The sequence below is a fragment of the Mixophyes fleayi genome (assembly GCF_038048845.1).
Source record: "Mixophyes fleayi isolate aMixFle1 chromosome 4 unlocalized genomic scaffold, aMixFle1.hap1 SUPER_4_unloc_2, whole genome shotgun sequence".
Classification (NCBI taxonomy): Eukaryota; Metazoa; Chordata; class Amphibia; order Anura; family Limnodynastidae; genus Mixophyes; species Mixophyes fleayi.
In genome coordinates this window covers 241,969-311,600 of record NW_027445888.1, presented here as the reverse complement: position 1 = coordinate 311,600, position 69,632 = coordinate 241,969, and the positions used below count along the sequence as shown (strand labels likewise).

Below are 69,632 nucleotides of genomic sequence, written 5' to 3'. Positions count from 1 at the left end.
ACTTTTATTTTACAGGCATTGAGATTAGGATATTGTGATTGCCGCATTCTGTGGTAGAAATCATTTATCTTGGCCGACACATGCTAATTTTTGGAAATAAGTGGACTTGAGGGACTTCTGAGTATATTTCTTGTTGTATACTTCTTAATTACTATCATTCCCCCTGTTGATTTATAGCAATATTTTCCATTTCAATTATTATTATTATTATTTTTAACTTATAAGGCGCCACAAAGGGTCCGCAACGCCGTACATTACATATACAGAAAACAGAGACCCAAGACACAACATGATACAGAAAGAACAAAAATATATACAAACACGGTAACAAGGTAAAGCAAATCAGATTATTTCTGGGACAGACAGTGAAAGTGATGGTAGAATCAGCAAGCAGTATTATTATTATTATTATTATTATCGTTTATTTGTTAGGCGCCACAAGGTTTCCGCAGCGCCGTACATGGTGACAGTAGGCCAAAGCTTAAGAAAACAGGGCTAGCGAAGCAGGCCAAGAGGAACAGAGGGTGATGGAATAGTAGGAGGAGAACACAAGGAAAGAGGGCCTTGCTCCTGAGAGCTTACATCCTAAAGGGAAGGGGAAGACACAAATAGGGTGGTACTAATAGGGGGAGAGAGCCAGGACAAGGGAGTTAGGAGGATGACTGATAGATTTGAATAAAGAAATGAGTCTTAAGGGCACGCTTGAAGCCTTTGAGAGTAGATACTAACCTGATGGAACGTGGAAGACAATTCCACAGCAGGGGAGCAGCCCGGGCAAAGTCCTGAAGACGGGAGTGAGAAGAGGTGATCAGTGAAGTAGTGAGGCGGCGGTCACAGGCAGAGCGGAGGGGGCGGGTATGAGTGTAGGTAGAGATGAGATTGTAGATGTAGGGAGGGAGGGATTGCTTAAGAGCTTTAAAGGTGAGGGTGAGGAGTTTAAATTTAATTCTGTAGGGTATGGGGAGCCAATGTAGTGACTGTTGGAGGGAGACTGCAGAGAGAGCGGCGGGAGAGAAAAATGAGGCGGGCAGCAGCATTGAGGATAGACTTAAGAGGGTCAAGGTGAGAATCAGGTAGGCCAGAGAGAGGAAGGTTGCAGTAGTCAAGGCGAGAGATTACAAGCGAGTGAACAAGGGTTTTTATAGCTTCCGTGTTGAGAAAGGGGCGTATCTTGGATATATTTTGAAGGTGGAAGTAGCAGGATTTATAGAGGGACAGAATGTGAGGCTTGAATGACAGGGAGGAACCAAGGATGACCCCAAGGAATCGGACTTGTGGGACAGAAACGACGGTAGTGTTATTAACAGAAAGAGAGGGGGGTCCTGGAAGGGGGGGGAAGACTATAAGCTCAGTCTTGGAAATATTGAGTTTAAGGAAACGTTGGGACATCCAAGATGAGATGGCCGAGAGACAGCAGGAGACACGAGACAGAAGGGAAGGGGAGAGGTCAGGGGATGAAAGATAAATTTGGGTATCATCAGCATAGAGGTGGTACTGGAGGCAAAATGAGCGGATGAGGACACCAAGGGAGGAGGTGTAGAGGGAGAAAAGCAGGGGGCCAAGAATGGAGCCTTGAGGAACGCCAACAGGTAGGGGAAGAGGTGGTGATGTAGAATCATGAGTAAAGACTGAGAAGGAGCGGTTGGTGAGGTAAGAGGAAAACCAGGAGAGGACAGTGTTACATAGGCCTATAGATTTGAGAGTTTGCAAAAGGAGTGCGTGGTCAACGGTATCGAAGGCAGCAGAAAGGTCAAGAAGGATTAGAAGGGAGTAGTGTCTTTTGGATTTAGCGAGAAGGTCATTAGTGACCCTAGTGAGGGCAGTTTCAGTGGAGGGGGCAAAAACCGGATTGGAGAGGATCAAGGAATGAGTGATAGGAGAGAAAGGAGGTGAGACGGTCGTAGACAACCCGTTCAAGGAGTTTGGAGGCAAAAGGAAGCAGCAAAATAGGGCGGTAATTAGAGAGAGAGGCTGGATCAAGGGACGGTTTCTTGAGGATGGGGGAGACAAGAGCATATTTAAAAGACGAGGGGAAGATTCCATAGGAGAGGGATAGGTTGAGGAGGTGGCCAAGGTGGGAGCAGGCCTCAAGAGAGAGGGAGCGGAGGAGGTGCGAGGGGATTGGATCCTGTGGGCAAGTGGAGCGGGGAGAGGAAGAGAGAAGGGTATGGACTTCAGCTGCAGATACCAGAGTGAAGGAAGAGAAGGAGGGTGAGCAAGCAGGAGGGGAGAGAGGAGATAGCAGCCGCAGAGGAGGGTGAGAAGGGAGACAGGGTGGGCATGGAGGGGGGGAGAGGATGGGGAAAGAAGGGACTGCTGGGTGATGTCATGACTATAGACTCAATCTTGGAGGTGAAGTGGGTAGTAAAGTCAACAGCAGAGAGCGTGGGGGGGGGGGGAAGAGGGGGAGACGAGACGAGGGAGTTGAATGTGGCAAAAAGCCAATGGGGGTTGGTGGATTGGGAAGAAACGAGAGCTTTAAAGAAAAATTGTTTAGAGAGCAAAATATGAAATATGAATAGGAAAATAAGCAATGGATTATTGAAGTATCATGTAAACTTATACTTATTGTACGGGAGATGCGGAGGGCAGATATTAAAAGATGTGGGTGTGACTTAATGACACTATTTGCATCATCAAGTGGGCGAGATAATGTGTATGATGTCTCTAATTGCGCTAATTAATGTTCAGAGAGGTGATGGTATAATTTGTGTTCATCATCGCATGTTCCTGCTCAACTTGCCGGCAAGCAGCTATGGGTATACCAGAGACAATGCTAACAATAATAGTGGTATTAGTTAGGGAGGGAGATATAACATGAATTAGTCAAATGAATATATGCATGCTAATATCTATCTCTTGGATATATTCTGCAATTTACTGCAACCTTAGGAAATTTTGACTTGCTGCAGCTACCAACATGTTTAGGATTTTAGTGCTACCACAGCAACACCTTGTGGCCGCACTTGAGAACCACCTCAGGATTTAGGTGCTGCAAAGAGACAATTCTCAACAGACTTGCTGGCTGCTTCTCTTCTAGTCAAGTCAGTCTGACTTCATGAGATCATTTTGGTGCATGAGATCACTACTACTGGTTCTTTGGGAGTACTGTAACTGGTGGGTCAGCACTATATTCAAAATTACTCATTATTCAGGAGCAGCAGATGGTATTCATACACAAACCAGTGCCCAGTTCAGCCTTGCAGGCAGTATCATGTTTATTATTCTGTAGACAGTGGGCAACTCAAGACAGTATTATCTATTCACAAGTTAGGTAATTACAAGAGCTGTGCACTGACTAGAGTTGTTCACTGACCCTCGTGTTTTGGATCTGCATTAAGATCATGTTTTGGTTCTGTATTGTTTTTAAAAAATTGCTAAAATCACATAATTTTGCACTGTTTTGGTTCCTACATTATTATTATTAACCTCAATAACACTAATTTCCAGTCAATTTTGACCACCTCACAGGTCACAATATTATTTTCATCAACTTTCGACCACAGACTGCAGCAAGCTGGCTTGATGCTAAGCGACAGAGCAACAACACAAACACACAGTAGTTCATAGCACATCTAGTACAGATTGCCATATAGCAATGGCAGAAAAGAAAAATGGTGCAGGATGGAATTGTCCTTGGCACCTCCCACCCATATGTTAAAAAGCTTTAACAAACTCATACAGAAACAGGAGGAATAGCAGGTACAGTTTAACAAACCAAGCACTTCACCAACAAGGAGTGTCACTTTTGTGGCTGAAGTGCTTTGTTTGTTTAGGCCTCCCACAAAAAAAGCTAACAATGGGTTTAAGGCAGCTAATCTAACAGTGCTGTCAATAAACTCTACAGTGACAAGATGTTGTAATCATCTTCAGCCTCATCCTGACATTATTAATTCATCACCGCTGGAATCCACCATTACAGAAGTCTCTGTACTTTGATGTAATTGCTGGTAAAGACCTTCCTAGTGGAATTGGTAGTTCATTTTGATAAACATTTTCCTCATTTTTAGGATGTAGCTTCCTACGCCGATCGCAGACAAGGTTCCCGGCTGTGCTAAAAACTGTTTCTGAATATACACTGGAGGGTGGTCAGCTTAGGCAGTGCAAAGAGTTTGCACATGGGTCTCCAAATTGCCTTTTTCCTCCCAGTATGTAAAAGGGACTGATATGTCTTTGTCTATGCTGTCATTAAAATAATCCTCCACCATTTTTTGGATGTTCATAGCAGGATCAGGTGGAGTTATATCAGACGTGCCACACTTTTTGGGCAATTCTTTTAGACTAGACCAGATGTGTTCTGCTGACTCATCTGTATCATCTTTGGGTCTCTTGGAAAAACTTAGTTATTTCCTAGCAGCAGCAGCCTGAGAAAGTGAAGGAGGTGATGCAGTCGTGTCACGTACCACTGTCAACTTGCTCACCAGAAGCTCATTGCATCTCCTGTGATCTGGGGCAGTTGGAAAGAAAAAGAAGACATAGCTCTTAAACTTAAGATCAAGCATAGTCTGCAAAATGTAGCAATCTGATTTCATGATGTTGATAACTTTTCGCAAATAAAGTACTTGAAGTACAAATCCGACATACTTCAGTTGGTGGCAAGGCAAAATAAATTGTTCTTGCAGCTGCTGCAATTTCCTACATGCTGTTGTAGAATAACGAAAATGTCCCGAAATTTTTGGGCCACAGACAGCATCTCCTGCACGCCCCTGTCATTTTTTAAAAAGCTCTGTACCACCAAGTTATGTGAACAAAACAGGGAATGTGATGGAATTCACCCAACTCTAACAGGTTGTCAGCGGTATGCCTCTTAGTGAAGCCGGTGATACACAAAGTAGCCTGCCTCTGAAAAATCTGTCATTGTCGGGTACATGCTGCTGCTGCTGAAGGCGATTCACCAACCCAGTCGGCTGTCACAGTTATATAATCTTCAGTTTGCCCAGTTCCGTTTGCCCAAACATCTGTGGTTAAGTGTATAATGGGTAGAATGACATTTTATAGCCCAATAAATACATTTTATCAAACCTTCTGGTAGAGGTGAGGAATTGCTTTTCTAGTAAAATGGTGTATTATTATTATCATTTATTTGTTAGGCGCCACAAGGTATCTGCAGCGCCGCACACAGTACTAACAGTAGACTATACAGGGTGAAACCATACAGAACAATGAACAAAAAGTACCAATACTTCAGAAACTCCGGCTAGTCATATGCAGTAAAGACGGAGCAGAATAACAGGTATGGAGACAGGAGGGGAGGGGGCCCTGCTCATACGAGCTTACATCCTAAGGGAGGGTAAACAGACCAGGCACCCGAGGAGCCAGTTGAGGTAAGAGGAGAGAAGGGAGGATGAGCTAAAGGGAGGAGATGGGGGTTAAGTAGATGGTTGGTAGGCTTTGAGGAAGAGGTGAGTTTTGAGTGCACGTTTGAAGGAGCACAGAGTAGGAGAGAGGCGGATGGAACAAGGGAGGTCGTTCCAGAGAAGGGGGGCTGCACGGGAAAAGTCTTGGATTCTGGAGTGGGAAGAGGTGATAAGAGTGGAGGAGAGGCGGCGGTCATTGGCCGAGCGCAGGAAGCGGGCAGGAGTGCGAATGGAGAGGAGGTTAGAGATATAAGGGGCAGTAGAGTTGGAGAGAGCCTTGTAAGTGGTGGTGAGGAGTTTGAAAAGGATTCTGTAGGGGAAGGGGAGCCAGTGTAAGGCAAGGCAGAGAGGGGAGGCAGAGGAGGAGCTGCGTGAGAGGAAGATGAGTCTTGCGGCCGCATTGAGTATAGAGCGGAGGGGGGAGAGACGGGAGTGGGGGAGGCCAGTGAGGAGGTTACAATAATCGAAGCGGGAGATGAGTGCGTGGATGATAGTTTTGGTGGCATCCTGAGAGAGAAAAGGACGGATGCGGGCGATGTTGCGTAGTTGGAAGCGACAGGCTTGGGCAAGGGAATGAATGTGGGGGGCAAAAGAGAGAGAGGAGTCGAGGGTGACACCCAGGCAGCGAAGTTAGGTAACAGAGGAGATGGTGGTGTTGTTGACGACAATAGAGAGGTCATGGTGGGATGGGAGTCTGGGCGGAGGAAAGACAATGAGTTCAGTTTTAGAGATATTGATTTTGAGAAATCAATAGCTCTAAATATTAAGTGTAGTGATGGAATTTGGTAAAGGGGACACAAGACCTCAAGTAATTGTCCAAAACCAGCTGCATTAATAGTAGATATTGGACACAGATCTAATACGAGCATAGTCGCCATGGCGTCTATGATCCACTTTGCAACTAGCTTTCATACTTGCTTCCTCTTGCAAAAAGATTAACAGTCAATTGTTGTAAACTACTAGTAGTCTTCTTCTTGGTTTTCTGGGTTGAAGATCCATCTGCAGCAGAGACTAATGCTCAAGAATTCTTCAAAGGAATCCTGGATAGGGGAGAAGTCATCTAGCCTTAGCACCTTGGATGCAGGACTAACTCTGATCACTAGTGAGGATATTGATGAGGAAGGTGTTGTCAGTGTGGCTTTACAAATGCTAAAAATGGCTAGACAACTGTTGTCAGGATTGGGTAAAAATAATTACATACATAAGAGGTGGATTTTTTGGTCTTATGGCGAGGCATGACAATCGCCTTCTTCTTATCACTGGAAAGAACTGCTTCCACTGAAAAAGGACTTACACAAACAACATCATCAATATCCTCATTAGCGCCATTGTCAGCTACACAAATATCCCCCCCATCCTGCTGCAAATACCAAGTGGCATCCTCAATTTGTATATCACCGACTACACTAAGAGGTGACTACATCAGGAAGAATTCCATTCCATTCCCTGTTTTGCTCACTCAATCAACTTGGTAGTACAGAGCTTTCTAAAAAATGACAGTGACATGCAAGAGATGCTGTCTGTGTCCCAAAATAATTCAGGTAATTTTTGGCATTCTGCAACAGCATGTAGGAGATTGCAGCAGCTACATGAAGAATAGAATATGAGGGGCAATGTACTTTAGTCCAGCACAGTGGAAAATACTTTTTGTGTTGTGCAAGGTGCTGAAACAACTCTAAGTAGTCACCTGTGAAGTGAGTTTAGACACTGTTAGCTTGAGTCAAGTGATTCCCCTAATTAGATTTTTTGGAAAAGCAGCTAGAGAAATTGAAGGAAGAGATGAAACAAAGCAATTGTACTAACTATGTAGAAGTTGTGGATCAAGTACTTTATTCGCTTCGCCAGGATCCAAGAGTTCTCAACATCTTGAAATCGGATCACTACATTTTGGCAACTGTGCATGATGCTAGGTTTAAGAGCTATGTCCTCTTTCTTTCCAACTGACCCAGATCTCAAGAGATGCAATAAGCTCCTGGTCAGCTAGCCGACAGCTCATGTGGTACATGACACAACGACATCTCCTCCCTCAGTTTCTTTGGCAACTGCTGCTAGGAAAAAACCTAGCTTTCCCAAGCCACACAGTGGGGATACAGAGGAGTCAGCACAACATTTTGACATTTGGGGGTATATTTACTAACCTGTGGATTTGAATAAGTGGAGATGTTGCCTATAGCAGCCATTCAGATTCTAGCTGTCATTTTGTAGAATGTACTAAACAAACAACTAGAATCAGATTGGTTGCTATAGGCAACATCTCCACTTTTTTAAACCCGCAGTTTAGTAAATATACCCCTTGGTCTGGACTAAAAGAATTGCCCAAAAATGAGAATAGCTCGTTCGTAAAATGTGACCAACGGCACTGAGACTGGAGAGTGACAAGGACACTGCCATCCCTCCTGTTTCTGTATGAGCAATGGCACAGAGCAATGGCACTGGAGACTACCAAGAACACTGCCACACCTCCTCTGTCTGTTTTAGCTATGACGCTGGCCAACTACACTGGAGACAGCCAGGAGCGCTGCTACCCCTTCTGTGTCTGTCTGTGTGTGTCTGTGAATATTCGCAAGATGTGATGGAGCAACGTTGACGTTTTGTCTCATTTTCAGTTCTGACGGCGCTCAAACGTACTGAGCAGGCTCAGCACAATACTAGGATCTGCTAAGTTCGCGTGGGCTTGGTTTTTGGAAAATAGAGGCCGAATCTCTCTAGCACTGACCCGAGTTTTGGTTTTAGATGCTGTTTTGGTTTGTTACAGGTTTTGCCCAAAAATCATGAAATGATTTGGGTCTGGAATGAATTAAAAATGTGAAAAATAGGTTAAACAATGTGATTTTTAGCTTTTTTGCTCCTATGTTACTATTTAAAGCATTAACAGCCATCTAAAGTCTATTTTCTAATGATCTCTTCACAACTGTACACATTTTTACCATTTTTTTTTTTAGATTTCAGACACACCTTTAATATATACAAAACTTTCAGATGAAAGATCTACTATATAAAAGCCTAGTGGCGTGTGTTTGTGTGTGAAAAAAAACCCCAAGCTGCAGCGCCACCTACTAAATTCTTAGTATGTGTGGAAAAAAACTCAGAAAGGGCTGAAATTTGGTATACTAAGATATTTTTAATTTGTTAATTGTTAAAAGTGTTTATAAAGATTTAAAAAAATATATATATATATATTTCTTGAAGGAGAAGTGACAGTTGGGAGTGGTTGGTGGTTGCCGGGGGTGACAGAGCGAGAGGAGTGTGATACTCAGGACCGCTGAGAGAGATCCCTGTGTCTGGATAGACATCTGGATAGATGTGGCGATAAAGATGAAGGATGAGGTGATGGAGAAAAATGATGAGGTGGTGACATGTGGACAAAACCACGTTAAAAAAGGGCGCTTGCTTCGGGAAGTAACGCTCTTCCCCTGAGGAGGCCTGGCCTAGCCCCAAATGCATGACGAGAACCTTTTTAACACCTTAAGTAGCTTGATTTGACTAGAATGCATGAGTATCATGCACGGGTTAACTTGTAACAAATATGCTGCTTTAAGCTGCAATGTTAAACCAGCTGACACAGGAACACAAAGTTTGGATTTACAGAGAAATACACTTCTCTTGCAAATCCTAAGGGACTAATAAACCAATATGTGCCAAATACACGCAACACCAGGTTTAGACATATGGTTAAAAAAAAATATATAAGACCAAAACAAATCTAAAATATATTTCAAATATTAATGGAAAATGCTAGTAAATAAGTGGATGTAATAGAATTTTTTTTTTCAAATTACATAAAATTATATAATTATATTTTCAACAGTCGGGAATGCCAAGATGTCAGGAATAACAGTTTTGTGCGGAGGATGTCGGGGTAAGTAATGGTGGTAGTCACAAAAATGACTACCACCGGTTGCATTTGCTTTCTCTGATTCAATTAAAAATAATTTAAGCAGTCTATACAGTTCTCTAACTCGTCAGCAATCATATCTCCATCTATACATGTATTCTTTGTCAATGTCAAATTCTTTCCGCTTAATTTCTCAGAATGTGGACTGTCAACTGCATTGTTTTGTCAAGACAGATGTTTTTGGCAACCAATGTCAGATATACATGCTTACTTGTGTGGGAAGGCCAACTATTAGCCTGAACTGTCTGTTTTACAAATTTTTCACACTTCACTAACATAACATATACAGTATATATTACATTATACACATTATATTACATTATTTGCTGGCGTTCTAGAAATAAATGATGATGATGTAATGTACTATGGATCATTGTTGTCTGTGCATTGTATACTATTGTAAATTTCATGTATGGTGCTGTGGGATTTGTGATACCTGTCTGTCTATTTATCCATCATGTTGATTGAGAGCTCCTAGTGCTTGTCCAGTACATAAGGGAGTACCTACAGCATTCTGTGATGTAATATGGCACATATATAATCCTATTGGCTCTGGGTTGGTCGGTCAGCAGGGTAAAATGTGTAAAACTGTTAATAATGCAAGGTGCCAGTTGTAAGATAGCAGTAAATGGGAGTTAGATAAAGCATTGTATTTCTTCTTTGGGCTTTTCAAAATCTTTAAAACACAAGTAATATGAAGGTGATCATTAACCCTAAGGACAACTTAAACCATTTGCACCTAGTTCAACAATGGACTAATCACGAACTGACTAAGGAGCAGTATTTAAGCTTAGTTATGGGGCCTGCTTAAAGTCATACCTCTTTGGGGAGCTTAATATATACATACTACAACATTCTTGGTTGCATGATGGCTCCAATTCCACTTTTGTACACAGTCCTTGGGAGACAAGTCTTTATGGATGGCCCAAAACATTATTGAAAAGATGGACACATGAATGTGTACAGGGGGAAGAAGATGTGAGTTATCCTCTACTTCCTGGAATAGCCTATGAGCAGGTTGTTCACAAACATATGATAGCCTTGAGCCACTCTCCGTCTCATCCTCTATGTCAAACTTGGTTGGAGAAGTCATTGGCACACTCACCTGCCACCATACTTCTAGGGCTAGTTAGATTGATAGGTAATGGCTTGGAGTGGATGCCAACTCTGTACCAGTAGGATAAAAATTGGAATGTCCTCAGCAGCCTCTCTATTTCCCAAGTTAGTATGTACAAGTCTATTATTCACAGTGTAGTACTCATGAACGTCCATGGGAGCTCAGCTTCAAAGTAATTTGCAATGCTCACACCGATAGGTACACCTGAGGATACACAGTTCATATGTTTTCTGCACATATGCCTTTTTGTGTATCAAGTAATACACAGGTGCACGCTCCCTTCCACTTTTTGAAGTGTACCTGTGTGTCAGAGGAATGTGAATGTTGGCCAAAGTACAACCATCACTACAATGTACTGCCTATTCTCTTTTGGATCATACCTTTAAATAATAAATAAGGAGAATAAGAAAACATATTAAGTCACATAGTGCAATTACATTTGTGTTGTTTGTGCACATAAAAGCCTGTTTCTGCATAAAATGCACCAAGATCATGGAAAAGGCACCTAAACACAAAATCAGGACAATCACACCCCCCCACAAAAAAAATAATAATATCCCGTCGATGTGCCACTCCACCCTCCTTATAAAAACTGAAAACACTAAAGACAAAACAAAAAAATGGCTACAAATAAGAAAATACTGTATTTGAGATCCAGGCCCACACTTGCCAAATGATGATCATTATTTTATGAAGCAAACGGAAAGGAGTGATCTAGCGATGCACTTCACCACCAGAATACGCTAGCATATAATTTATTCAGGAAGTAGGAATCCCGCCAATTGCTCCAATATTCTTGAGATCCAGATAAACATACCTAAAGGAAGACATTGGGGGGGTCACTTACCAATGGACGACAGCATGGTGGCTTAGTGGTTAGCACTTCTGCCTCACAACACTGGGGTCTTTAGTTCAATTCCCAACCACGGCCTTATCTGTGTGGAGTCTGTATGTTCTCCCCGTGTTTGCGTGGGTTTAGTCCGGGTGCTCCGGTTTCCTCCCACATTCCAAAACATACTAGTAGGTTAATTGGCTGCTATCAAACTTACCTTAGTCTCTCCCTTTCTGTCTGTATGTATGTTAGGGAATTTAGATTGTAAGCTCCTATGGGGCAGGGACTGATGTGAGCGAGTTCTCTGTACAGCGCTGCGGAATTAGTAGCACTATATAAAAATTCTTCAAAAGATGGCAGTACACAACCGTTTTGCACTGGTTGCATGTGTTTTTATACAACCTCCCAGGATTTGTGCAGCAATGTGGTGTCTATTGTGGAGGAAGACATTTTTACTTGGTGTGATTGATGTAACCAGGCTGCAGGGAGCCTTAAATATAGGGAGTCACAAGTGTATGTATTTAAATACTAGAATAAAAAAAAAAAACAGACAAGGTACAAAAGTTGTGGATTTCTACAGACCATATTTGCTGTGCAAAATGTCAAGATGTGCAGATAACCACTATCTATCATAAATACACCTAAAATCTGTCTTCTTTGCAGCCACCAAGGACATTTTTCTAGTGATATACGAGACACACAAGACAGATAAAAAGAAAAAAGCAAATAAATGTCTGGTTGAAAGCTGCTGTAGTAACCATACATTATAGTATAAAATGCAGCTATTCACAAATGTGTTGCAACATTTCACAAATAGTTATAGTTTCAGAGTCTGGAAAAATATGGTTGTACAATAACATTTTACTGGCCAAGCAAAATACAACATCAACAAATTGATCCAATGTCACCTTATGATTGGTCAAAGAATTGCACCATAAAATAAAAATCAGATGAGGATACATAAATGTATATTTATTGCACGTGCATAAACATTCTGTCGCCAATGATCACATTGGTATATATACAACATTTATAATCCATTCTTAAGCCTTATGGCTGAACAAATGGATTGGACCAATCTTGCTAGACATCATGATGTCTGGTTAGCAGGCCAAACAACTGCATCTGGCCATATTGGTCATATATATATTATATTAATAGCTTCTCATATCTTAGACAATGGAGGCCAAATATATATTTACATTTTTTTTAGGAAAGAGTTCAAACCCAAGACTCATTGTCTGACTGCAGTCCATACACCCAGAGTTTATATTGCCATATTTAAGCCAACCACAGATGGACTGATACTGTGCAATGTGACGAAACACGTAGTGGGCGGATAGCTTCCCAAATCCACGGGGTCCAATAATAGTTGAAAGAGAGATATACAGCCTGCTCGTTATCATTTTCCAATCGCAGTTACCAGTATCTGATAATGATCGATTTTTGATCATTGGGCATTGCAGTTACGTTTGGACCACATGCACTCTGTTATCATGCCAATTACCGGACATGGACTGTGTTATCACAGAGTGTGTGGCCAGAACTACACTCTCCACTTGATATCAATAGACCACAACAGTCCTGTCCCGTATGTATGTAAGGGAGTTGTTTACAAACTCAAGAAAAGTAGTGTTCTATGCTAGTCCAATTTGACCATAGTTTAAATGACTAGCTGCACAGTGGAGCATTGTGGTTGAAACTTCATTTGTCTCTAGTGCTCGTCCGCAGTGGTAGCTGCAGCTGTGCACTGACACTTTTTATTAAAGTTTTTGTACTTTCCGAATGGGTATACGCTTTCTACAATAGATTTAATCGCTATTACAGCGAGGCAAGTACTACATTACATGAGACATTATGTTGACCTTTTTGGGTGTGTGTAGAAATATTATAATAAATCTTTTGTCATTCTTGATTGAAATTTTATGATGGCATCAGACAAGAGTGCTGAGCTGATGAAGGACTTAATTGAGGCCTACCGATCCCCTCCCTGCTTGTGGCAATCCAAGTCAAAAGAATATTCCAACAGGCAGAAGAGGATCTTGGTTTGTGAGGACTTGGTGACAGTGAGCCTCCCTAATTATCCAGAGGCTACTGTAGATTGGGTCAAAAGATCTGGGGCAGGGGCTGAAGATGTGTATGTACCCAGGTTGTGGTATTTTGACCTCCTGCGCTTCACAGCTTACTAGGAAATAGCCAGACCGTCAACAAGCAACGTGCCCCAGATGGAGATTAGTTCCTCACCTGTCCCTCCGAAAACTGAAGACATGCCAGAAATTGGCATAGCCAGTAGGCACATAAAATCATGAATGCATAAAATATTTACATTTTGGTAAATATGAGGAATTAATGGTGATGATGATGATGACGAACTGCCATATCCAGCACACTCTCACAGCTCTTTCCATCAGGGTAGTTTCTAGAGTGGTCCAAGGAGCAAAATGACACATGGGGGAAACCTGGATTCATTTGAGTTCATTAAAAAAGATCAAACACTGTAGCATGCAGGCCTACTGTCATCTATCCACTCATAAGGGCACCCAAACAGCCAGGAGTAGAATGAACTACAAAATCAGATCCCCAATAAAACAAAAAAGAAACATTTATTAAAGCAAAACTTTATGCAGCAGATTTTTTTGTATACATCACAATTGTTTTTTTTCCCTCTTTACAATACGAAATAGGCAGACATTTAACTAGAAACCCACAAATGAACAGAAACGTGCAGGTACATGGTCAGACTCCTTCAAGTGAACTCATTGGCTGCACACCATGGAGGCAGCCATTTGTGGGCTGTAAACTATTACTATATAAAAAACATAGTTTCTGTTCACCAGGAATCCCTGATATTGCTGAATTCGAGGTGAAAAATGGCTGCCCCCATAGAGTGTAGGGTGTCTCAATTTCATAAGAATGTGCAAACAATCACAAAACGGGCAGGTATACTTTTTTCTCAAGCAGTAAAAACATTAAGGAGTTAAGGTAGTAACAGAATATTAAGCTAAAATATGAGGCTGTCTTAAATATATAGTATGAAAAAATAAAAGTCAATATATTAACATTTAAATGAAGCATTTAAAAATAAAATCTTATTCTAAAGTACAGTAACAGTGTAGAGGAAAATAAAAAGACGAATACATTGCATACAAGTCTTTTAGACAAAAAAAATGGAAAAATATATGTATAAGTTGGTTTAAATTAACTTAGTTTGTTTCTGAACTGTCCCTTCCATGGATTAAAGGAGCAAAGAGGACAAAAATAAAGTGCAGTAACCTTTTTGTTGCAGGGAACAGCCTTTTACTGGTACACTACCACTATACATTAAATCAGTACTGGTCAACGAATCAAAAGAATGGAGACCCCGACTTGTACTATCCCAACAACCTAAATAGCTTATTATTATTATTGTAGATTTGTAAGGTGAAACAGGGCTCTGCAGCGCATATATAAAACAGGGACATATAAGCTAGACAAAACAAATGCAGTCTATAACATAAAGGATATGGAGCAAAGTGCTCATTATAGAGCTTATATTCTAAGTGGAAGAGGGCACGGGTGAAACAAGAGGACAAAGTGTGGCTTAGGGTGGAGATTGGGACAGTAATGAGGGTGCATTAGTGTGAATAGTATCATCGGGGATTAGGTAAGTTCCAAAGAAAGAAAAAAGAGAGATGGGTTTTTTAGAGAGCGTCTAGATTTGAAGACTATGGGAAAGCCCGATTGGGCGTGGTAGGGAATTCCACAAGTGGGAAGCAGCACGGGAGAAGTCTTGTAGGCTGGAGTGAGAGGTGGATACCCGAGACGAGACAAGGCGCAGGTCAGATGTAGATCTAAGAGGGTGGGAGGGAGAGTATTTTGATATGAGATTTGAGATGTATGAAGGGGTGCTGTTGTTGAGGGCTTTGATGGTAAGGGTGAGTATTATGAATTGAATTCTGGAGGACAGAGGGAGCCAGTGTAGGGATTTGCAACGTGGTGCAGCATATGTGGAGCACTGAGAGAATATGTTGTATGGCATTTTATTTATTTAGTTCACAAACTTATATTTACAAAATACAGCTCATCTCCTGAAAAGCGCCACTAAAATAGAAAACAAAACTCTAAGACGGTTTTACCAACCTCCAGTACCTATTTAGCGGCAGTTCTCCAGGAACTCCTGATGAAATCGGGCCTCAACAACAGAAGACCTGATCTAGATAAAAGACAGCAGTGGAGAAATGTCAGACACCCCACTCAGTCAGCGTCATTACACACCTTCAGGTAGCCCACACAAAACTTTGAGCAATCTTAAATGGTGCTTGAAGTGGTGTAATGACTTAGGGCCTGATTCATTAAGGATCTTAAATGAAGAGGATTCTTATTTCAGTCTCCTGGACAAAACCATGTTACAATGCAAGGGGTGCAAATTAGTATTCTGTTTTGCACATAAGTTAAATACTGACTGTTTTCTCATGTAGCACACAAATATCAACTTTAAATTTCAGTGTGCAAATAAGCTATCAAGTATTTGTGTGCTACATGAAAAAACAGTCAGTATTTAACTTATGTGCAAAACTGAATACTAATTTGCACCCCTTGCATTGTAACATGGTTTTGTCCAGGAGACTGAAATAAGAATCCTCTTCATTTAAGATACTTAATGAATCAGACCCTTAGTGAGGGCAATCCTCTCCAATGCAGACTGCTGTGGGGCACAGATTCCACAGAGGAAGTGCATCCCAGCAGGTAGATAAACTTAACACAGAGTATTTGGAAAGTGCCAATTGTTTTCAACCTTACTTAGCCCTAACGTGTCTAAGGAAGTGTGTTTATATGACTCCTCAGACGCAGGGGAAAGTATGTGGAAGACTCAGTACATGATCATATATGTAGGAATATGAATTATATACACACACTACAAATAACTTGCTTTCAACACTACATACTGGTATGGAGCATGGAGGGTTTGTGAAAAACCTTTACCTCCAGAACATGTTAAAAGATCCTTTAATAGTAGTTTTAATGGCTTTGAAATATAGTTTATACCTTTTTGGAAAAGCAATAGTCTGCTACCTGGGATAACATCTATTTTGCTGGAGACACGAGTACAAATCACCCTCTACTACAGAATCTAGTTATTACTATCATCATTTATATAGCGCCAATCATATGACGCAGCCCTGTACAGAGGATATGTAGCCATTCACATAAGTCCCTGCCCATTTGGAGCTTACAGTCTAAATTCCCTAGCACATACAAGACACACACTAGGATCCATACCTATCAGTAGATATTTGGACAGAGAGGAAACCAAAGGAAAACCACACAAACACAGGGAAAACATACAAACGTCCTGGTAAGAATTGAACCCATGACTTCAGTGCTAGGAGGCAGCGGTGCTAACCACTCTGCTTTCTAATTATACATGTTTGGTTATATTTTAAATTGACCTTGACCAGATCTACATAAGATGTGCATCCTGACAACAAAATAATGGTTGGGATTGCCAGTAAACACAATTGTGTTTAACTGAAAATCTTTTTTGGGATTGTCAGCAAAGAGTAAAAGGAGGAGATGAATAACTAACATTTTCGTATGTCCCGCCAAGGCAGGAGGTCCTGTTTATTGGTGGAACAGTGAACATCTGACAAGTTATAACAGTATATCATAACAGGACAAGATTTCGTACACTTGATATGAAACAAATAGCATTATTATTCCTATGATCATTGTTATTTAGCCTTAGACAATCCCTCCAGTCTACTTAAAGGGGTTTTCCACAATAGTATTGTGCCCATATCTCCCGTTTCCTTTAATTAGACTTTAGTGGGGTCCCGTCAAACCCTGCTCTTCCAATCAGTAGCCAGCTTTCATTCACAGCTAGGTCTGATGTCTTCTGCTCCAGTGACCCAATCTGCTCAAAAAGTGACCGGCAGATGTCCTGGTTATTTGCTAGTGTCAAGACACTGCTAAATACAATGCTATATTATAGAGAAAGGTTTATTTAGATGCAATACTAAAGTGAAAAGCCCCTTCAGAATACACCCATCCCTACCGCACAGTATTTGGGCTAAGCCAGTATTCATGCGAATGCAACAGATCAATTCACTAGAAACCAGTCACATCCCAAGGTACATAGACTGAAAGTCTGGAGAGCATAGTGAAAACTGAGCCAACCACTATCACAGCCTTACTTCACCTACCATTTGTTTTCAGGCGCTCCTGAAACAGTCACAAAGATTTGTGAATTATATTAGTTGTATAATTAAACAGAAAGAAGCCAGGCAAAGGGATATATTTCGTAAAACTTACAGTCGGCTGAAGCTGGGAAAACCCCTTAATAGTCAAATATAAAATAACAACTCATCTGCCCGGTGTTTGGGAAGACAGAATGCCAAGGTTTGTAAGAAGTCTTAAATTAAATTATGTATGAGACTTTGCTTATTCCAAAGGATGAGTGTGGTCATGATGTAGACCTCACTTTAACGCATGTCATGGTTTGTGAAACAGAACTCAGTCATCGTAGGTTTGCATATAGAGCGAGTGATATGACCTACAAACAAAATTAAGGTGTAAAGTCACTATAAGAAAACTAAATGCTGCATTGGAGAAGATAAGAGTGGTACAGGTTCTACCCTATCTTCTCACTAGGTATCTTTGCTTTATGCTTTCATTTACACTTGAGCAAGGAATCCATCTCAGGGAATGAGTTAGTAACCATGCAATGTGGGAGGCTTTTCCGAATCTCGTCTATGCCTTGCGTCTCAAAAAAGATCCCATTGAGATTGAGATAGTTTAGGACGGGCAAGCTAACACACGCAGCTATGATAGAGTTTGGGGAGAAACAGAAGCAGAACTCCAGCCATAACTTCTCCAGCGTCTTAACGCCAGAGAGGCATGACAGTCCAGCATCTGTTAGAGAGCGAAAATCTGTAAGAGCCAAGGTCCGTAAGTGCTTCAAGTGGCAGCCGATTAAGTGCAAAGTGATATCTGTTATGTTACAGTCGTGTAGCTTTAAGTGCTCTAATCCTTTGAGGTAAGGAACTGCTTTCTGAATACCAATGTCATTCACTCTGTAGGTGCCGGAGAGGTAGAGGGTCTTAAGGGATGACTGACTGCAGATGGTCTCCAAGTGGTGGCTGGAGAACGATGGCACATTGTTCACAATGAGATTCTCCAATTTTGGGATGCTTTTGTTTTTGGTGGCCGACGCTTTGAACCAGGCCAGTGGAATTTCACACTGCAACAGTTCCAGCGTCTTCAAGGTGGAAGGTAGACAGTCGTAACTCAGAGAACGGAGGCTTGTTTCCTCCAAGTGGAGGCTTTCGAGGCTGGGATAGCGCTTTTCTAGGACTTGGAGCACAGCTGGGGTTAGGAACTCCTGTTTCTTCACCGAATGTAAAAGACCCTTTAGCTTCAGTGTTTGCAGGCTGGTTCCAAGCCAGTGCCTCACTAGATGCCACAATATCTTTGAATTCAGCTGTCAAATACAAATAACTGAATATATTATATTTTGCAAACATTACCAGATTATTGTAAAACATGAATATCCTCAATTTAGTTAGCAATGATGCACGGTATTCACAGTCAAAGTATTTCACACAATCATAAGAGAAAGAACAAATGAGCCTTTTGTACTGTTTATTCCAATGCCTTCTACAGTCTAATTTATCTGCTGCTCCAATCACATGTTAAGCAGGAGCTGAGCGAGATGTCTATGCTTCATATACTTGCCCGCCCCCCATCCCCCTCCCCAATCACCTCCCTACCAGACAGCTGCCTTTACTAGTAGTACTGTCTGCAGTAGTCCTCTGACCCCCTCTTTTATCCCGATAGGTCAGTAGTGTCAAAATCAGCCTGACTGTCCAAAGCAGATGTGCTGGTCTGAAAAGGGAGAGGCGGAGCAGAGATAGAGATGTACATTTGTCGTTGGAGCCAGGACCTAGCATTTATGTAACAGAGAACTGATGATTTCATCCGCAGCTGAAATAGGAGCAAGACACTCCAAGGCAGCGGTTCCAAAGAACTGCCGATTCTCAGCACTTTGTCCTCATTTTTAAAAATGGCAATTTTATTAAATGACAACAAAGCAGATCGGCAGTTCATCGGGACTGCTGCTTAGCAAATATACCCCCAAGACTCAATGAAGCATGTTGCAAAATAAAAAAATAATAAAAACACCCACATTTTTTATATTTTAAAAATAATAAAAAAATGTGTCCTCTTTATGTCATAGACAACATTACATAATGCTGGCCATTTTTAACTTTTCACTATATATGTGAGTGTGTTTTATTCATATGTTTCATTACATGTTGAAGGCAAATTCCATCCACAACTTAAAAAAATATATATATTTTGGTGCATCTAGGTGAACTTAAATAAAACAGTGTTTCTTGCATGTAACAGTGTGAGCAGGAGATCCTCCTTCCTGCTCAGGTGGCCTTATTAGGGCTCCCCTGTGAACTTCTCATTTGCATTTGTTATAATCAACGAGGGGCTGGATCTACCAAAATCAAATAAAATGTTGTATTTTATTTTGAATCACCTAAATCCATCCAAAGCTAAATCAAATGGATGAAATTAGCCTGTGTATCAAATATTTGATTTTAGTTGGAACAACACAAAGAGCCATATTTCACGCATATATGTGTGTGTATATATATATAATATATATATATATATATATATATATATATATATATATATATATATATATATATATACATATACACACACACACACACACACACACACACACAAGATGCTTTTTTTTGTGATAACTTCAAATACACACAGCATTCCCAAACCATAACAGTACTTTATATTATAGCTATTGATCTTCACTATCGGGCCCAGGGAGTCAGCAGACTCAAACGTGGGACATCTGGGGGTAAATGTATCAAGCCGAGAGTTTTCCGGGTTTGAAAATGGAGATGTTGCCTATAGCAACCAATCAGATTCTAGCTGTCATTTTGTAGAATGTACTAAATAAATGATAGCTAGAATCTGATTGGTTTTTCAAACCCGCCGGAAAACTCTCAGCTTGATACATTTACCCCCAGGTGTGCATTGGAATAAACAGCTTACTCCTCTTGCACAGCTTAATCACAGATCTATTCAGTTCTGAAACCTCCAGACACATTTACGTGTATTGACTTTCTTTTGTTTTTTTCTGTACATTGGGGAATAAAGGTCTGGAAACAGTGCAATGATCCCACACTTCTGTTTTATGCTCCACAACATCTAACAGATGGCTGGTAACTGAAGGGGAAAGGCTCCAATTGGCTACAAGTTGGGTATAACTCCGCCTACTTCAAACTACAGAGAAATGCAGAAGAAAAAAAAAACCAAAAAACCACAAAACCCCAAGAACAAGTAGCTCACAGTAAACCTGTCCGCACAGGAAATGTATTAAAAAAGAAAAAACATCACTACATTTTTAAGTTTCTAAGCTGGTACATGAGTAATGCCAGTTATTTGCCACTGGAAAGACGTGAGGACAGATTTATAGACGGGTGGTACATGTAGTGGAGGAACTCAGCCTAGCTTTGTTGCAGTATAGCATCTGCATCTGTCCCCACACCCTAGTGAAGTGCATAATAAGGAGTTATCTGTAAAGCACTTCTTCCCAAGTATAATAAAGGATACCTATAATGCTTGATAACACCATCCAAGCATTGCACACTTTTTAATAAAAAGGTGGTCACTAGATGGCACTAAGCGAAGCACTACCAGTACCAATATTCATAGTAAAAAGGTTCTCCGCACAGAGAACCTTTCTTAGAAAATCAGCAACTGAGCATACAAGATCTCTGGAGTGATTTCTAGCAGCATCAGCGGGCAGGGAAAAAAACAAAAAACTCAACCGGTTTTGCAGAACAGAAGTACTGTGATATCTGACCACGATTTGATTGGGTGAAATTATACATTTGCAGCCAACAAGTGGCAATCTTAGGCCATATCAGCATGTGTCCGGCATTAGATAATGAAAAACTGGGTAAGAAAATACCTGTATGATTAAGCACTGTAGACATACTACACTAACACCAAGATCTGCAGTAAGTATCTGTACAAACTGCCATGGCGGTTGTGGATGGATAGACAGACCCTTGTGTATTCTGATGTAATATCTTGTTTCCAACTATACAAACCGCTCATCAGTCGTAGCCACTTTAACATCTGTCACTGTCACAGTCTCCGCTCTCAGAGACATTACCCCCTGTTGTGTGCTGTGACAGCAGCTAACCACCCCCGTCATGTCACTTGTCTACAGCTGTGCTGATGAAACCGTTACAAGTCATATACAGGATACGCCAGCAGAGGCAAACCTGGCTGTTTTCAAACACTGTTGTGGTGATTGACGTTAACACAAAAAAGAACAAACAGAGCAAACGTGCGACTCTAAACCCCCTCTTCACTCGAGGAATAGAGAATTGGCAGATTCTAAAGTAACAGACATACATTTATTTTGAAGACTCCATGTATGGGGGTACATCATCTACTCGAACAAAGTGGTACATGGGAAACATAATAGCACATTTTCCATTTCTCACCTAGGTAGGGGTACGGCTATGTAACAAAGGAGATGCCTTATTCTTTCCTATTTTTTTTATTTTCTTTTAATGTCATCTGCAAGCAAATATAAAGTCAGCCTTGTGTTTATTTCCATTGTCCTCGTCGGTAAGAAGTCAAGTTTATTGTAAAGAATTAAGTTTTGCCTTTAATGTTGATGAATCATTCTATGCCATTAGCATAAAGTGCAGACAGCTTCCGTGGTCAGCAGAACAAGTGACATGATCACACCATTGGGAAACCACAATAACACGTGTGAAGCTTAATCTATGACAATTCTCTACTGCAAAAAACAATAACTGACCTTGTATGGTGTCAAATCAACATGTCTCCACAGGGATTTGTCCAGGACCAGCCTCTTCCACCTTTTGCAGACTCTTATAAAATAAATAAATAGAAGTTCACGTTACAAGAGATGTCCACCTTAATTGATCTTTAAGGACAACCATTAAGAGAGGTTGGTTTAGTTTGATATGTACGACTGCTTAAAGAAGCACCAGCACTACCAACCATTACAGGATAAGTAACTAAACCCAAATGATGGTAAGATACATCTCCCATAATTAGGCCATATTTCCACTTGATTTCATGATACAAAGCAAGGAAGATAAAATCAAGTGATTTACAAAGCTTATGTTAAAGGTGGGGTCATTAGTAACCATTTGTACATCGCTTTTGGAATTTTGAGTACAGCGCTGTATTCAATTTAATTTAACACCATGCACTGTTCTATACTACTAGCGTTGTTATAGCACGATGTCAATGTCTTCACGTGACTTTCACCAACACTGATTGAGATAACCCTGTCATTTGCATATGTTCTTCCTTTTGAAATGTACAGATTACAACTCAAGCTTAGGCAATCTCTGGTACTCCACTGCATTGGAACTACAAGTCACAGCATGTCCCGTTAGCCTCTCTGCTGAGATTTATAGTTCTACCGTGAGTGGGCCACCATGTGATGCCTACCTGTGAGAAGTCCTGTTCAGCAGGGATTAGTCTTATGCAATTTAGCAGTCTAATTCCAAATGAGGGTCATTAGAAAACATAGTTTGTAATCATGTATATTTTTATTATATCAGTTACTTTTGTATTATAATATACGGAATTTGCTGGCGCTATATAAATAAATGATGATGATGATGAGACCTGCATTGCTGTACAGTCTCTAACTAGGTTTGTAAAGATGTTAATCTTGTAGTCTTAAGCAACCTGTGGCTTTCCAGTAGAGATATTCACTGACCCCTGTGAACTGGTTTTGGTTTTGGATCTGGACTAGCTTGTGTTTTTGGTTTTGGATTCTTTAGAAAAAATACTAAAATATGCTAAAAATCACATAATGTTGCGCTTTTTTTTGTTCCTACATTATTATTAACCTCAATAACACCAATTTCAAGTCATTTGCAGTCAATTTAGACCACCTCACAGGTCACAATATTATTTTCATACACTTTCTGAAAAATACTGCAGCGACCTGGCTGGATGGTAAGCGACAGAGCAATGACACACACCGCAGTTCCTAGCACATCTAGGACACATTGGCACACAGCCGTGGCAAAAAAGAAAAATGGGGGTCCGCCCTCCCTCCCACCAATCGCTATGTTGGATCTTAAAAAGGAATTCAAAACTCGCGAGATCCAACGACGTCAAGATGATGTTTTGCCTCGTTATCAATTCCGAGGGCGTGCAAAAGTACTGAGCCGACTTGACTCAACTCGGTACTCGGATCACCAAGGTTCGGGTGTGTTTGGTTCTCGAGGAACCAAGCCTGAGCATCTCTACTTTTCAGTGGTTATGGAACAGCAAGTCCCAGAATGACCTTCCAGCTAGAGGCGATTCTGACAGTAACGGAAGCATTGCCTTATTTGCAGCCAATTCTTCAAAAACCCTCACGCAATGCAGAACATTGTTGGTGAAACTCTTGTACATCTCGTGACTTCCTGAAATATACTATCTACTCCTCCAACTGCAATGCTCGGAACATTGTCAGACAAATATACTGTCACTCTTATCTCTGCACAAGTTTCTGACAGCAAACTCCTCTATAATACATTTAAATATCTTCTCACACCTTCCACAGTAGCCCCTCCGACCACAATCAACGATTCCTACTTCAAGGACAAGATTGACAACTCCAATACCAAATAGTATCCTCTTCCCCGAGCAATAACCTGTCCTTTCTTGCACCTTCTACTATCTACTAGTAGAAGGTGCATCTACTATCTACTACTTGGCCACTGGACCCTACACATTCACAAATCAGTCAGGGTATACTAAACTGTGGGTTTGAAAAAGTGGAGATTTTGCATATAGCAACCAGATTGTAATCATCATTTATTTAGTACATTCTACAAAAATGACAGCTAGAATCTGATTGGTTGCTATAGGCAACATTTCCAATTACAAGCCTGCAGTTTTGTAAATATAACCCCATGGTCTCCTGTGCTCACTCCCCCCCCCCCCCCCCCCCAAGTTACCTAAATTCTATAATTTTTACCTCTTCTCACACTCATTACTTGCTTTCATTCCCAGTTACAGGCCTTTTTGGGCTGCATCCACTCTGTGGAAATCCCCACCTAATGCAACAAGGCTTTCCCTAACCTCCAAATCTTCCAAAGTTATTCCCTTCCTGTACTTAAACAACTCTCTGGCCCCTAAACCATATAGCACCACTAAGCGCATTTTCCGATTGCTGCCTGCACCAATACTTGCTATGTGGCACATCAAACTCCTATCTCCCTATAGATCAGTGTTGGCTAACATGTGACACTCCAGGTGTTGTGAAACTACAAGTCCAAGCATGCTTTGCCAATATATAGCAGCTTAATGCTGGAACTTGTAGTTTCACAGGTCACAGGTTAGCCAACACTGCTATAGATTATAACATAATGGAGTAGGATCCTCTGATCTCTGTGCCTGTCTGTTAATACACCTGTTTGTATTATTACAGATTGTAGTAACACAAACAGTATTATTGTACTGATATTGTATTGAACAGTGTGCTTGTTTACAATGGTAAAGAGATGCACAGTACGTTGAAGTAAATCATTCTAATCTAAATATTTAGTATTGTGACTTCCATATCAGAAACAACGCCTACGTATATAATACTGATTCATGACATAGCAGTAAATAAAAGCAGTTGTTAGATAACCAGGAGGATCAGGCAACCTATGACTCTGCAGTAGTTGTGGACCACAATTACCAGCACGCAATGCCTATGCTGGGACTTGTAGTTCCACACCATGGAGGTGGCTGTCTGTGATGAGGACATGGCTGCTTATGGCAAGTTTAGTGCAGGACACAAGGACAAAGAAACGCTGCCATGACCTGCAGTGAGCCTCAGGGGAGAGGGGCCCTCCGTCATCCCCTCCTCACCTGCAGCTCCGGATCAGGTCCCGCACTGACAGGAAGCTCAGCACCTCCAGCAGCACACTATCCGGGAGCCAGGACAGGGTCGGGGTGACAGATATGACGCTGCCTAGGCCTGGGATCCCGGAGCTCTCCCCGCAGCACATCGCGGCCGACGTCTTCATCATTTCCATGGACACCGCGCACTTCCGCCTCACTAAGCACAGCTGTCACCGGCGACCATAGAGACTGGACCGCTAGTGAGCAGAGCGTCTACAGCGCAACGCCGCCAACACCTCTCAGGTATCCTGTGCGCTTCAAACTACCATAGAGTCAGCTCCACCACACGACAGAGTGTCTGCAGCAACGACCATAGTGACTCCGCTGCTGGAATACAGAGCGTCGACTTATAGCAATATCATAGACAGCGCCGTTGGCTCACAACACTCAAACAAAAGAAACAACAACAATGGACATTTGTTCTTCCACTTAAACCACAAGTGAGCTTCATATTTTCTTTGCAAGTGAAATGTTGCCATCGTTACCATCTGTCATACTATAATATGAACATATACAGATGTAACCAGTAGTGGTCTGGAATTCAATCCAGAGCAACGCACGTTTCTGTAGTGTAGTGGTTATCACGTTCGCCTAACACGCGAAAGGTCCCCGGTTCGAAACCGGGCAGAAACAGTTTTGTTAAACTACTTTTAATAAACACTAATATAGACCATGAGTTGTACAAATATTATTGTAAACATAATTATAATTATCTAAAATAATATTATATTTATAAAATTAAGGTAAAATAGGAAAATATATATATTTTAACTCAAAAGATTGTATAAAAGATGTGCTCCAGGTGAGGCTCGAACTCACAACCTCGGCATTGCTCACAAGTATCTGTCATATAAGTACCGCGCGCTAACCGATTGCGCCACTGGAGCAGCTGAAAGTTCTATGTTCTAGAGCTGTTGACATACGATAGTAACATAATTATGTGTGATACAGATAACCCGGATGAAATGTGTTCATGGTCGTCAAATAACTTAGCACCCAATCCTACTGAAAAGACACCTACATCAACGGAGCAACAAAGGGTAAGAGGGGTACAGACAGACAGAGACCTAGAGAGATAGGTAGGGCCACAGTCTACATGCATATATATATATATATATATATATATATATATATATATATATATATATATATATATATATATATATATATATATATGTATATATATATATATATATATGTATATATTAATCTCTGCATGTATGTGTACAGACGTCAGCAATGCTATGACACCAGTGTATTTGTCCAATGCTTTTGTGATGCCCACAATGTAATATCTATATTATGGTTGCTATGGAAACCTGGAGATGTCATTGGGGGACTTATATAATGTTCTATATCTGGGGTGTGTTGGTGGGATCAGTAATTGTTTAAAAGTAGCTATAGGAAGAATCATTTGTTTTTTTTCTGGTTCTCCATACAATGCCCATAAAATAAAATAAATATTTACACAACCATACTACACAAAGAAAGCCTTGCCAGCCCTGGAATAACTATACCGTATTTACCAAGGTACACAGTGAACTAAACGTACCTAACTAACCTGTAAATTTCTTAAATAATTTAGGGGCAGATTCAATTCAGCCACGTTAACTGGGCCATAACTAGGGCTGTGCCATTGGGGTGACCGCCCAGGGCGCAGTGCTGAACAGGGCACAGTTTATGAATATTTAAGGTTCATTTGGATAAAATTGAGGGTAAGGGGGGTGGTGTTTTTAAAATTTTAAATTACGTCTCCGCATGTTAGTCTAGGATTAACACGGCTTTAGTAGTATTTCCTTTAATACGGTAATTTTAACCCGGGTTTTAACTCGGAGCCCCGAGAGGTGCGAGCAAAATTCAGCGTTAAAATGACCATACTAACGGTAATACTGCGCACTTTTACCGTACTAATGATAATAGTCCGGTGATAAAATCATGACATATCTGTGGTGAAAAAGACATCACTCATGTCTCAAACCATTCGGCCGTGTCCCCAGTCTGCTGAAACCATGCCCAGAGCCAGCTATGTCATGTGACAGCAGGTCTCTTTTCTGATAGGATATGTCTCTTTTGGTATTTTTAAAATGATGACATCTTTTCTCCTGTTTTTCCAATTAGAGATCTTTACTTTTTATATGCTATCTAGCACTGACTGGATTCAACTGCCTGATCTCCCATTCCCAACATGTAATTAGACTGGAGAGGGCGAGGCCGATGCATTACGAGTGATGTGAGTAATGTTTCAGCCTCTATAGTTTATTTCTCATACAGGTGATGTCAGAGCCTGAGTTGGAGTGCTGTAATGCATGTTTCCAGAATAAAAGTATCTTGTTAATGAGGGATAAAAATAAGGTTGTTAAAGTTTAACCCTCTCATATCTGGAAGATCTTTGCCCCATAATAACCAGACAACTATTGACATTTAGCAATATACCAGTTTACACCAGCAAAAAACATTGATCTGTTTATTATCTTTATTGTCAATTTATCTGCATCACATTGGGGTCTATTTCGAAGCCCTAAATCATCTGGAAATGACTTTTTCCGCATGGTTTAGGCATTTTTAAGTAAAATAGTAATTTAAGAAAAGCCTAACGCAGGAGATATCTCCTGCATTAGGCAAAGTACCGCACAATCCAGCAGTCCCCTTAATACTCCATGGGGACTGCAGTGTGGGCAGTTTTATCAAACCCTGAAAAGCTCAGTTTTTCGGAGCTTGACCCCAATGGCTAATGACTTCTGAAGGTGGAATTATCCATTCATTCCTATGAGGAGAGCATCGCAGGAGTGGGATCTTTGGACCCCTCTCCGCAGGGCCGTTGCTAGTATGTCAGGCGCCCCCTGCAAAAAATACATTTGCGCCCTCCTCTTTTATAAATTATTTGTTTATTCAATAATGCTTATTCTTTTAATACAAATCATATAATGTACTTTAATTAAGAGAGTAATACAAATAAATACATTAAACAACAAATATGAATTGCTCTATGAACAATATAAATAAAGAATATTTATTCCTTGTAATAAGATTTTGAATTTTTGGCAAATTAGTTTGGTTGTGCCTCCTCCTTCATCACTCACTGCCCCCTTTCCTCCATCACACGCTTTGGTGTCTCGTGTTTTGTGTTTTGGATTCGGATTTTCGCGATGTTTTGGGTTCGGATTTGTTTCGCAAAACACCTGCCGAAAGGTTTTGGTTCGGATTTAAGGTTTTGGATTCGGATTTTTTTTTTGAAAAAAGCATAAAAGTTCAAAAATCAAGTTTTTGGGCTTATTTTCACTCCTACGCTATTATTAACCTCAATAACATTCATTAACAATCATTTCCACTAATTTACAGTGTATTCTGAACACCTCACAATATAGTTATTAGTCCAAAACGTTGCAACGAGGTATCTTTTTGGACTGCGTAGTGGAGTGGTCCCCACAATATAATAAGAAAACCATCAACTGGTCTTAATCGCACCAAAAAATGTACCTGGACTGCGTAGAGGAGTGGGTCACCACAATATAATTTAAAAACCCTGAACTTGTATGATTCGCACCAATAAATGTATCTGGACTGCGTAGAGGAGTGGGTCACTGTGGAGGGCTTACCTGTCCGGGGCCGGCGTCGTTCCTCGGGCGGCAGTTCCCTCGGTTCAGCCGGGACGGTGAGCCAATCAGGGCTCACCTCCCGGCCATTTGAAAAAGAAGAATGGCGGCGGGCCAATCCGGACCCGCCATGTCATCACGTGGAGTCACGTCGACGCTACGTGACGACGTTAGCGCGGCGCCGACTATTTAAGAGAGCTGCGGGATCAAGACCAGAAGAGAAGAAGCCAGCGGAGACCAGCAGTGGCGGCAGAGAGCCCTTGTTAGGGCTAAGAACGCCTCTGCTGCCTGAAGACCGGCGTGATCAAGATAAGAAGTCGGCGGCAGAGCGTGGAAGCAGCGGCAGACGGGGAAGGAGTCAAGGAGAAGCTCCTCGAAGACAGCACCAGGTAAGGCCCTTGCCAGGCAACCCCTCTCCCGGGCCCACGCCCGCAGCATACCCAATAAAGTCGGGCACTAGGCCCGTGGCCACGGTCGGGCACAAGGCCCGTGGGGACAGTGAATTAGGGGCACAAGGCCCAGGGACTTGGGCACTAGGCCCCGACAAAGATAGTGAGCCAGTAGGCCACCTTGTTGAAGGGCACAAGGCCCCGTTAAGCAGTGAGGGGGACTCTGAGCCCCAGGTATAAAAGGGCACAAGGCCCTTAGGTAGTTAGTGGCCTAGAGGCCATTGGAAGGCCACAGGGCCTGGTTAGGGGCTGGTAGCCCGTAGGCTATAAAGGGCACAAGGCCCTCAGTCAGTCAGGGAGGCCACAGGCCTCAGGCAGGGGCTAGAACCCCTAGGTAGCAGGGCACAAGGCCCTAGTTAGTAGGCTCAGAGCCCTGAGGTAGAGAGGGGGCTGAGGCCCATTAATCAGAGCACAATGCTCTGTGTGCAACTGGGCAAGAGGCCCATGGTGTGAAGGGCAGAAGGCCCTGGAGGAGGTGAGATAGAGGCGTGGGAGCGTGTAGGCGCGGTCATGTGTGAGGTGAGCACACGTAGTTAGGAGGTACAGTAGAGCGGAGGCTCCTGTGGTGCTGTAGCAACCGGCTGGTTGGCTAACAGCGGTGTGCTCTGGTAAGTAGCTTACAAAGTACTGTATATTGTATTCTGTCTGTGCGGCGGGTAAAATTTAAAGCGGCGCTGCCTTGTAAAGGGAAACTTGCCTTTACAAGGCAGCGCCGCTTTAAATTTTAGCTGTCAACTCGCCGATTTCCGGCGACTTGTACAAATCGGAGTATAATACATTTACTCCCAGGACTAGGACTCGTCCTCAGCACTTTAGCGGTATATTTACATTGTGGGCTTTAATAGGAATTTTAGAAGTTGCAAGGGACTTAGTCAATTAAAAAAGGGAAATAGAGAGAAATAAAGTCAGCAAGTTACATTGTCCATTGCAGTGAGCTGAGAAATGCAGATGAAGTTTGTTGCTTGTTGTTCCTTGTTTGTTCCATTGTGTTGTTTAATTGTGATTTCCCATCACTCTATAAGAAAATCTATAATGCACCCCCTTCCCCTCCTAGATTGGTGCTCAAATTATGGCTGCTCATCTGCAAGACAGGTGACATGTGAGCAGACTGGCCAGCTGATCAAAGGGATACAAGTGCTGAGAGGGCTGAAAGAAATCTGGCTAGTATAATCATGACATTTCCATCACTGATCAAGTGTTTGACATAGGTACAAATAATTGCTGACATATTGCTGTTAAATACATAGAAAATGCACAAATTGTGGTCAGATGAGGGTTAGTGATAGTAGTGATTCGTACTGGTTGTAATTGCAGTTACATACTTGGAAAGTGCTCATACTGAAGTGACATAAGCTTTATATATTCATTGCTATTTAGTTATACTGTGTAAGCACTTTCCATTATGCTGTAGCTGAAGAAGTTATTGGGCAGCAGAAGCGTTTAGTTTGTAACATATATATATTTTATACATACACTTTCTTGAATTTTACAGTTTTTTTTCATGGACGACTCAATTCCCTAATACACTATAATTGTCCGGCTTTTTATTTTTACACTACATTACTCTACACAGTTACATGTGCAAGAGGCAGTGGCACGATGTGAGGAGAGATATAGAGGCAAGCAGGAAGCCACAGACTCAAAGTCAGATAATGGAAGGAGCAGGATCCCACAACAGTACGTCTGGCTCTTTGTCACACTGATGCAGAAAAACTGTGGTGTGAAACGCAATTCAATATAAAAGTTAATATGTCCAACTTGTTTTCCTGAAAAGTCCACCATGACAGCTTACAAACTGTTTTACAGAATAAACCGTACTTGACAACTTTTCTGTAGTGTAGTTGGCTGAGGGGGCGGGGCTTGACGAATCGCACCATTTTTGGCCCCAGTGATCCCCTGAGAATCGTGTCATTGCGGCTCTATGCAGGAGGATACCCTACTCTCCCTGGAGTCCTGGAGACCTAACTCAGAATTCAAAAGTCTTCCGGACATTCCGGGAGAGTTGGCAAGTATGGAACAAACCACTGTGGCCAATTGCAAATATCCTTATTACCTACTTCCTACTTTCTCGTTTGTACACGTTCTCAGATTGTACACCATTTTACCTGGTCCCTTGAACAATGTAAAATAGAAGTTTGACTTTGCAGAAAATATCCAAATATTTGATGAATAGTGATGTCATCATTTCTAATTGGATGTCAGTGTTGTAAAACCTGCATAGTACCGTATTTTCCCATATATAAGACGCACCTTTTTCCCCAAAATTTGGGGTCTAAAACATGGGTGCGTCTTATACAGGGGTAGCGGGGATGCAGGGAGGGGGGGCAGCATTATTGTGACAGCTGGGGGATCGAGGGGGAGCGGGGCAGCATTAGAGTGACAGCGGGGGGATTGAGGCGGAGCGGGGCAGCATTATAGTGACAGCAGGGTGATCGAGGGGGAGCAGGGCTGCATTACAGTCACGGCAGGGTGATCGAGGGGGAGCAGGGCTGCATTACAGTCACGGCAGGGTGATCGAGGGGGAGCAGGGCTGCATTACAGTCACAGCAGGTGATCGAGGGGAAGCGGGGCAGCATTACAGTCACAGCAGGGTGATCGAGGGGGAGCAGGGCTGCATTAGAGTGACAGCGGAGGGATCGAGGGGGAGCAGGGCTGCATTAGAGTGACAGCAGGGGGATTGAGGGGAAGCATTAAAGTGACAGTGGGGGGATCGAGGGAAAGCGGGGCAGCATTAGAGTGACAGCAGGGGGATCCAGGAAGAGGCGGACAGAGGCACAGTGGCAGCGGGGGGGCGATTGCAGGGAGAGTGTGCTGCCCGGCTGCTCTGATCACAATCAGAGCAGCCGGCCATTACACTCTCCCTGCCATTTTTGACAGCTACTGTAATATTTTTTTAAAAAAATTTTGGGGCCAAAATTAAGGTGCGTCTTATACATGGGGAAATACGGTATATACTAATGTCTGTAGAATAGTGATGTCACTTGTATGACATGACACATTTTGAAGTGTTCCATGATGGAATGTACAATTGTCAGCAGGAGTTAAAAAAAAAACCTCAAGAAACCAGGATCCCTTTATCCATGTAACTTAGTTAGTTTTAATTTGAAAAGTATATTATTATCAATAATAATAGTAATCATAATAATAATAACATTGATTTATATAGTGCCAGCATACGCCACAGCAGTTTACAACTGAGACAACACAGTAATATTGTCACATAAGATTGGGTATTTACAAAGAAAGTCGAAATATTAAAAGAAATCGTATACCCCGTAGAGTAATGCCTCTTGGCATTCCGTGACCTGTGTGTGATTATTTTGGGTTGAGTACATATTATTCAGAGTTTGTTTTCTTTTTAAATAGATTTCTTGGCAAGACCACATTGGCACTTTTTGTCATCTCAGTATTTCCTTCTAAGTTGGTGCAAGTCTTTGACGTCTTGTCTATCATGCGGATATAGACTTACATCTGGTGTGTTTGCAGATTATGTTTCATAGATAAGGATTTGCTGAGATGATGCACAAAGCATATTCCAAGACTTAATGGCAAGCGTGCCACACAGTACAGCAATTGCATTAGAAAGTCATACGCATGCCATTGGAGATAGCTTGCGCAATGGCGCTACGCCAGAGGTGGCGTGTCTCTCACTACCCTCATTGCCCACATCATCGCCCTGCAACAATCGATAAGAAGTTCAAGGAACTTAAATAAATGAACGTTTAGTGATCTGACGTCAGGGTCAAAGTGACAGCATAAATAAATAAAAACTGCCATAGGTTTGTTCACTATGTTCCTAATTTCAGTAGCTGGACGATATAACGATGAATGTATCCATTACTGAAGTCACCCATAATAAAGATGGCCACGCCAGGCTCATTTAGCAAACTATGTTGCGTTTGGAGGGTTGGAGGTGAGCGCAGTTCGGTAGAGCTCATATAAGCTGGTACAAAATGGTGCATGATGTTTTGCCCATTTCAGCTACTGTAAAAATGGTAAAAAATCTGTGTTGATAAATATTAGTGACTGGCGTCTCATCATCAACAAGCATACATTTTTTTTCATTTATCATAGAAGCCAATAGAAGAGTGCCACCTAGCTGTTCATTACCGTGAAGCACTGTCATCAACTGCTTCAGAAAAAAATGTTTTTTTGCACTGAGAACACAATTTTCACGAGACAATTGTAGGAGCTACAAGGACATGACACACTGAAACAAAAAAATATGTGTTGATGAAAGTGGAATACCTCATGAAAACACAATTTATTTAGGACTCTGTTGACATTATTCTGAAAGGAGATCTCTAGTCAAAATATTAAAAATATTATTATATTATATTATATTATATATTTTTCATTGAACCATCCCTACCCTAACTGGTAGGATAACAGGGTTCCCATGCCTCAGACCCCTGAGGTTCAGAAGATACCGTTGTCAATAGTGTCTGCACCAAATGATGCTCCAGGACTGACTTCTTGGAGAAGTTTGAATGTAAACTTTGTGCATTGTAAACTTGTGGACTCATCCGATTGGTCAACCACCGCAGTTGTCCAACTACTTGGGATTACAACCTTCTACTGCTCAACAATTACAAACTTCTCCAGGCAATTAGTACTAATGAAGTATTGGGTGCTGGTGACATTTACATTGCTACAACACAGAGTAACCATGTGAGGTTCCTTTAAATCTGTCAAATGAGGCGTCAAATGCACCTCTGCAGGAAATTAATTAAAATGTAAAGGTTATATTTCCAACTTCCCATTAACAGCATTATGCAAAAGTATTCACACTCGTGACCATTTTCTCATATTACTGTATAGCAAATTATACAATGAAATTTGTTTTCGGTGATATTTATTTATTTCACAGCTCTGAAACTCAAAATTAGTTATTTTTTTTAAATTTAACCACAAAACTGCAATATGCCGTTGGCATAAGTATTATATCCTCACATTTTAATATTTTGTATAGCCACCTTTTATAGCAATAACAGCTTTAAGTACTTTGGGAGAAGTATGTAATAGCATTGCACACTGATCTGGGGGTAAATGTATCAAGCTGAGAGTTTCCAGCAGGTTTGAAAAGTGGATATGTTGCCTATAGCAACCAATCAGATTCTAGTTATTTTGTAGAATGCACTAAATAAATGATAACTAGATTATGATTAGTTGTCATAGGTAACGTCTCCACTTTACAAACCGGCTGGAAACTTGCAGCTGCAGTTTAATACATTTACCCCCTGGAGTGATTTTGGCCCATTCTTCCAGGCAGATTTTCTCCTGGTGTCTCAGGTTAGGCAGTGCATCCGAATTTTCAAAGAGTGGCTCATATTCCCAAAGGTCAGGGCCTTGACCGGGCCATTGTAGGACATTCACCTTCTTGTTCTTGAGCCCCTCCAGTTTTAGTTTGGCCTTGTGCTTGGGTTCATTGTCCTGTGAAAGATGAACTTTCTCCAAGGCTTCTGTTTTTGGCAGACTGAGACAGGTTCTCTCCCAGTATTTCTCAGTATTTTGCACATTGTTCTATTTTAACAAGATGCCCAGTCCCCGCTGATGAAAAGCAGTCCATAGTATCATGCTACTTCATTCTATGTATGGTGTTTTTTTTTTGGTGTGAGCATTCTTAGATTTGTGACACACATAGTGGTTTGAACTTTTGCCAGAAAGCTGTATCTTGGTCTCATCTGACCACAAAGCTGACTCTCCAACCTTCCACCCGGTACAAATTGCTCTGGTCCCGAAGTTCCCACTTAAGCTATTATTGCAGTCACTTGGACTGGAGCAGGTGCGGATCCAGCAAACTGGTGGGGGGGGGGGGGGGGGGCAATGGGGCGATCGACCCATTATATTATATATATATATATATATATATATATATATATATATATTGTAACAAAAGGAGGCATTTAGCTGGCAATATGCAGAGAAAGCAGGGAAGTAGAGTAAAACATTTGTGCAGTAATGCACCTAGATTGAATGTAAAGACCTATGTATGAAAAGCAATAGTTTAAATTTGGTTTAACTTACATGACTTGAAATCCTTCCTCTCAGCAAACAGACAGGGTGTGTCTGTTTGAATTACAGAGCCAGTGATGGGCATTTCCTTTTAAAGAGAAGGATGTGTCACCTGTCCATCAAGCTAAGGCTGGGGGAGGAGTATCAGGTTTAAAAGCTTGTTTATATAATTTGTGCACGGAGACCAATGCTGGGTGAGCTGGCTGGTCCTGAGAGAGAGCTGGACTATGTATAGCTAGTGTTTAGGGTCTCCATGATTGCTGTGCAAGTATATGGTGTCAAAACATTTACCATCCTGACAATAAAGCACCATAAAAAGGAAGAAGTTGTTCGCGTGTGCTTCTGCAGTAGTGGGCTTTTGCCACAATATATATATATATATATATATATATATATATATATATATATACATACACACACACACACACACACACACATATATATAATATTTCTTTTTTCTGCATCCATTCAATTGATTTAATGTTGACTGCAGAAAACCATTATTCTAGATAGTAATTTTGCTTAAAAAACATGATTAGCTTATTGAAGTCTGATTGATTCTCAAAACCCCAAGTTTTTTTTTAGCTATGTCATTTTCCAAGCAAGAAATTTTCCCCCATAGTTTTATATGTGATTGATATGCATTTTAGTGTGATGAAGGGGGCAGCAGCAGTGGCGTAACTACCGCTGATGCAGCAGGTGCGGTGCACTGGAGCCCATGGAAATATTGGGGCCCGCTGCATGGAGACCTAGCAAGCTGTGGGCCCTGGATCCCTCCTCCCCATTTCCCTACATTGGGGCCCACAGTTTGCTAGTTCCACCTCTGGGTAGCAGTGTGATAAAGATGGGAGCAATGTGGTGAAGGTGGGACCAGTGTGATTAGAGGCACAGTGTAAAAAGTAGGCCCAGTGTGTTGAAGGGGGCAGCAGTGTGTTGAAGGGAGGAACAGTGCGATGAAGGGGGGAGCAGTGCGTTGAAGAGGGGAGCAGTGTGATGAAGGGGGCAGCAGTGTGTTGAAGAGGGGAGCAGTGTGATGAAGGGGGGAGCAGTGCGTTGAAGAGGGGAGCAGTGTGATGAAGGGGGGAGCAGTGTGATGAAGGGGGAGCAGTGCGTTGAAGGGAGGAACAGTGCGATGAAGGGGGGAGCAGTGCGTTGAAGAGGGGAACAGTGTGATGAAAGTGGGAGTAATGTGATGAAGGGGGGAGCAGTGTGTTGAAGAGGGAAGCAGTGTGATGAAGGCGGGAGCAGTGCGTTGAAGAGGGGAGCAGTGTGATGAAGGGGGGAGCAGTGTGATGAAGGGGGGAGCAGTGTGATGAAGGGGGGAGCAGTGCGTTGAAGAGGGGAGCAGTGTGATGAAAGTGAGAGCAATGTGATAAGAAGAATAGTGTAAAAAGCGGACCCAGTGTGATGTAGGTGGGAGCAGTGCGATGAAGCAAAGAACAAGCTTAAGTAGGAAGTTCAGGACCATAGCAATTTGTACTGGGTGGAAGGGGTCAAGTTGTAGGGTTTGGTCCAGGTGTGCTTTTACATATTTACTTTTAAGTTATTTTTGCACCATCATCCCATATAGGACCATGTTGTGCAGAGCTCTCCATATGGCTGACTAGACCAACCTTATTCCAGTCTATGGCTTCTTCTCACAAGCCACTTCCTTATTTGTATAGAGAGTTTTGAGAGAAGATTTTCCTAGTTTGTGTCTAGGGGTTATATTTACTAAACTGCGGGTTTGAAAAAGTGGAGATGTTGTCTATAGCTACCAATCAGATTCTAGCTGTCATTTTGTAGAATGACAACTAGAATCTGATTGGTTGCTATAGGCAAAATCTTCACTTTTTCAATCCTGCAGTGTAGTAAATATAAGCCTAGGTGGTTTGATGTAGCTTCCATTTTCTGATAATTGACCCACCAGTGACCTCTAGCACATCCAAACTCAGATATTGTTTTGTACCATTGTCTTAATGTATACATTCATATTACTTTATTTGAAACTTGTTTGGGATTTTTTCTAGTTTTCATTATAACAGCTATCCTTCAAATTCACAAACTGAATAACAATCTGTAGCTGGCTTTAGTTCAGAAAATGTGGCAGCTATTTTAATGATTCACTGTGAAGGCCAATTATAAGGTAATTACGTTCTCATTCGCCAATTATTTTTCACCTGTGTAACATTAGAGTATCTACAACACAGGGATTCAATGCTTATGCAATCAGCATATTTAGCTATATTTTGCTTGTTAAGATTGTTTTATAATATTAAACAATGTCACTTAAAAAAAAGCTGAGATTTAAATCTTGATGTAGAAATATCAGGCAACACAATTTCAGTGTAGGATTTGTTATTTAGTAAAAATGAGCTAATAGGTCGAGGGTATGAATACTTCATCATCATCACTTTTTATTAATATAGCGCCACTGATTCCGCAGCGCTGTACAGAGAACTCATTCATATCAGTCCCTGCCCCCGAGAGAGAGAGAGAGAGAGAGACTAGGGTCAATTTTGATAGCAGCCAATTAACCTACTAGTATGTTTTTGGAGTGTGGGAGGAAACCGTAGCACCCGGAGGAAACCTACAAATACTTATATATCCCTATAGAATTGCAAATTGTTAAACAAAATAAGAAACTGAATTAACTTAGTGAAACTAGCTAAGGTTCGGGTCACATAAGTGCGTTTGTTTAAAGCTTTCCTGTATTATACTCATAAGATAAGGACATATTTACTTCACTACAGCTGCACAAGAAGGGACTATCTGTCCCAAAAAAATTAAATCATATTTGCTCAGGTAGAGTTAAAAAAAGCTATTCCCATCTAAATTGATGCAGTGCAATAAAATAAATAAAATAGTGGTCCTCCTGAGGTGCAATTTTGACACTGACCCCTGGCCGTGAAAGGGTAAAACAAATGTAGAGATTCATGGCTCAACGGACCGCAATAATGGGAAAATTGGTCCCTAGTGGGTTAAGTTCAACCAACAGCTGTCTATAAAGGGACAATGAGTGTGTCATGTGACCAAAGATTCCGTGAGGCAAAGCCCTGTCACATGACTGACTGCAGTAAATAGAGCAGGTGGGATAAACTTACAGAGTTATTTGTGAGAAACAATAATTTCATACTTATTATTCCACTTTACCACATGCCTGTCCTCGTGCATCATATGCATATCTTTATCCTGTCTGTCTGCTTGTTTAATCATTAAAGACCAGAAGGTTGTTTGTTTAGGTCATAAGCATAACTAGCCAAGATCACTAAAACAACATCTGCATTTATATAAATATTTATACTAATGAACATGTTTTAGAATAATGCGGAAATATTAATTTTTAGGAGAAATGTAAAAAAAAATAAAAATCCTAGCAGAGGATGGTTTCAATCCATCGACCTCTGGGTTATGGGCCCAGCACGCTTCCGCTGCGCCACTCTGCTGTATATCTGCTTTCTGCTTCTAAGTCCTTCAAGTATATAAGATGATTAGTGTCCACGCATTATAATATGTGTCCAGGTGACTGAAATATAAACACCACATTGTTATTTTTCTCTGCTGCACATTTTATAATAACCCTATATCCGGGAGATTGTGGAAAGTACTGTAAAATTGACTGTACATATGTCTCATGCCTTCCGTTCTCTTTGACTGTCAGCATTGTCCTCATCACTTTCTGTTTCAGAATGTCACATTGTTCCCTTATTTTTCAGCACTGTGTAACATATTTAGAATTTATTAAACTAAAAATGAAAGTTACATTGATTCCTACCCATTGCAACAGCGGCCCCTCCATGAATGAAAGAATAAAAGACAGTTACCAGGTATGTGGCCTTTCCTATAGCAGAAAGAGGAAGACAGACTGTATACAGATAAAACATTACTAATAATGTTTTTTTTTTCATGCACTTTTGTATTTAAAGACATTATTACATACATTCAAAGTGCATAAAGCTGTAAAAGGACCATTCAATATTACATTATTCATTTTTTATTCTGTTGAAGTCCATCCTATAATCATGTGACTTGGTTCAGTACTGAAACTGCTCTGGTCACTGCAAGGTACATCACAGTAGACTTTGTTTAACCATCTCTTACCATTTATTGTTTATTGCATTTGCATGATAAAATTTAATCCATAGTTGCCAACCTTTAACAATTTGCCTCCGGGAGTCTCGGTGTAGAGGTAGGTGCGAGGGAACGGGGCTCCGCGATTAGCGTCATTTTGGCCCCGCCCCTGTGATGTAATGACGCAAACACTCCATTTTAACACAGGGGGGCCAAAATGATGCGATTCCCGAAGAATCGCATCATGGAGGCTTCAAATCTGCCCACTTTACTAGGAAGTAGGCAGATGCGGAGAATTGTCAGCTCTCCCAGGAGTCTGGAAGACCTACCCGGAATTTGGGAGTCTCCCGGGCATTCCGGGAGAGTTTTCAAGTATAATTTAATCTGCTCTCTTACTATACATTGAGACTCATTAATACACTTTGAGAGAGATCCCGGGCAGGAAGGCAGTGAAGCCCCGTCATTAAAGCGCTTCATATGCTGACCATAACAACCCATTCTGCAGTGAGACATCCAAATCTGGGACCTCATTTAGCATTAAGAGTAAATCAAGCTAAAGGTTTAATTTATTGATGAGGGGGCATCAGGGGCAGAACATTGTATCGCCGGGTCACATAGCAGAATATCCCACTACATCTCCCAAGAAGAACAGATCTTGTGCTGTTACTGAGTATGCATGGGTCCGGTGTATGTGCAGTAATGCACAACTGGGCTTCACTGTGTATGCATCGGGCCCGTGTATGCTCAGAAGAAGCCCCTCTCCTGCTCTTCTGAGAGCAAAGCAGGAGCCTTGGGAGAGTGACCCCGCATTGCTTCTGGTGCCCTGCGCTGCAGCACCCCCTACTGGTTGGTAGATCCACTGCTGCCTTGCATCACACATGGTTTGTCCAGGTTTAAGTTTGCATCGTTACTCCTAAATCTGAATGAGGCCCAAGTACTGAACAAGTTATCTCTAGGTGCCTCTCGCCCACTCCTCCTCCCCTTTGCACACACAGCCATTGTTTTTTGGAATGCAAAGTTTTTTTCATTAAACCCCTGAGTACGTTTGCTGATATATGACTTTAAAAGAATTGGAAAAGCTCCATGGTTATTATTGGACTTTTAAGTGTGATTGTCAAATGATAGATAGATAGATAGATAGATAGATAGATAGATAGATAGATAGATACATACATACATACATACATACATACATACATAGATTTGCAGGGTTGGATTAAAGGAATGGAGGCCCCTGGGCTAAGGGGGCCTCCATTCCCCTGTGAGCCATCCCCGTCCTCCAGTGAGGCCCCCCCGTGAGCCCCTCGCACCCCCCACCCCAAGCGCTTAACTCTTTCTGTTGTCCTGTCACTGTAGTCCTTCCACGGTGCGCTGTAAGATCCTTACTGAGGAGATCTCGTGAGAGTGAGACTCACGAGATCTCCTCAGTAAGGATAGTGAGCGCCACAGAAGGACTACAGTGACAGTGCTCAGCAGCATTGATCGGGCCAGGGACACCCACGCCCCTGCACCGATCAATAATTCCGCTGAGCACTGTCAAGGGCCCCCTGGATGCCCAAGGCCCCTGGGCTGTAGCCCAGTTAGACCCAGTTAATCCGGCCCTGTAGATAGGTAGAGACACAAGCTGACACAGAACATTTTCTGACAGTTTCTGGACAAACTGGTTCCCAGGGTGAAGCTCGAAAAATGGGCCTCTCTCCTCCCCCACACATTACTGCTGCAGTAGTGGAATTTGTTCTGAAACATACAATTATATATTAATAGCATACTAGTTTTGAATCTGTAATTTATATTAATATATAATAGAGATGAGCGGGCTTGGATATCTGAAATCCGAGCCCACCTGAACGTTGCCGATCCGAGCCGGATCCTAGACAGATCCGGGTATTCCCGCCAATTGCAAAACTGAAACCGAGGCTCTGAGTCATAATCCAGCTGTCGGATCTCGCGATACTCGGATCCTATAAATTCCCCGCTAGTCGCCGCCATCTTCACTCGGGCATTGATCAGGGTAGAGGGAGGTTGTGTTAGGTGGTCCTCTGTCCTGCTATATCTCGTGCTGTGCTGTGCTGTGCTGTGCTGTTCAGTTCTGTGCTGTGCTGTGCTGTTCAGTTCTGTGCTGTGATGTGCTGTGCTGTGTTCTGCTCAGTCCAGTGGTGCTGTGTCCTGTGCTCTGTCCTTCTGAGTTCAGTGGTGCTGCTGGGTCCTGTGCTGTGTCCTGTTCAGTCCAGTGGTGCTGTGTCCTGTGCTCTGTCCTTCTAAGGGCATTGTTATTTCCCCATTATTCCCAAATTATAAAAAATTTCAAAAAAAGTTATAAAAAAAATTACAAAAAAAGTAATTATAAAAATAAATAAATAAATATCCTGCAGTAATTGTCCATTGGTACTGCTATATTACAAAGTTCACTGATTCTGCAGTATAAGTCCAGTGGTACTGCTATATTACAAAGTTCACTGATTCAGCAGTATAAGTCCAGTGGTACTGATATATTACAAAGTTCACTGATTCAGCAGTATAAGTCCAGTGGTACTGATATATTACAAAGTTCACTGATTCAGCAGTATAAGTCCAGTGGTACTGCTATATTACAAAGTTCACTGATTCAGCAGTATAATTCCAGTGGTACTGATATATTACAAAGTTCAGTGATTCAGCAGTATTAGTCCAGTGGTACTGATATATTACAAAGTTCACTGATTCAGCAGTATAAGTCCAGTGGTACTGCTGTTACAAAGTTCACTGATTCAGCAGTATAAGTCCAGTGGTACTCTCCTGTGCCGCATATAATTTTTAAAGGCTTTGCCGAGTGTGTGTGGCTTAGGGGTACGCTCTCTTGTGCTACATATAATGGAAAACAAAAATTTGGAGGATAAAGTAGGGAAAGATCAAGACCCACTTCCTCCTAATGCTGAAGCTGCTGCCACTAGTCATGACATAGACGATGAAATGCCATCAACGTCGTCTGGCAAGCCCGATGCCTAATCTCCTAGTACAGGGCATGTAAAATCCAAAAAGCCCAAGTTCTCAAAAAGTAGCAAAAAGAGAAACTTAAAATCATCTGAGGAGAAACGTAAAGTTGGCAATATGCCATTTACGACACGTAGTGGCAAGGAACGGCTTAGGCTCTGGCCCGTGTTCATGACTAGTGGTCCAGCTTCACCCAAGGATCTAAGCCCTCCTCCTCCCCCCTACAAAAAATTTAAGAGAGTTATGCTGTCAGCAACAACAACAAAACAGCAAAGAACTCTGCCTTCTAAACAGATGACATCACAAATCCCCAAGGCGAGTCCAAGGGTGTTGGTGGTTGTGAAGCCTGACCTTCCCATCACTGTACGGGAAGAGGTGACCCCATCCAAAATTTGCAGCACACCCTCTGCATATGTTGGAAGGATCACCCACAGCGTAGATCCAGATTTGGATAATCAAGGTGTCAATGTTGTACACCGGGAGGAGGCTATTGATGTAGCTGGCGCTGTGGAGGAACTTGATGATAAGGATGGTGATGTGGTTATTGTAAATGATGCACCAGGGGGGGAAACAGCTGATGTCCATGGGATAAGAAAGCCTATCATCATGCCTGGTCAGAAGACCAAAAAATGCACCTCTTCGGTCTGGAGTTATTTTTATCCAAATCCGGACAACCAATGTATGGCCATATGTAGCTTATGTAAAGCTCAAATAAGCAGGGGTAAGGATCTTGCCCACCTAGGGACATCCTCCCTTATACGTCACCTGAATAACCTTCATAGTTCAGTGGTTAGTTCAGGAACTGGGCCTAGGACCGTCATGAGTACAGGGACACCTAAATCCCTTGGTCCTGTTGGATACACACCACCAACACCCTCCTCGTCAACTTCCTCCACGATCTCCATCAGATTTAGAACTGCAGGCCATGTCACCAGCCAGACCGAGTCCTCTTCTATACGGGATTCATCCGAGGAATCCTGCAGCGGTACGCCTACTACTGCCACTGCTGCTGTTGCTGCTGTTAGTCGGTCATCTTCCCAGAGGGGAAGTCTTAAGACAGCTAAGTCTTTCAAAAAAAAATTGACCATCCAACAGTCATTTGCCATGACCACAAAATACGATAGTAGTCACCCTATTGCAAAGCGTATAACTGCGGCTGTAACTGCAATGTTGGTGTTAGACGTGCGCCCGGTGTCCGCCATCAGTGGAGTGGGATTTAGAGGGTTGATGGAGGTATTGTGTCCCCGGTACCAAATCCCGTCGAGATTCCACTTCACTAGGCAGGCGATACCAAAGATGTACAGAGAAGTACGAGCAAGTGTCCTCAGTGCTCTTAAAAATGTGGTTGTACCCACTGTCCACTTAACCACGGACATGTGGACAAGTGGTTCTGGGCAAACGAAGGACTATATGACTGTGTGCTAGCCCACTGGGTAGATGCATCCCCTTCCGCAGCAACAGCAGCAGCTGCATCAGTAGCAGCATCTACACAACGTCTGCTCGTGCCAAGGCAGGCAACATTGTGTATTACAGGCTTTAATAAGAGGCACAATGCTGACAACCTATTAGAGAAAATGAGGGAAATTATTTCGCAGTGGCTCACCCCACTTAGACTGTCCTGGGGATTTGTGGTGTCAGACAACGCCAGTAACATTGTGCGGGCTATGCATATGGGCAATTTCCAGCACGTCCCATGTTTTACCCACACCGTTAATTTGGTGGTGTAGCATTACCTCAAGAGTGACAGGGGTGTGCAGGAGATGCTTGCGGTGGCCCGCAATTTTGCTGGACACTTTCAGCATTCAGCCAGTGCCTACCGCAGGCTCGAGGCACGTCAAAAAAGCATGAACCTGCCCTGCCATCACCTCAAACAAGAGGTTGTGACGCGCTGGAACTCCACCCTCTATATGCTGCAGAGGATGGAGGAGCAGCAAAAGGCCATTTAGGCCTACACCGCCACCTACGACATAGGCAAAGGAGTGGGGATGCGCCTGAGTCAAGCACAGTGGAGACTGATTTCCGTGTTGTGCAAGGTTCTCCAGCCGTTTGAACTTGCCACACGAGAAGTCAGTTCCGACACTGCCAGCTTGAGTCAGGTGATTCCCCTGATCAGGCTGTTGCAGAAGCAGCTGGAGAAAGTGAGGGAGGAGCTGGTAAACCATTGCGATTCCACCAAGCATGTAGCTCTTGTGGATGAAGCCCTTTGTACACTTTGCCAGGATCCGCGGGTGGTCACTATTTTAATGGCAGAGGAATACATTCTGGCCACCGTTCTCTATCCTCGGTTTAAAGCGTATGTTTTGTCTCTGTTTCCGGCAGACACAAGTCTGCAGCGGTGCAAAGACCTGCTGGTCAGGAGATTGTCCTCTGAAGAGGACCGTGACATGCCAACAGCTCCACCCTCATTTTCTTCCACATCTGTGGCTGCGAGGAAAAAGCTCAGTTTTCCTAAAAGAGCCGCTGGCGGGGATGCTGATAACATCTGGGCCGGACTGAAGGACCTGACAACCATTGCAGACATGTCTACTGTTGCTGCATTGGATGCTGTCACAATAGAAAAAATGGTGGAGGATTATTTTGCTGACACCATCCAAATAGACATGTCAGACAGTCCATATTGTTACTGGCAGGAAAAAAAGCCAGTTTGGAAGCCCCTGTACAAACTGGCTCTATTTTACCTGAGTTGTCCCCCCTCCAGTGTGTACTCGGAAAGAGTTTTTAGTGCAGCGGGGAACCTGGTCAGTGAGCGGCGAAGGAGGTTGCTTTCTCAGAACGTTGAAAAAATGATGTTCATAAAAATGAATTATCAATTCCTCAATTAAGTACAGCACTGCCCTCCAGATAGTACAGAGGGACCTGTGGTTGTGGAGTCCAGCGGGGACGAATTGATAATGTGTGAGGAGGAGGAAGTACACACTGTAGGAGGAGAGGTCTCAGAGGTTGAGGATGAGGACGACATCTTGCCTCACTAGAACCTGTTTATTTTGTACAGGGAGAGATGAATAGCTTTTTTGGTGTGGGAGCCCAAACAAACCAATCATTTCAGCCACAGTTGTTTGGTAGGCCCTGTCGCTGAAATGATTGGTTTGTTAAAGTGTGCATGTCCTATTTCAACAACATAAGGGTGGGTGGGAGGGCCCAAGGACAATTCCATCTTGCAACTCTTTTATTGCCATTATGTGACCATTCAACAGTCGTTTGCCATGAGCATAAAGTAAAACAAAATTAAAACAAATTCAACAAATTAAACCATAAGTAAAATACCCTGTCATATACAAAAACAAGAGGTATTGACGTGCTTGAACTACTGTAGTGTTTATAAGTTAGAAACACTACACTTGAAAGCTTGAGCCTTTAATAGAAAATGTCACTCTTCATTGCATGAATATTTGCAACAGCGACAATTTTTGGGTTAACAAAGTCAACAAATAACACTTCGACCCTGTCTGTCTTTCACATACTTGATGGGATCTCAGTGATGAATGCTCTGTACCATGGTCGTCTAAAACAAGAGGTATTGACGTGCTTGAACTACTGTAGTGTTTATAAGTTAGAAACACTACACTTGAAAGCTTGAGCCTTTAATAGAAAAAGTCACTCTTCATTGCACGAATATTTGCAACAGCAACAATTTTTGGGTTAACAAAGTCAACAAATAACACTTCGACCCTGTCTGTCTTTCACATACTTGATGGGATCTCAATGATGAATGCTCTGTACCATGGTCGTCTAAAACAAGAGGTATTGACGTGCTTGAACTACTGTAGTTTTTATAAATTATAAACACTACACTTGAAAGTTGGAGGAGGTATTGTGACCCCGGTATCAAATTGGGTACGGGGGCCACTTCACTATGCAGTCCAGATAGAGGCGTATCCGATATTAAACAACGTTGACTGTTGCTGCCAAATCATAAATTAATGAAAATGACCTGTCATCGTCAAAAACAAGAGGTGTTGACACGCTTGAACTACACCCTGTATATGATGCAGAGGATGTAGGAGCAGGCAGCTGTGCAGTGGAATTCAGACCATTTGAAGGCGGAGGTATTGTGGCCCCGGTACCAAATTGTGTACCGGGACCACTGCACTATGCAGTCCAGAAATCTACCTCAGTGAAACGTTTTGGACTAAAAACAATATTGTGAGGTGTGAGGTGTTCAGAATAGACTGGGAATTAGTGGAAATGATTGTTATTGAATGTTATTGAGGTTAATAATAGCGTAGGAGTGAAAATAAACCAAAAAACTTGTTTTTAACACTTTTTATGTTTTTTTCCAAAAAAATCCGAATCCAAAACCTTAAATCCGAACCAAAACCTTTCGTGAAGTGTTTTGCGAAACAAATCCGAACCCAAAACCTCAAGCAAATCCGAATACAAAACACGAGACACCAAAAGTGGCCAGTGCACATCCCTAATATATAATTGACTGTTTCAAAACAAATTCTACTGCAGCAGTAATGTGTGTGGGGGAGGAGAGAGGCACATTTTTCATCCAGTTTGTACAGAAACTGTGTAAGAAAATGTTCTGTATCGGTTTGTATCTCTAGATAGATAGATATCTATATCTTTCTATCTATCTATCTATATATATATATATATATATATAATTACACTATATGGACAAAAGTATTTGGCCACACCTGTTAATTATTGAATTGAGGTGTTTCAATCATACGTGTTGCCAGAGGTGTATAAAATCAAGCACCTAGCCATGCAGTCTCCATTTGCAAACATTTGTGATACAAAATGGGTTGTTCCGAGGAGCTCAGTGACTTCAAGTGTGGTACTGTGATAGGATGCCACCTTTGCAATAAGACAATTTGTGAAATTTCATCCCTGCTGGATAGTCCACGGTCAACTGTAAGGAACGACAGCAATTCAGCCACAAAGCGGAATACCACGGTAAATCACAGAGCAGGTTCAATGACTGCGAAGGCGGATGGTGCATAAAAGTCACCAACACTCTGTGGAGCAGTGGAAATGTCTTCTGTGAGGTGACGAATCACCCTTCTCTGTTTGGCATTCAGATGGGTGTGTCTGTGTCTGGGGTTAGATGGATGCCGAGAGAACGTTACCTGCCTGACTGCATTATGCCAACTGTGAAGTTTGATGGAGGAGGGATAATGGCTTGGTGCTGTTTTTCAGGGATTGAGCTAGGCCCTGTTATGTGCGTATTGTCGCTAACCAATAACGATTGTCGAACCTCGATTTGTGTTTCCAACGCACAAAGATTTATTCGCAAATAGAATAATATGCTCAAGCGAAGTGATAATAAATACAGCCGTTACTTATCGCAGGCACTCTGGATCCAGTCTGCAGTCATTCAATCCTGAAGTCTGGGGACAAGATGTCTGAACACTAGATGTGAACCTGCTGCTTATATACACACAAAAATACAGTATCACAATGAAGATGGTATAGCTTGCATCTATTGGTCCAGGTCTCAGGAAGGTCCAAGGGGTTGTCAATCATTGGCTAGTTCATTCTAAGGAATCCAAAGGAGGGGGTCACCTCTCCAGGGGGTATGCTCGGCTCTTCCCGCCAAGATTCCTTAGTCTTAAGTAGTTCATAATTCCCTATCATTCATAACTTGTGTATGCACCCTGCGATTCCCTCGCAGGGTGAACCAAACAGTAGGATATGTCAAAAGGTTTATTATGATACCACTCATGATATGATTCCTTCAACCTGTTCCGTGTATTTCACTAATATGCATGTAACTCTGATATAACATATAAATACTACTATATTTCGACATAACTGACAATGTGCTGCAACTACCATTAATGTGTACTATTTTATTAGTATGCGTGTTTGTGCGAATGTATGGTAAAAGACCAATTACTGTTGCTGCCACGTGTAGTGGATGCGTACACCCTTTCACGCCGTAGCGTGCCCCTGTACGTCATAGCGTACCGTACGCATCTTTTCAGACAAAGACGACCAAGTTTGCTCAACTTTAATTGAAATGACTTTATACAATTTGCTGACTTCGACAGCTCCACCCTTTGATAGTGTAATAAACTATCACCCAATCACCGTTTCAAGTTCAGGATTATACAATACTTCTTCACAGACCATGATCTCGGTATCTGGTACCACCCTTTCAGTCTCTTTCTCAGTGTTACTCCTATGAGACCGTTTTCCACACTTCAACACAGTAGGAACACATTTGACAACTAAACCAATTGCTAAGATGACACCCAGTTTAAGGAGAAGGAGCTTACCTACACTAGCAACCATTTCCTGTACCCACTCCCCCAGACCGGAGAACCATTTCACAGGGTTCAACCACGAGAACCAACCCGCCACCTTTTCCCCGACCTCATATAACAAAGAATTGTGACTCTTTCGAAATTCCCATTTCAGCTGCAAAATTTCATCCATCTTCCGGTCTATAACCTCTTTAGGGTCATCCGTATTATTAGTAATGTACGTGCAACATTTGACACCGAACTGGGTGGCCAGTATCACACAGTACCCACCAGTAATAGAGGTGAGATAATTAAGTACCAGTCTATGTTGCACCAACTCCTTCTTGTACGCTTGTAGCTCCCTTCCAGTATACCTGAAAGTGTCATCATACATCTCGGTGATATTATCTATTAATTTAGCTAGGTCTTGGATATATTTAAAGTTTAATGTTCCCCGAGCGGTCCAGGTGAGGTCTAGAGCAACCATAACTTGAAAACCCGCAGTTTCACTAATCAATTTTGTAGCTATGGGTTCCTCACCAGGAATCATATTTCTCTTGCCACGGTGTTCATACTGTGTGTGTATGTATGGTGGTGATGTAGTTTTGTGAATACCAACCATTTCTTCATGAGTAATAGTCATGATTTCAGGAACCAGTTTAGCTAAGAAACACAAGCCCTTGGAAATCGGAGTCACCCAGGAATAAGCTTTTCTTCCACAAACAAAATATACATCATCAGGGAGAACATAAGGAACAGTATGCCCATGAATTATATCACACAGAGTTTTGATAAAACTACCCATGCCCAGTATCTCCATTTGCTCTAGACACGTGTCGGCATTACTGACATTTTTACATTTATCTGTAGAGACTTTTCCAATGGATACCTTCTTATGTTTGGTTATACGCCCTAATTTGTGACTTCCATCAACATTCCTACCTAGTAGTGACCTTGTGAGTCTCCCTCTAAAATGAGTGTGGCGAGCCATTGTCTGATCTGATAGGTCAGCCTCCCAATTCTCCAGGCGCTTTGCATGAGATATATTTAGGCACAGCAAAGATCTGCCTATGGAGTATTGTCGAAGCGTCAGACTAGGGGACCTAGTATTATTGTACCTCCCGTCTATGGGCCTCACACCCCTCAATTCGAGTACTTCAGATATGTTTAGAGGGAATGGCACTAGTCCTATATTATGCTGCCCTTGCGGCACGTGAGAGCACACCCAACACTCGGTTTGGTTTAGCACCTTACCCACCAGGGAGTGATAATCCTCCAAAGGATGCCCGCCTATATTCAGAGTACTGGGGGACTGGCATCGTTGGATGCATCTCTCTTCAACTAGGGAGTCGCAGAACTTGCAGATACAATACTCATCAGACAATAGCCCCTCACACTGCCTCCGAGTTCCTGAGCTAGCAGACCTTTTCATAACCCCCGGACCAAGTTTGATAATGGGCTGCTCTGAGTATCCTATTAACTTTTCTTCTGCCTCCATTTCATCCGTATCACTCCCAGAACTCTCCTCCGTCCTCCATCCTCCTTCACAAAAATAGAATGTCCTAAAAAAAATAAAAACAAAGGAAATCCTGGAACAAAAGAAAAACAAAAACCGCCACTCCATCGCTGGAAAGATAGTTCTGGGGCAATGTCTCTGGTTCAGGTGTCTCGACTGCAGGCTTTAGGTCTCCCGGAACAGACTCACAAGTGACAGATCTATGTCGTTGGTCTTAGCTTTATCTTGCACTTTCTCTGGATTATTGACTCTCCTGCAGTGGGTGGAATGGACCCAAGTGTCTCTCTCTGCAAACTTCAGTGATGTAGTACTGGTCAGCAGAACTTGGTACGGGCCTTCCCAACGGTCTGTTAAACAACCTGAACGTAAGAAATTGCGGATCATAACATAGTCTCCAGGTTCAACATCATGACAGTTCGTTTTTGGCATACCAGGTGACAGCATTTTTAGTTTTTGTTGTTGTTGCTTTAGCTGTCTACTCATTCTTATAAGATATTGTACAGTCACTTCATTATTACACTTCAAGTCGTCTTGTGGACTCACGATCAAATGAGGCTGTCGTCCGAACAGTATCTCAAAGGGGGACAGATTAAGAGGAGGTCTAGGAGTGGTTCGAATGCTATGGAGGACCAATGGCAAAGCCTCAGGCCATGCCAACCCAGTTTCAGCCATTATCTTACCAAGCTTGTTCTTTATAGTACCATTTACTCTCTCACCTTACCACTGGCTTGTGGTCGGTAAGGGGTGTGAAGTCTGCTAGTGATTCCCATGAGTTTACACATGTTTTGGAAGATATCACCAGTAAAATGGGTACCCCTATCACTTTCAATGATTCTAGGGACACCGAACCTAGACACAAAGTCTTGTACAATTTTCTTTGCAGTAAACACAGCAGTATTAGTGGCTGCCGGATATGCTTCTACCCAACCGGAAAACACATCAATACAAACTATCACATACTTTAAATTCCTGCACGGTGGTAATTGGATATAGTCAATTTGTATTACCTGAAAAGGTCCGTCTGTAGGAGGGATGTGGGATGGCTCAGTTGGAATAGTTTTCCCGATATTTTTCCTCAAACAAGTAAGACATGACATTGCCTTCTTACCAGCCTGAGAGGAAAATCCAGGAGCACACCAGTATGCTCTCACCAGTTTGCACATACCTTCTTTACCCAGGTGAGTCAGGCCGTGTGCTGCTTCAGCCAGGCTTGGATAGTACGTTCGGGGAGCTACAGGCTTACCTTGTCCATCCCTCCAGAGTCCTGAGGACTCTTGACCACATCCCTTCGCCTTTCAGACCGCCTTTTCCTGCAGGGAACACAAATCTTGCATTTCAATTAATTTCTGCATGTCTAATGTCTGAAAAACCATCATAGTCTCGGTTGATACAGTCATAGGTTTCCCTGCTGCCCATTTAGCAGCTTCGTCTGCCCTGTGACACTGGGTCTTCTTCAAAGGTATGGGCTTTGCACTTTATGACGGCTACTGTTCTGGGTAACTGTATCGCTGTCAGAAGTCCTTTTATGTGTTGTGAGTGTGCCACTGGTGTACCTGCTGCTGTCGTAAAGTTTCTAAGACGCCAAAGGGCCCCAAAATCGTGCACTACCCCAAAGGCGTACCTAGAGTCAGTATATATATTGGCTGATTTGCCCTCTGCCAATTCACACGCTCTCCTTAGTGCTACTAGTTCCGCCACATGGGCTGAGTGAGGTGGGCCAAGGGGTTCAGCTTCTACCACATCCTGATCATCTACAACAGCATAACCAGTACATAGCTCTCCTGTCTCTGTCTGTCTATGACAACTTCCGTCTGTATAAAACGTAAAATCTACATTTTCTAAGGGGGTGTAACTTATGTCGGGCCTTGCAGTAAAGGTCTGATTCAGGTGTTCCATACAGTCATGCGTGTCAGTATTCTTGCCTAACTCATCATCAACCAGGGTCTCCACACCTCCCACACTTTGTGTCTCTAGAGACACATACGGAAGGTATGTAGCTGGATTTAAGGTGCTACATCGTTTGATGGTGATGTTTGAGGGTGCCATCAGGGCTAGTTCCCACTTTGTGAATCTAGTTGAAGAAACATGTCTGGTTTGGGCTGAATTTAACAGCTGATACAGCATGGGGTGTATAGATAGTTGAATTATGTCCTAATACTACGTCCTCGCTCTTACTTACCAGAAGAGCCGTTGCTGCTACACTTCTGAGACATTTTGGGAGTGATCTTGCTACATTGTCTAGTTGTGCACTGTAGTATGCTACCGGTCTGCTAGCGTCACCATGTTTCTATGCGAGGACACCTGCTGCACAACCATCAGCTTCTGTACAGAATAGCTCAAAAGGCTTTTCATAATCAGGTATTCCCAATGCAGGTGCTCTAGTCAGACTGTCTTTAAGATTAAAGAACGCTTGCTCTGACTCTTCTGTGTGTACAACACGTTCTGGTTTTGAGGAAGAGACTAGCTCCTGCAATGGTAATGCCAGAATAGAAAAACCTGGGATCCAGGATCTACAGTATCCACACATCCCCAGGAAAGTACGAATCTGCTTCTGGCTCTGCGGCAGGGTCATGTGTTGTATGGCCTCAATCCTGTCGGTTGTCAGGTGTCTTAGCCCCTTAGTGAGGCAGTGTCCTTAGTATTTGACCTTAGTCTGACATGGCCTTAATTTATCCTTTGCCACCTTGTGCCCTGTTTGTGAAAGATGAAGCAACAACAATTTAGTATCATGTAAACATGACATAAAAGAATCAGAGCACAACAACAAATCGTCCACATATTGAATTAGAACAGACCTATTGTGGGGTTGAAAGGATTGCAAACAGTCATGTAAGGCTTGGGAGAAAATACTGGGGCTGTCAATGAACCCCTGGGGTAGTCTGGTCCATGTGTATTGCACTCCCTTGTAGGAGAATGCAAAAAGGTATTGGCAGTCAGGGTGAAGAGGGACTGAGAAGAAAGCAGAACATAGATCAATGACAGTAAAGTGACTAGCAGACGGTGGAATCTGCATGAGAATGACAGCTGGATTTGGCACTACGGGGAATTGGCTCTCAACAACTTTGTTAATTCCCCTTAAGTCCTGGACTAATCTATAGCCCCTCCCCCCACTCTTCTTCACAGGGAAAATGGGACTATTTGCCGTACTGGCTGTACGAACTAAAATCCCTTGTTGTAACAGCCTCTCAATAACAGGATATACCCCTAGTTCCACCTCCGGTTTTAATGGATACTGTGGGATTTTTAGAGCTATCCTACCACTTTTTAGATTGACCATGACAGGGGCTACGTTTGCCATCAGTCCAGTGTCCTGTCCATCTCTGGTCCATAGTGAACCTGGTATTTCCAGCAACATCCCCTTTACTTGAGATGGACTGTGTTCTATAACAGTAGAGTGTAACATTAACCTTTGAGGGGTGTCCAATATGTCCTGTACCTCATGAGCGACCTTCTCGGGTATATCTAGGAACACACCATCTGAAGTACAGTATATGACACATCCCATTTTACATAGCAAGTCTCTCCCTAGCAAGTTAGTAGGAGCCGCTGCAGCCAAGAGAAACGAATGCTTAGTGTGCAGAGGCCCGATAGTAACTTCAGCGGGTTTAGTTAGAGGATAATGTAACACTTTTCCCTTTACCCCCATAGCTGGAATAGTTTTACTGGTCACCTGTAGATTGAAAGGAGAGGTTATCACAGATCGGGCCGCCCCTGTATCTACAAGAAAGGTTTGTTTCCTACCAGCTATGTCAACTATCATTTTTGGTTCTTCACTCTGACTCTCAGTTAACCTCACTGGCTGTAGACTACAGGTATGACCTGACCCCTAGCGCTGACTATCATTTTCTCACGCAGCATTTGCTGCTATAATATGCGCGGGTAGCTGTGTGTTCTCTTGCCTATGTGTGTTTCTCCGTGGAGGATACCTATATGATTCCCCCCTTGATTTTTTTCCCTTGCTTCTGGACAGAATCTCCTTATGTGTCCCTCTTTCTTACAGCGAAAACATACCATTACCTTATTACTTGGGTTGTATGCTTGGTATGTTTGTGGTTGTGTGTGTATTCCTTTTAAAGCCTGAATACTCACCGTCATCAACCTATCACCTTTCTCTTCTTTCTTTCTAAAGATATTTTTGTCATGTTCCACAGCAGACTCCCTAAGAGAGTCTACTGTGATACCTCTCCAATTACGTAATGAGGTTTGTACTCTGGTTTTTAAATGTTCCCTAAGACCATCCATTAACACTCCTACAGCTACTTCCCTGTGATGTGGATCCTCTCTTATGTCAGTTACTCCGGTAAAGTGTGTCATTGATACTAGTGCCCTAGAAAAATAGTCTGCTGCTGTTTCACTATCCTTTTGCTTAATGGTGAAAATCTTACTCCAATTTACCACTACTGGAAAATAGATGGCTAAGTGTTTGACAATTTGTGCTATATTTTTTTTGTTAATCTCATCAGTCAAGGTGTCATCTTCCTCCAACAAACAATCTTCAATAAATTTTTGTATGTTAGTATTGGGAGGAAGACACGCCCTCAACACTACACGCCAATCCTTATTGGTTGGTTCGTGGGCATTTCCTAAGTCTTTAACAAATTTCTGACACTTTGCCAACTCTTTTCTAGGATCTGGGAATTCAGTCATAATGGAACGTAATTCTGATCTAGTCCAGGGACAATGCATTGTAACATTTCTTAAAGGAACTACACCATCCTTATCCGGCTTCCCATTGGGAACTGATATTGTGCGGACTGGGTACGCACCCTCTGGTTCACTGACTTCAGGGGACACTACAGGATTTGCTGGTTCAAGATTTAGAATGCTTTCACTCCTAGTGATCACGCTACTCTCACCTATCTCAGCCATTTTCTCATACTTGCGCTGAGCTTCTAGTACATTAACAGCATGGGCAAGGGCCGAAATCACAGTGGGTTCATCTTCATCTTCTGATACACTTGTTTTAAACTGGCTTAAAACAGGATACAACTTAGCAATTTTCCTTTTTTCAGTTTTAATAACAGCTGTACTTACCGCTCCCACCACATAAGGTGGCAGGGGCGCGCTTGCGCTGAGTTCGCCACGCTTCTCAACGGCTACTTCCGCCGTGCACGCGCTTTTCGCCACGCCTACTTCCGCTGTGCATTCACTGCTCTGCCACGTGTTACCTTCCATTTGCCACAATTTTAAACAATCATTATGTCTATTTCTCACTTTTGTTGATTTAATCAACCACACTTTATCTTTTACATTATTTAGTACCTCTGAATAAAAACTTCCTATTGTTGGGAAAGGCCTATCACAATCTTTGGTCATCTTGACCCACGTGTCACAATACGCAGTTGCGTATGCACCATATTTCTTAAACATAAGGTACCTAGCTGACCCCAGCGGTCCTTCCTTAAGCAGCACAACATCAACCATCTCTAGCGTTTGCTTCACACCCATTGTGAAAACAACCTATTTCTCAACGCTGCGCAAAAAGACTTTTTACCTGTTCTCCTTTCAAACAGAACTTACTAGAGATTTTTTTTTTATCCGTGGACGGTTTCACAGGCTACGCCCACACACCTCCTAACACAGAAATATCACTATGGACAACAGAAATATCAGCTCCTCGATATCCTGGCTCTCCACAAAATTCTGTTGAGTATTACTGAACTGGTAGTGCCGGAGTTTACCCGTTTGTACCAGCGTAATTCCTCCAGCCGTTCAACCCAAGTCACAAGCACGGTTGTAAAACCATGCGGTCCGATCACACCGCTTAGCAATACTAACTATCGCTAAACCTTGCGATTGCCCTTGGGGAGAAAGTTTCCAAAAGCTTTTTAACTGTTCTCTTTTCAAACAGGGCTTTTGTTGCCAGTATACCTGCCTTGTATACTACCTCGGTTGCAAGCCCGCCTCGTCAAACGGCAACCGATGTCCCTGCCTTTTTGACAGTAAAACAACTTTCACTTCAAAATCATACAATCACCAAACACATACACCTTAGTTTTCTGCGCAGAAAATCAACAATGTTCCCAACAATAGTGATAATGTTTCAGAGACTTTCACAAGTGATTTATACTATGCATATATAACTATCAAATCGATTGTTTAACCAAGTGGCAAATCTACCGGAAGTTCGCGTACGCACAGCAGGAAATACACATACGCTAAGCAATGCAATACAGTTAAAACGCACAATGACAGTAAAAAGAAACAGTTTTCTCTTTTGTCCCTAGGTTCTAGTTAGCGTGCCCTAGATAATGCAAAACGGACATTCGGTTTCACAACACAGAGTAAAATTCAGGTTTTGAACACATTGCGTTCTTACCCGTATATGACGCGTCTCCACCCTTTGTTGCGGAACCGAAATCCGTTGGTCTTGCGTATCGTCGGCAACGAAACCTCCAAAGCTCACGAGCCCCCAAATTGTTATGTGCGTATTGTCGCTAACCAATAACGATTGTCGAACCTCGATTTGTGTTTCCAACGCACAAAGATTTATTCGCAAATAGTAGAATAATATGCTCAAGTGAAGTGATAATAAATACAGCCGTTACTTATCGCAGGCACTCTGGATCCAGTGTGCAGTCATTCAATCCTGAAGTCTGGGGACAAGATGTCTGAACACTAGATGTGAACCTGCTGCTTATATACACACAAAAATACAGTAACACAATGAAGATGGTATAGCTTGCATCTATTGGTCCAGGTCTCAGGAAGGTCCAAGGGGTTGTCAATCATTGGCTAGTTCATCCTAAGGAATCCAAAGGAGGGTGTCACCTCTCCAGGGGGTATGCTCGGCTCTTCCCACCAAGATTCCTTAGTCTTAAGTAGTTCATATTTCCATATCATTCATAACTTGTGTATGCACTCTGCGATTCCCTCGCAGAGTGAACCAAACAGTAGGATATGTAAAGAGGTTTATTATGATACCACTCGTGATATGATTCCTTCAACCTGTTCCGTGTATTTCACTAATATGCATGTAACTATAATATAACATATAAATACTACTATATTTCGACATAACTGACTATGTGTTGCAACTACCATTAATGTGTACTATTTTATTAGTATGCGTGTTTGTGCGAATGTATGGTAAAAGACCAAATACTGTTGTTGCCACGTGTAGTGGATGCGTACGCCCTTTCACGCCGTAGCGTGCCCCTGTACGTCGTAGCGTACCGTACGCATCTTTTCAGACAAAGACGACCAAGTTTGCTCAACTTTAATTGAAATGACTTTATCCAATTTGCTGACTTCGACAGCCCCTTATCTCCAGTGAAGGGCAATCTTTATGCTACAGCATACCAAGTCATTTTGGACAATGATATGCTTCCAACTTTGTGGCAACAGGTTGGGGAAGGCCATTTTCTATTTCTTCATGACTGTGCCCCAGTGCACAAAGCAAGGACTACAGAGACATGGTTTGATGAGTTCAGTGTGGAAGAACTTGACTGGCCCGCACAGAGCCCTGACCTCAACCCCATCAAACACCTTCAGGATGAACTGGAACGGAGAAAATGAGCCAGGCCTTCTCATACAACTTCATTGCCTGACCTCATAAATGCTCTACAGAATGAATGCAAAGACATCCAAGAAAAATTGAGCTGTTATTGCTGCAAAAGAGGGAACAACTCCATATTAAAGTATATGTCCTGACTGGAACTCACACTTAAAAGTCCAATAATAACCATGGAGCCTTTACAAATTTTTCATGCAATATATCAACAAATGTACAGCACTCAGTGGTTTAATGGAAAAAGCATTCAAAAAAACAATATCCGTGTGTGCAAAGGGGAGGAGGATCAGCTGAGAGGCACTTTGTGCGTAACCAAGGCAACCCAGATGCTTGCCTGGAGATGAAAAAGCATAAATGACAGCCCAAACTGTAGCAGTGATAGGATAGGACAAATATTAATACTAGAAAAACAGTGCTCATGCGACAGACGCAAGCTACATAAGGGCGCAAGAAGAAAAACTAGCATGCATAATCCTCCAACTTAGGGCAGATCCACACTTCCCATATGAAAAATGTGCCTCTCAGACACTCTTCCTTGAGGGCTGGGGATATATATTAGTGTAAGTGTATGTATGTGTGTATCTATATGTATTGTCGCAAGATGAGATTAGGAGTGACTTCTCCTGAAGTAAATGCCTTGGTACAAGTAGCCAGAGCTAGTTTTATTTAGCAGCGTAAAATAAACAAAACTAACACAGTAACAATTTTCTACTCTAAGGTGTAAGAACCTAATATCACACACAAAATAAGAGAACTTACAGGTGATAATGGCAGTCTTACTCAGCAGGCCTCTGACCTGTTCCCCAGACAGTGAGAGACCAAGACAACAGCCTCACAGCCTTTTATCTACACCTCACAGGTGCAACTTAATTGGCTAGCACAGCGGTTCCCAAAGTGTTCCAAAGTGTTCGGGAAAGCCAGAAAAACAAAAAATAAACTCACCAATCCGCGCGGCACCAGGACCCAGCATCCTCCTCTCTCACGCAGCTTGTCACTATAGTGACAAGCTGCGAGAGAGAGAGGGAGAATACTGCCTATATACAGTATATCTATTGTAACAAAAGGAGGCATTTAGCTGGCAATATGCAGAGAAAGCAGGGAAGTAAAGTAAAACATTTGTGCAGCAATGCACCTAGATTGAATGTAAAGACCTATGTGTAACAAACAATAGTTTAAGTTTGGTTAACTTACATGCAGAGAAATCCTTCCTCTCAGCAAACAGACAGGGTGTATCTCTTTAGTGGAATTACAGAGCCGGTGATGGGCGTTTCCTTTTAAAGAGAAGGTGGGTGTGTCACCTGTCCATCAAGCTAAGGCTGGGGGAGGAGTATCAGATATAAAAGCTTGTTTACATCATTTGTGCACTGAGACCAATGCTGGGTGAGCTGGCTGGTCCTGAGAGAGAGCTGGACTATGTATAGCTAGTGTTTAGGGTCTCCGTGATTGCTGTGCAAGTATACGGTGTCAAAACATTTACCATCCTGACAATAAAGCACCATAAAAAGGAAGAAGTTGTTCGCGTGTGCTTCAGCAGTAGCGGGCTCTTGCCACAAGTGGTGTCAGGAGTGGGATACTCCAAGAAGCAAGTTTCTGCTACCCAACCCGTGCAGATGTCAACATGGAGGAAGTACTGAGAACCCTCGTGAATGTGGCCACTGCGCAGCAACAGCAGCAAGCTCAGATGCTACGAGTTGCCGAGGCACAGGTGGAAAACACAAGGCTCTTAAGAGAAGAGTTAAGCCAGGTGAGACATGACAGAAATGAACCACTTGGTCCTGTTCTCCAAAAAATGTTGCCAGGTGATGACATAGAAGCATATCTCATGTCCTTTGAGAGACTTGCAAAAAGGGCAAAATGGCCTCCTAAAGATTGGGCTGAGAGGCTGGCGCCATATCTGACTGGTGAAGTTTAGCGAGCGTATATGGATCTAGATGAGGAACGAGCCTCTGATTATTTGTGCCTAAAGTCTGAGATATTGGCTCGCATTGGAGTTTCCGGGCCAGGCCGAGCCCAGCGCTATCACCAATGGCGCTATGTTAAAGAAAAACCGGTCAGAGCGCAAGTGGCTGAGCTTTCTAAAATTTTAAAGAAATGGCTGCAGCCTGAGGAGAATTCGCCTTCTCGGATTATTGAAGTTTTGGCGATAGATCACTGCATCCGGGGGCTGAACCGCGATTTGCAAAGGTGGGTTCTGCAATCAGAACCACGAACTTATGAAGAGCTTGCCCCCGTGGTAGAAAGGTTTTGTGCGCTACAGCAAATGACTAAAGAACCTGCATTTGTGCCAAAGACGCTGCCACGCCAAAAGCCAGGTTTAACAATCCTTGCTACGGACAGAGGGCCAGGTGCAAAGCCGTCTAATCTAACGTGTTTTGAATGTGGTGAGCCAGGCCACTTTAAGGCAGAGTGTCCTAAACTACCGGAACCCATGGACTGTTCCGTGGCACATATTGGGCCTGATTTTCCTAGCTGTTTTACCATGAGTCCCACATCAGGAAGTCCTTGTTTGTTCCGGGTGACTGTGCTAATCAACCAGAACCTTGTTCTGGCCTTGGTTGACTCGGGGAGTGAACTCTCATTGGTTTCCAGCTCTGCCTTACCCGACACCATAACTTCTCGGTTGCCCAAGGTGAAGGTTCTTTGCGTACATGGCACGACAGAAGAGTATGAAAGAACAATACTACCAGTCACACTCAAAGACAAAACTGTTATGGTGGTAGCTGCCATAGCACCTAAACTCCCATATCCACTCATTTTGGGGCGAGACTTTCCCCTTTTTAATGATGTCCTCGGTGAGCGGATCCGGCATGACATGCCGGCAACTGATGCAACGGTCGGAAGCCCGGTCTTAAAGGAACCGCCTAAAGATCCACAACATCTGGACATCGATCTTTGGGAACCGCCAAACCGGAATGCCATCCTGGGAGTCACAGCAGGAGTTCCACAAAAGCATCCACCTGTGGGGAAACATGGACAGTCCAAACTAGCATTGGTCGGTGATGTCGCAGATGAGCCCACCCCGCCTGTCAGTGAGGATACGGACTGGTCCGCAATACCAATTTTGTTTCCTCTGCAGGACTTTGCTCGAGACCAACTTAATGATGCCACTTTGGAACATGCCTTTAAAAGTGTGACTGAGGTAAATGGGGTAGCGAAAGCCGCCCAGCCTGCAGAAGGTATACCATATTTTATTGTTAAAAATAATTTCCTGTATAGAGTTGCTAATGGGCAGGGGGAAAAAGTAGAACAATTAATGGTTCCTCAGGTCCATGTAACCCTAGTGTTAAAAGCAGCACACACACATGTCTGTGGGGGACACCTAGGGGAGGATAAAACACGGGAACGAGTTCTGCTTAGGTTTTACTGGCCCGGGGTACACATGGCAGTGAAAAAGTATTGCCGGTCCTGTCCCATTTGTCAGAGAATCTGTCCCAAACCCATGTACAGGGCACCTCTCATTCCAATACCAATAGTACAAGTTCCCTTTGAACGGATAGCTATGGACCTTGTGGGACCACTGGAAAAATCCGCACGTGGGCACCAATATATACTAGTGGTGCTTGACTATGCAACCAGGTATCCAGAGGCAATTCCCCAACGAAACATAAAGTCCAGCACCATAGCTAGAGAACTTGTATTGATGTTTACACGCTTGGGAATACCCAAAGAAATTCTCACAGATCAGGGTACTCCATTCATGTCTAAACTGATGAAGGACATGTGCCAGTTGCTAGGGGTTAAGGCGCTTCACACCTCTGTATACCATCCACAAACAGATGGCTTGGTGGAACGCTTTAACCGCACTTTAAAGCACCTGCTCAGGAAATCAGTGGCTCAAGAGAAAAAAGATTGGGACACTCTTATTCCCTATTTGATGTTTGCCATCCGTGAGGTACCTCAAGCTTCAACAGGGTTTAGTCCCTTTGAGTTATTGTTTGGGAGACAGCCCAGGGGTATCTTGGATATGTTAAAAGAAGGGTGGGAGCAGCAAGGTCCCAGGGAGCCAAATCTGGTACAATTTGTGTCCCAAATGTATGAGAGGCTAGGAAAGATAGGGTCCATTGTGCAGCAACATGTAAAAGAGGCTCAGGAAGACAGAGAAAAAGTTATGATAAAAGTGCTGTTGTTCGATCTTTCAAGCCTGGGGACAAGGTCCTAGTCCTGGTTCCCACCCAGGAAAGCAAACTTTTCGCCCATTGGCAGGGTCCATATGAAGTTCTAGAGGCTGTCCGTCCTGTCAATTACAGAGTCCACCAGTTAGGTAGGAGAAGGGAGGAGCAAATATACCATGTTAACCTCCTTAAACCTTGGCATGATGAGGAAACCTCTCCTCAGGTAGTGAGTACTGCCATTGAAAAGTCTGAAGTGCCCATAGAGCCAGCTTTGTCCATTCAGCAGAGACAACAGACTGAAGAAATGATTCGCCGGAACAGGGATGTCTTCTCTTCCATTACTGGGTGCACTACCTTAATCGAACACGACATTGTCACTGCGCCAGGAGTCATTGTAAAGCAGAAGCCATATTGTATTCCCGAAGCCAGACGGGTGGACGTGAGAAAGGAGGTCGAGAAGATGCTCTAGTTAGATGTGATTGAAGAGTCCACTAGTGAGTGGAATAGTCCCATTGTGCTTGTCCCGAAACCCAATGGGACAATTAGGTTCTGCAATGACTTTAGGCGCCTAAACAGTATGTCGCAATTTGATGCCTATCCAATGCCACGTGTGGATGAACTAGTGGAAAATCTTGCTGGTAACAATTATTTGACAACCCTTGATCTAACAAAGGGTTATTGGCAAGTTCCCCTGACTTCCACGGCCAAGCTAAAGACTGCATTTTCCACCCCTAATGGTCTCTATCAATATAAAGTCCTACCCTTTGGATTGCATGGGGCACCTGCCACCTTCCAAAGGGCCATGAATAAATTGCTACGACCTCACACAGCTTATGCAGCCGCTTACCTAAACGATATAGTGATTTATACCCAAGACTGGGGATCACATTTAGCCAAAGTTGAGGCGGTCTTAGCTTCATTAAGGTCAGCAGGGTTAACAGCTAACCCAGAGAAATGTGCTATAGCCATGAGAGAAGCCAAATATTTGGGGTACGTTGTTGGTCGAGGGCATGTCAAACCCCAGCTAGACAAAGTGGAGGCAGTCAAAAATTGGGCAAGACCAGAGAAAAAGTCACAGTTAAGAACCTTTTAAGGCTTAGTAGGTTACTACAGGTGGTTTGTAAGCCACTTCGCCACTAGAGCTGCTCCACTAACGGACATGTTAAAAAAAAGTTGTCCAGATAGATTAACCTGGTCTGACTCTGCAGAAACCGCCTGGTCTGATCTTCGGTTAGCTCTTTGTTCCTCCCCAGTTCTACAAGCACCGGATTTTACCCAGAGTTTCTTCCTCCAAACTGATGCTTCTGGTGTTGGCTTAGGTGCAGTCCTGTCACAGAAGAAGAATGGAGTAGAAAATCCTGTCCTGTACCTAAGCCGTAAGTTGCTTCCAAGGGAACAAAAATATGCCACTGTGGAGAAAGATTGTCTCGCCATAAAATGGGCTACAGAAGCTCTGCGCTATTATCTCCTAGGCAGAGAGTTCACCTTAATAACAAACCATGCACCATTGAGATGGATGCAGAACAACCGGGAGGTAAATGCCAAGGTAACCCGCTGGTTCTTGGCACTGCAACCTTTCAAGTTCTCAGTACAACATAGACCTGGAATTCTACACAAAAATGCAGATGCGTTGTCACGAAAATATGCGCTCCTCGTGAAGTCCGCGTCCCCCTACTTGGAGACGCTAGGGGGAGGGATATGTAACAAAAGGAGGCATTTAGCTGGCAATATGCAGAGAAAGCAGGGAAGTAAAGTAAAACATTTGTGCAGCAATGCGCCTAGATTGAATGTAAAGACCTATGTGTAACAAACAATAGTTTAAGTTTGGTTAACTTACATGCAGAGAAATCCTTCCTCTCAGCAAACAGACAGGGTGTATCTCTTTAGTGGAATTACAGAGCCAGTGATGGGCGTTTCCTTTTAAAGAGAAGGTGGATGTGTCACCTGTCCATCAAGCTAAGGCTGGGGGAGGAGTATCAATTATAAAAGCTTGTTTATATCATTTGTGCACTGAGACCAATGCTGGGTGAGCTGGCTGGTCCTGAGAAAGAGCTGGACTATGTATAGCTAGTGTTTATGGTCTCCATGATTGCTGTGCAAGTATACGGTGTCAAAACATTTACCATCCTTACAATAAAGCACCATAAAAAGGAAGAAGTTGTTCGCGTGTGCTTCAGCAGTAGCGGGCTCTTGCCACACTATATAATATACATGTGGGGAAAGAGTCAATTTGGGCATAAATGTCGCAGCAATATTTTTAGAGGAACTGTGGTCCATTCTTGCATTGTACGGACAGTAAGGTGTCGCCGTGGTTAACACTGCTGCCTCATAGCAGGAAACAACTATTTGACTACAGTTTGTATGGTTTCCCTGTGTTTGCTTCGCTGTTCTCCCACAGTGCAAAGACATAGCGGTAGGTTAACTGGCTGCTGAGAAAACGGACCATACTGTGTTTGCATATCTTGTAGAGAATTTAAACTGTAATCTCCAATGGGGCAGGGACTGTACTGATATGAATGGTTAAATATTCTCTGTTAAACGCTGTGTATTGTATTGTGGCTCTATATCAAATAATAATAATGCTATGTTTTATCATTGCTTTAATTCTTGTGTATTGTTTGTGGTCCATTCTCCAATCCTCCTGTGTCCGGTCATAATCCCTTGCTGATCATTCCATTATCAAGAGTAAGCTTTCCTTTTCTAAACAGTCAGCCACGAAATCAAACATTCCAAATCGCTGGCTTACTCAGAACTCTGGTAGAACGCAGGAGAAAAGCTATTAAATTATATCCTGGGCATCCGGAGCTGTTCTCATTATTATTTTCTATTCAATGGCAGGAGCAGATTTGCATAAATTTTCACCAGGATTTTTCACAGTAGCCCCTATGATATCATAGGGCCACTTTAGGATATATATATATATATATATATATATATATATATATATATATATATATATATATGTCACATTATTGTTTGTGAACAACATTCAAGAAGAAAACAATTGAACCAAAATTGTCCGCACACCCAAGCCGCGAAACGAAACCTGCAATGTGTAGGCAATATTCATATATCCTTGTCTGTACCACTTTTTGCCATTGTAAAGTGGGACTGTCTTGCAAAAATCGGGCTTGTTATGGGAGTGTATGGAACATGGAGAACACAGGAACATGTGTGTATGGAGAGAGGGTATGTTGGTAAACTTAGATCTGAAAACAAACGAGAGGACAGGACAGATATACTGTATACTCTGCTAAACAGCATATTAGGGAGGGAATTTGACAATGATCAAATATAAGAACAAGTGACCAGCTGTAAAGCAAATCACAGCATCTGAAATGCATTTTTCTTCACTGAACCCTTAAATACTCTGCACTAGGCCAAGCGTCCAAAGATCCTGTGATTCTAGCTAACACGGCATCCCACCATGTACTGTAATGTTCCCAGATGTATGGTCCTATCAAGCTGGAGTCTACGTACTGGAAGTGAATTATTTTTATTGTATACCATGTACTTACTAAACCAAGGAATTTTAATGTATAACAACCCAGATGTTCTGTTTCTAGAGAATTTCAGGAATTTCCCTCTTAAAAACCATCAATAAAAACAGGGCATGCTATTTATACTACTATTTTGACGTTTTTGCTAATCTAATTGGCACTATTTTTGGAGCACCAAGGATCTCTTCGTTTTGCAAAAAAATGGAGCAGGATACGTACCACAAATACACCAGAGGAGCCATCAGCTAGCTAAAAATCCTGTTGAAAAACTGCAGATTTACCGAGACAATGAATATTTTACTATACAGACGTTTTTCACAGCATCAGCTTTCTCCAGGTTGAGTATCTTTTAGTTCAATTAATCAATATCACATTCTACTGCCTTCTCTCCGTCCCAAGCTAGTGGTGTGTATTTTTTTCTCACAAAATATGACATAGGGAGATGTAGCTGTGGCTGTATTAATCCACTATTGAATACTGTAGTATTTGGTGACACAGTGGGCCTGATTCATTAAGTAAAAAAATTGTGTGCTTCATGAAAAAACAGACAGTATTTAACTTATGTGCAAAATAGAAAACTAGTTTGCACCCCTTGCATTGCAACATGGTTTTGTACAGGAAACTGCTTACTCAATTTTTTTACTTAACGTCCTTATTGAATCAGGCCCACTATTTTATTTCAACTAACAATTTTTTAAAGACGAGTGATCATTTCTCTTAATGCTGAACTATACTAAATCACACAGACTAAAAAAAAATAAACATACAAAGCGGGTTAACAGTCAGAAACAATTAGAGGGGAAAATGTAAAAGACACAAGGGCTTAATACATTAAGGAAAATAAGGCAAAAAAAGGAGTCAATTTTCCCTGGACATACCATGGTACAATATAAGGGATGCAAATTAGTTTATTATTTTGGCCAAGTGGTTAGCACTTCTGCCTCACAGCGCTGGGGTCATGAGTTAAATTCCCAACCATGGCCTTATCTGTGTGGAGTTTGTATTTTCTCCCTGTGTTTGCGTGGGTTTCTTCCGGGTTCTCCAGTTTCCTACCCACACTCCAAAAACATACTGGTAGGTTAATTGGCTACTATCAAAATTGACCCTAGTCTCTCTCTCTCTGTCTGTGTGTGTATGTGTGTTAGGGAATTTAGACTGTAAGCTCCAATGGGGCAGCAACTGATGTGAGTGAGTTCTCTGTACAGCGCTGCAGAATCGGTGGCGCTATATAAATAAATGATGTTGTTGATTATTTTGCATTATTGCACATAAGTGAAATACTTGCTGTTTTTTCATGTAGCACACAAATACTTGTTAGTTTTATTTTTACACTGAAAATTAAAATTGATCTAGGACAGAACGTACCTTAACTATAAATCTACCATCACATTTTAAATTTATCCCCCCCTTCAATGCAACATGATTTTTGCCAAGGTGCAAAGTTACTCCTATTTTTTTGCTTTTCTTTCTGTAATGAATCAGGCCCTAGGTCCTTAAAATGAGTAGAGGCACGGAGTGCAGTATGGGATGAGCCTTGGGATGGGGTAGGGTTGCAAAGATGTGTCCTAAACCTGTGATACCTCCAGGTCATCAGCAGCAGCAGCGGCACAGAGCTTTGTTCATGGCTAGAGCTCCCAAAACAGCTGTATCCACCTCAGACTATATAGGCATTACTAATGTACTTGGCCTACTCTTACACTAACCTCTACCGGTTTGCTTCTCCAGACGCAAGGGGGCACAAGTCAGGGACAAGCAAAACTCTTCCTGATACTGGTACAGGTTTTTGGTACACATACACAGTACAAGAGAACATGGCTTTAGGAAGTCTTAAGTTGTGGGAAGCCTCATGTAGGGATTCATAACACTAGCTTCAGATGACAACTGTCATAAAACGTTTCACAATGGCAGCTACAAACACCTCTTAATTCCTGTAATTAGCACTCTGCTTAGAACAGCAATCTAGCTAGTCACCTCATCTGGACTCCTGCTTTCCCTACCCTGCAATCAGCCGTTCAGTGAAAAGGTCAAGTCAATCAGCACGATTCATCTCCCCTGTTTGTAGCCTTTATAAAGTCCCTCAGTTATACCAAACTTTGCAGATTTTCTTTTGATCTCTCTGCTTTTGCTTTGAAGAAATCTTGTTTTGTTTGACTGTACTGTACATTACGATTTAACCTTCTCCAATCCCTTGACTTTGGCTTCGTCCATCGCTTTTCTACCTTCTACAAACCTTTGACTTCAGCTTGTACCTTACGACAGTGCTCTCAGGACTAAGCAGCTTGGCCGGACGTGATGTGTCTCATTGCTACCACAGTCAAGTGGTTCTTTCCCGGGAGTTGCCAGCACTGTGACACCTCAATTGAATACTGTCTTTTTATAGATAGATACCATTTCACGACAGGGTAAAATGTTACATGAAGCCTCGGTGAGTGCTCCTCCTTTTTTTTTTATCTCCTACCTTGGAGCTGGGGGAGAGCACTGGGTCTAAGGGTGAGGTCTGCTTCTGCATTGTCTGATATCTCTAGCAACCACCACATAGGCAGGTGGGGGCTGCCAGACAGGTCTCAGTGCCCATGGTTATCAGTAAATGTAGGCATCTGTTGCCTAGCTTGGGATGTAGTTGCGTCTCTTATTGCAACTGAAGGGAAGTAGTTGGGTGTATTAATAAATAAAGAATAACTGATATAATAATATCATCATTTATATAGTGCCACTAATTCTGCAGCACTGTACAGAGAACTCGTTCACATCAGTCCCTGCCCCATTGGAGCTTACAGTCTAAATTCCCTAATATAGACACACACACACACACAGACAGACAGACTAGGGTCAATTTTGATAGCAGCCAATTAACCTACCAGTATGTTTTTGGAGTGTGGGAGGAAACCGGAGTACCTGGAGGAAACCCACACAAACACAGGGAGAACATACAAACTCCACACAGATAAGGCCATGGTCGGGAATCAAACTCATAACCCTAGTGCTGTGAGGCAGAAGTGATAACCGCTAGGCTACTGTGCTGCCAATTATTTTGCAGTAATACTAATTGTACCTTTTGCCACTATTTAATTGAAGAGTTCCTATGCAACTGTCCTGCATCGTTTTGTACCACGACAACCCTCAGACAAATAGTGTTTGGCTGTGTTTCACTGTACACTATTCACAGGCACACCATAGCAGATATCCGAGACGTGAGACATGCAATAGATCATAAACAGTGTAAATGTAGCTCCATCCAGCCACTTACACAGATTTTGCAATACATTATTACATTATTACAGTGCAAATAGAGAATCATATAAGCTTAGGGACAGTGATACATATAGCAGGAAAGATTCCACACAGATAGAAATCTTCATGGTATATTCTGAAAACTTCACCCACTTTATCAGCAAGATTTTTATACCATTACATTATGTAATTATTAGGGGAATGTTTCTCCTTCAGAGCCTTTCCTTAATTCCATGGAAAACCTCTCTCTTCTTACGTAAAGTAAATTATTCACTTACAGTCATTAGGGTTGCACATCAAACAGTACAAGATGTATAATTATTGGGTGTCTACGTGTAAACTTATTGTCTCCTGCAATTGAATGGACAGCGAAAGCCTTGACTGTTTTTGATACCTGGTTAGGTTTCGGATACTATACACTGAACTGGTTTTTCTACATTTGTGTTTTAAAGAAATCATAGGAACATTCAAGTTAGAGACCATTGTGCCAAGGCTTTTAACATTGTGCAAACTCAATGGCGCAAGACCTGCCCAGTATGAATATATATTTAAGTTGTTTGTAGATGCATAGTTCACTTTGCACCCCAAAGCACAGGAGTTGGCATTTTCATACGAGTCTCTTTGTCTTGTCCCGGACCTCTGCCCATACTTGCCGACTTCTTGTAGCTCCCCACCTGGAGATCCCAGAGGGACATTTTACAGGGGACATGGCTCTGCAAATCATGTCATCACGGCCACTCTGCACACTGCACAGGTGAAATGGGCGGGATCAGGAGGTTTTGGGAGTCTCCCAGATGTTCTAGGAGAGTAGGCAAGTATACCTCTGCTTCTAACATGGGTGCAGTCATTACAGCTCCCATTTACGTTTGTAACAATGCACTGTGTGTCGCTCTCTCTGGCCACACTTGGACCCATAGTTAACACGTGCATGTCCCGAATCCCTGACAGGACAGGTCAGGTCCTGCCCTGACCCCCAAAGCTCACGTACCAACTTACTCGATAACCCGAGTTTGAGGGGCAGTCTCTCAGACTTGATCAAATGCTGTAAAGACACCCAATTAGTGCATACTTGCCAACTTGCTAAAGTTGGCTTCCGGGAGCGGTGGGCGGGGCTCCAAAATTTGTTTCATTTTGGACCTGCCCCTGTGATGTAATGACGCGTCATTTGACAACTGGGGGTCGGGCCAAACACAGCGATTCATTTTGGACCTAATTCAAGTGGGCAGAAATCTGCCAGCTGCGGGAGATTGCTACACTCTCCCGGGAGTCCGTGAGACTCTCGCGAAATGCGGGAGTCTCCCAGACATTCCGGGAGAGTTG

At 42.5% G+C, this 69,632-nt stretch overlaps 1 protein-coding gene and 2 non-coding genes across 3 annotated transcripts; 1 reads left to right on the top strand and 2 right to left on the bottom strand.

The window, feature by feature from the left end:
- Window positions 1–13,785: 13,785 nt before the first annotated feature.
- On the bottom strand, window positions 13,786–25,442 carry FBXL12 (F-box and leucine rich repeat protein 12). Its single transcript, XM_075193796.1, has 3 exons — window positions 25,134–25,442; window positions 22,060–22,132; window positions 13,786–18,660 (listed from the first exon to the last, which is right to left on the bottom strand). Exons 1-3 carry the CDS (start codon window positions 25,298–25,300, stop codon window positions 17,851–17,853), a joined length of 1,050 nt encoding a protein of 349 aa, XP_075049897.1. The 5' UTR covers window positions 25,301–25,442; the 3' UTR covers window positions 13,786–17,850.
- A 284-nt stretch (window positions 25,443–25,726) lies between these two features.
- Window positions 25,727–25,799, top strand: TRNAV-AAC (transfer RNA valine (anticodon AAC)). Its single transcript has one exon. It is a non-coding gene; the product is annotated as a tRNA-Val (tRNA).
- Window positions 25,800–25,960: 161 nt separating this feature from the next.
- Window positions 25,961–26,053, bottom strand: TRNAI-UAU (transfer RNA isoleucine (anticodon UAU)). The gene is given in 2 exon segments: window positions 25,961–25,996; window positions 26,016–26,053. It is a non-coding gene; the product is annotated as a tRNA-Ile (tRNA).
- Window positions 26,054–69,632: the final 43,579 nt, after the last annotated feature.

What these genes read in the sequence shown, in the direction of transcription:
- FBXL12 (XM_075193796.1), bottom strand. Translation starts at nt 25,300, where the DNA reads ATGGAAATGATGAAGACGTCGGCCGCGATGTGCTGCGGGGAGAGCTCC. An exon ending in GACCTGATCCGGAGCTGCAG is followed by an intron (nt 22,133 to 25,133) that starts GTGAGGAGGGGA and finishes TTATTTTATAAG; the next exon opens with AGTCTGCAAAAGGTGGAAGA. An exon ending in TTGATTTGACACCATACAAG is followed by an intron (nt 18,661 to 22,059) that starts GTCAGTTATTGT and finishes TGTATTTGACAG; the next exon opens with CTGAATTCAAAGATATTGTG.